Genomic DNA, 54214 nt, shown 5'->3' with positions numbered 1-54214 from the left:
AATAATATGTGACTAGATATGCAGCCCTGTAGTGTGCCTCAAACAAATGAGGCAATATTACAGCAGGTGCAAATTACTAGAGCTGAAGCAAATTTTGCACCTGTTAGATTCCCCCCAAAGTTGGCCTTGGCCATTCAGACTAAGGTTGTAAAAAATACCATCCTTCCTATATTAATAACATTAAATTAATAACTTTAAATATAAACAGTAAATTCTGGCCAGGTGGTAGGGTTGCCACCTGTTTAGTTTGCTGTTTTTCAGAGTTTTCTGTATAACAGATCTCTGTCATGCTTTATAATCCCATCCAACATCATTGTGCCCACCTAGGACATTATTATGCCCACCCCAGCATCACTGCTCCACCCCTGATGCCATCAGCCCCACCTCTGTTGTTCGTGTTTAGCCACCAGCAAAGGTGGCAACTCTACCAAGTTGCAACCCTAGTTCAGACCAACCAGAGATGTGAGAGCTGTAGGGGTCAGTTTGAGCTCTGTGCAGCAGTGATTTGAACTGCACCAAGAAGTTTTAAATGCAGCATAATACAAATCAGAACAAAGCAAAGATTGTTCTCAGAAACATAATAACTAATAATAACTATAAACTAATATTATAATTTTAGAATTTCTGATCTGGTCAGTAAAGGTTCAGACTTATATCAGTGTAGAACAGGGGTAGAGAACCTATGGCTCGGGAGCCAGATGTGGCTCTTTTGATGGCTGCATCTGGCTCGCTGGCAAATCTTTAATAAAAAAAATAATGGGGTGCGTGACCTGCTCTCAGTGGATAGAAGACGTGTTCTAAGCCTTAGAACACGTCTTCTATCCGCCAAGCGCAGGCCACGCCCTCCTCTGCATCCGCCATCCTTGGGACCCACCCTACCTTGCCCCGCAGCATCCGCAGCCAAACATATTGTATGGCTCTCACGGAATTACTTTTTAAAATATGTGGTGTTTATGGCTCTCTCAGCCAAAAAGGTTCCCGACCCCTGGTGTAGAAACTTCATATCCCACATATTGTACAGCGCTGCGGAATATGTTGGTGCTTTATAAATAAATGTTAATGTAATGTAATATTAGCTTTCATACCAAGCTAATATGGCAGCTGCTATCTTAAACAAACAAAGTGAGCTTCTACATACCTCCCAGCTGTCCTGATTTACGCTGGACAGTCCTGATTTTAACAGCTCAGCCCACAGTCCTGGATTCTTATTGAAAAGTTCCTCATTTCCCTTTGATCTCCTGCACTGAATACCAAAAAAGATACAAAGTTTCTCAAACCTAAGTAGATAAGTAGCTTTTGGCAGACAGCCCACCTGCACTTAGATACAACTTGCATCTTAAAGGGCAATGTCACCTTTTAAGCAAAACTAATGCCAAAAAAGATACAAAGTTTCTCAAACCTAATTAGATAAGTAGCTTTTGGCAGAGAGCCCAGAATTTTCAACACTTGTACTTAGATACAATTGTAACTAATAAGCCAAACAGGTCTCTTGGAGGAACCAAGACTTGCAACTTTTTTTAGCAAAATTGTAATAACGCATAAAACAAAACCCAGAGAAGTGGGCTCAAACTTTAAATAACCTGCCAAATTTTTTAAAATGGGTTGTGGTAAAAAATGTTTGCCACGCTGCATTTCTTTTTGTCCCTCTCGGGACCTGGGAGGTATGCTTCTAGGACTGTTTACGTAGGTACATAACAGCATTCTACAGAATAAATATAGCATTCTAGCTTGCACTATTATGGATAAATTATTGGAAATAAACTGCCTCAGTAGCTTTCCTTCTCCTTTATAATAGGGAAAAAAACATAACACTATTGTAAGGCCAGTATTTTTTCCCGAAATGATGGCACCCCTAATCTTGGGCTTCATGAAGTACCTCTATCAAAACCAGAATCTTGTGTCTTTAACCTGCCTGCATTCACACAAGCAAGAGACATACCCAATTTTTACACCAAACACACATTTAATATTTACAAACACTCATTTTTGGTGGGGGCACATTATACACATCCAACAGACAATCTGACAAGTGTAGACATATACACACACATATACAAAGAATCACTCATTTTTTCATTGTGGATGCTTTTGTTTGCCCTAAGAAGTATTTTATTGCCCAGTGCGATTAGCATGAACACTAATCATACTGCCTAATTTCTGTTTTTGTCTTATTTTGGTGATTTTTATTGTATGTTTATAGGTTGTATTGCATTTTTTGTCAGTTAGATGAAAATCAATCATCAGTCCGATGATTGATTGTGCCCATAAATGTTCATTACACAGTGAGGAAAGGAGAACTGTGTTATTTATTTTTCACTAAATTGGTAGTAGTAGATATAAGAAATTTAATTGCATTCTCATTGTTTCAGGGCCTCTGCATGCCACATTTGTTATATGTAAGCTGGGTATCAATCTGTTCATATTTATGCTGTTTAATCTTTGCATCTATTGACGTTAAGAGATAAGATGCTGTAAAGTAGAAGCTTTGGATTTTGGAAGGCAATTTAAAGAAACTTCATAACAAATTAAAATTTAGCAAATAACTGTTAAATTTAGCAAAGCTTTGCAGGTTGGTAGATTGAAGTAGAAATATTTATTTACCAATTTTAAAAAAAAGTGCACTTTTCAAAACCAAATGGCTTTCTGGGGTCAACTTACTTTTAGGGGGGTATTTATCAATGTTCTTATTTTTTTCTGCAATTCAGGTTTTGTTGTGCTAAAAAATCCTGAATTTGAATAATAGTTTAAAAAACATGAATTTGAAAGTGAAAAAAGTGAAAAAACAACAACAGAAAACTTCATAATCTAAAAGTTTGTTAGGTCACGTAGAAGTAAAGTAAAAGTTCAAGGTCATTTGAAGTAGGAAAAAATGGCAAAAGTCAGCCAGGAAAACTCATTTGCACTATTTTTCATTTTGGGGTTACTGCATGTCACATACATGCGCAATTTTTCTCATATTAAGCATATTCTTCAGAAATCCCCATGCATTTATATTTATGATGTTTAATCTTACTACTTATGGGTGTGTGGGAGATAAGATGGTGTAAAGTGCAATTTAAAGTTAATTTTCAAAAGTTTCATAAAACTTGCTAACTCTAGTAAAGATTTGCAGATTTACAGTTTGGTGGCATTGATTACAAAGACATATTTGCCCATTTTGAATTCATCAGGATTGAGGGAGGCATTTTACCAGGGGTGGTCAATAGCTGCTTATGGTACTTCCAAGAGTTAATTTCTGTTTAAGTAACCTGAAATTTAGCTTTTTTTAGTACAGGGAATGCAATATGCTCTGTGAGATAGCAGAGCAAATGGGAGGTAAGCAGCAATCCCAGAATTGTCCCTGGTCCAAATGTGGGGTTGGCATGCTCAGGAGGCACAATAACATTATTATTTAAAATAAAATAGCATATACATCAAATATACAGATTACATTAACAAATGCAGCCATATATATTGGATCTGTTACCTGGAATGCTTATGTTTTTAATTTAAACATGAAATAAACCCAATAGGATTGTTTAATTATTGCAGCAAAAATGGAGATCCATACAGGTCAACTCCCTCAATTTTGTCAGGATTTACACAATTTCAAACTCCCCAACTTTCCATCACCTTAACCCATTTACCAGTTTGTCAGCACGCAAATACGCAGCAAGGATTCATTGATGCTTGTGTGCATGTGCAGTGAGTGGTGACATCTTTGCCACTTTTCCCCTATGAGCAGCATCTATGACTTGAAGTGTATGGGAATCATTTAAAGGAGAAGGAAAGGCTAAGTCACTTGGGGGTGCCAAAATGTTAGGCACCCCCAAGTGACTTAAATCGATTACCTTGTACCCCGGGCTGGTGCCCCTGTTTGGAGAAAACTGCACGAGCCCGGGGTACCTGTAGCGAGCGCTTCCTTCTTCCGCGTTTCTTCTGCGGTGAATTCCAACGGCCGGCGCATGCGCATTAGAGTGAAAAACCGACTTTCTTGTTAAAATTCAGCTGTAATGCGCATGCGCAGCGCACCAACAAGGAAGTAGGAAGCGATCGCAGATACCCTGGGCTGGTGCTGCTCTCTCTCTCTCAGATTGAACAGTATTAGCAGCAAGCTGAGAAAGTGCTGATATTTCAGGATAAGCTCAAAGAATGCTGGGTTTGTATCTGGAATGAGCTAACCTTCCACTGGGCTTATTGGGAGCAAGCTCAGATATAACGCTGGGTTGGCAAATACACAACAGCCACTGACAATGGAAAATCACAGCCTTTTTCCCCCTCACCTCGTATTTTTGTTTGCCTTTGGTAAATTTACAGAAGTGCCTGAACAACAGCAGTATTGCATCAGTCACGGTGACACAGGCTGCATGGAGCTATTGGTCACATGTAAGTGTGAATGTTTGATCCTCACTTTCTATACCAGCTTTGCTAATAATCCATACTTAATCACAGAACTCATTTCTGAGCCTATTTTATGTGCAACTGATCACTTTATGGAGAATATTCACCAATTTACTTTTTGTAAATGTGGTAAAACTAATATCCAGTCACCTACATATGGATCATTTCAGGCATCCAATTCCTTACATGTGTGTATTTCAGATTTCTAACCTTTCAGCTGATTGCAGCAACCACATCACCAATCTTTAGGACAAAGGTCATTATTTTGCTTAACAATAAAACCTTGAACATGCTGTAAGGACATGAATCTACCTGGACTAAAAATAGCAAATAGACATAAAAATTGCTTAAGCAGGGAAATCCAATGTGCATTTCTACATTCTTTGTACAACTCCCAGCAGTCCTTAAACTGTAAGGGATGGTGTCAGTAGCTTAACAACAACATGTAGAGTGGAGGAGATTGTATAACTGGATATTTTGAGCCAACAAATTACATAATTAAACAATCACCATTAGTTTAAATAGAAAGCAGGTTGGAACTTTCAATCTAAAGTTCAGGGGAACCATTGCAAAAGACATGTACACCATGGCAGGCTGGCTTCGGTGATTCCAGGGTGTGTCACATAGGTATCCATGAAGAAGGTAATATCTATGCCTCATTTTAAAGTTTTTCAGACTTTTCATAAATTAAATAATCATCCCAAATGTCACCCTTTGATGGGGGCCCCACAGTTCCAAAATCATTCATTTAAATAATGCATTTTTATCAAAAGGAAATTTAGATTGTTTGCTCTTTTAAACAGGGCTCTCTTACTTCTTGAATCACTTACTGCTTGTGGATTTTGTATGTAATCTTTATGTTCTATAAAGTCTGTAATGTACATATATATATATATACACCCAGGGCCAGAACTAGGGGTAGGCAGAAGAGACACGTACCTAGGGTGCAATTGTGAAGGGGCACTAGGGACAGGGCCGGAACTAGGGGTAGGCAGAAGAGACACGTACCTAGGGTGCAATGGTGGAGGGGCACTAGGGACAGGGCCGGAACTAGGGGTAGGCAGAAGAGACACGTACCCAGGGTGCAATGGTGAAGGGGCACTAGGGACAGGGCCAGAACTAGGGGTAGGCAGAAGAGACACGTACCTAGGGTGCAATGGTGAAGGGGCACTAGGGACAGGGCTGGAACTAGGGGTAGGCAGAAGAGGCAGCTGCCTAGGGCACAACGATTGAGGGGCACCAGGTAGGAGCCTCTCCTGCCTTCCCCTAGTGCTAATTTGTCATTGCCTCCGCCGCTTGTCATTAGCTGAGTTGGCCGACCGGGTTGGCTAGGGGGGCCCGGTCGGCTTGGCCCGCCCCTGACTAGGGATGTACCCCTTCTATTGCCTACCCCTAGTCTGCCCCCTTGTCCCCCCACCTTGTCTTTTTCCAAACCCATTCCCTGTCAGCTAGCGAGCACAAGGGGCATGATATGGCTTGCTGGGTTTCCTAGTTCAGGCACTGGATACACCCATTTATTGTACAGTGCTGTGGAATATGTTGGTGCTTTAGTAATATAATATTAGGGTAGATGGAGGCTAATGGAAGGGTCTAGGACAAAGAGAGTTCTCAGGGAACTTGAGAAACATAAAAGTACAGGTATCGGACGCCTTATTCTGAAACCCATTATCAATAAAGGCCATCTCCCATAAACTTCATTTTAATCAAAAAATTCACATTTTTAAAAACAGTTTCCTTTTTCTCTGATCTATGACTTAATCCCAACTAAGATATAATTAATCCTTATTGGAGATAAAACAATCCTATTGGGTTTAATTACTGTTTAAACTATATGTTTAGTTAAGGTGCCCATACACCTTAAGATCCGCTCACTTATCGATGTCACCAAGCGAGCGGATCTTCTCCCGATATCCCCCACCTACGGTATGACCTATAGATAATGTTTTATGCACATTTATATTTTAAAGAGTAGTTATTTAGGGGCCCATTTATCAAAGTATGATTGCCTCTGAATACAAAAAAATCATATTTTTTCATAAGTTTTTGTACCTTGTGTATTTTCGCTGTTTTTTTTTGCTAATTTGCGCAACTTTTTCGTACTGTGCATTAAAAATTACACAACAAAATCGTATTGTCTCAACGAGTACAAAAGTATCGGATTCATTAAAGCTTCGTTATCGTGACTTTCTTTTGGCCAGGTTGGAGCTGCAGAGTGCCATTGAGTCCTATAGGAGGCTTCCAAAAACATGCACAGAAAGGATCAAAGCCAGAAAGATTTTCCCACTGTTTACGATCGTTCGGATAGGAAATTTTTGTGATTTTCGGATCTCCAATACGATATTATCATGACTAAAGGTGCCCATACATGTTAAGATTCGCTCGCTTGGCGAGCGGATCTTCACCTGATATCCCCACCTACAGGTGGGCGATATTGGGGAGTGTGTAGGCTAATTCAATCGTTTGGCCCTGGGGCCAAACAATCAAATTATATTGGCGGCAATGGGGCAGTCGATTCAGGGACCGCATCAACAAGCCGATGCGGTCCCCGATCCGACTAGATTTTTAAACCTGCCTGATCGAGATCTGGCTGATTTCAGGCCAGATATCGGTCAGGCAGTCCCATCGGTAGTGCCAATACACGGGCCGATTAGAATCGACCCGTGTATGGGGACCTTTAAGGTAGGTGATCCAAATTACAGAAAGACCCTTTACCCAGAAAACCCCAGGTCTCGAAAGTTCTGGATAACGGGTCCCATACCTGTAGTAACTTGCAGATATACAAGTAGGAAATTACATGGGTGTGAATAAGTATTTTGTGTTGTCTGTTCATGTAGATACGTGTTTTGGTAGCTTCAGTACTGAGGAATGGTTGAGCTCCTGGCATGTTACCCAGCAACAAGGCTTAAAACGGTAAGTATAAAGGACAGAGAAGATCTAAATAATATCCATAGGCAGCCGGGCTTAGGGATAAATAAAACTGTGGTAAAATTATAGTGTTAAATGTGATACATTTTAGGGACTGGAGAAGATAAGGGTATTTGTAGATCGTTTACTTTGATGTTTCTTTATTATAAGGACCCTAATTATTATAACATTAGTCATTAGTGTCTTTTTTTTTAAAGAAATATTATTGTTTTCCCCTAACGGGGTGTAAGCTCAGTTTGCATTGACTTTTAAACTGAGAGTTCTCCAGCAGATGGAGTATCAGAAATATAGACCTACAATAATGTGGTATTTGGTTTGAATAGATAGCAGTTTTGAGCTCCTGAACGTTTAAGGAGAAAAAAAATCAGTAAGAAGACTTGACAAAAGTTGATATAAAGGGTAAAAAAATAAATATGCACCCATAATTTCTCTCTTTCTGTTTTTTTATATGAGGTCCTTGATCCTTCCTTATGCATTTCTGTGAGATAGTGTGATTGCACTGACATGGACACAGCAATTCTTAATTAGTCAGCTAATGTATTTAATATAAAATCTGGTGATTAATAATTTATCCCAAGATAGTCACATAGGACATATTGAAAAAGTCATACTTAACCATGTTAAAGTCTTCAAAATAGTTAACAGTTGTTCCTAGAAAGGCAGATAAACACAACATGCATGATAACAGTAAATTGCATAGAGAAGTGTTATATAATCATTTAAAATCACTCAAGGTCAGTCTTTCAATGCAAAGGGGTAAAAGGTTACTGAATGAAACCTGAGTATACCTTCCATATAAACTGTTTAGAGAGGGGTAATGTGTAATTACATTCTAACCAATTTACCCTTTGCAGTCTGTTATCTTTTAAAGGGGTGGTTCACCTTCAGGTTAACTTTTAGTATGTTATAGTATGGCCTATTCTTAGCAACTTTTCAATTGACCTTCATTTTTTATTTTTTATAGTTTTTCAATTAGTTGCCTTCCACTTATGACTCTTTCCAGGTTTCAAATGGGGTTCACTGACCCCGGCAGTCTAAAAACTATTTCTTTGTGAGGCTACAATTTACCTTGTATTATTATCTTTTTTTTAGGCCCACCTCTATTCATATTTGTGTCCTTCTTTTAAACCACTGCCTAGTTGCTAGGCTAAATTGGACCTCAGCAACAAGATAGCTGCTAAAATTCCGAACTGGAAAGCTACTGAATAAAAAGCTATATAATTAAAAACCCACAAATAATAAAAAATGAAGACCAAGTGCAAATTGCACTCTCTGTATTTTACTGAAAGTTAATTCAAAGGTGAGCAACCCCTTTAAATGCACTTCTTGAAAACAACACTATAGTCAGAATCTGTGGATGCCAGCTATCAGAGGGACTGCTAGAAGATGCCAGGGCGTATTTTGAATCCCAGTCAAGACCTAACTGTAGTGGGTACTTATTATTTCCCAGGGTGCAAGGGTGCCAGATCAGAAATCCAGCAATTGCAGCTGGTGCAAAGAGCAGCATGCAAGTTAAGGGGTGGGTAGGGGGCAGTTGGGGCCAGTCTTATAAACTGCAGGATCCAATTGGGACCATTTTGACAAGGCCCCCTACAGTAGGTGTTGCCAACTTGCACAGGGTTCCATTGCTGGGCGGGCAAATAGTCTCTGCCTCTTCCTCTCTCCATCTGAATGATGGTGTAACCCTGCCTTTTCTCCTTTCTTTCTCTCATTCCATTGGCTCCCACCATTTCATGGCACAATGTGGCCCTCAAGCACTGGGCTCTAATGCTCCAAGCATACTATACAGTGTGAGATCTGTGATTATTGGTCCCTCAAGCACACTATACACAGTGAAAGACAATGTTAAACATGGGGTAGCAGTATGAATGCAGTACATTAACATTATCGGGCAATTGCTGTTGGGGACGTACTGAACAACTTGATGTGTTTATTTCCACTAGTGCAGGGCCCCTATGGGTGCAGGGCTCTATTGGGCCCAATATGTCCAGTTGGCCTAAGGCCAGCCCTGGGGGGACACTTGCATGTTGTAAGTATCTGTGCTCCAAAAAGGACTGAGAGAGACATTCAAGAAGTTACACAATGCAGGACACATTATGCAAAGTGCAAAAAATTGCCCAGTGTTGTGTTACAGATTTTTTAGAATGTAATTGTAACACCAGAAGCACTTAATCTAACCTAATCTTAGTTTTCAAAACCTTAATATTTCCTTAAGCAACTGTAAATCTCATCTTAAATCAAAAAGAAAAGGATGATCCAAGTTTAATAAGTAGTTTTTAATGCATCTCTGCCTAAGGGCTCGTCCTCCCAATCATATTAAATAAGAGGAAAATAAGGATTGAGGGAAGCAAAAGAAAAATAATGTTGTACTTACCATAAATTCATTTTCTCACAGTCCCGAAGGCAGCACTTACTTAGAGAGAAGTGTGGGTAGGAAAGAAACATCACCCCATTTAATTTGACACTCCCTCTCTTTACCCTATAAAGCTTTTCCCCTGGAGCCTCAGTGATTTAACAAGCAATAATACCACAAAGTAATGCTGGAAAAATACTTTATTAGAAGAGAAGGATAATTGTGCTGCCTTTCGAAGTAGCACTTACTCAATTAGCAATACAGTAATGTTTGGAATCATTTTAATGCAGGTTACCACTTCCCCAGGTGTACCTAGTAGATGTAACACTTTTTCCGCTTCACTGTATGGAAAAGAACTGGAAGTATGACCTCAAAGTTCCCAAAATGATCCTGTCTTTTAAAATATGAAAATTGGTTTTCCTGCAGGATAAGGCCTGTAATTCACTACATGTCTTGCTAAACAAATTGAGGTGAAGAATACAGTTTTAATAGTAAGGTTAAACAAGGTGGCTTCTTCCAGTGGTTTTCAATAGCCCTCAATACAACCTCCATATGCCATTTAGGAGTGAGTGTATTGATTCTTGGTCTAATGTTTTGAATGATCCTAACAAATCTCTTGATTAATGACTGTGCTGCTACAGATACACACTTAAAAGCTTACATTTGCAGTGTGGGCTGTTAAGGTGGCCATACACGCACCGATATTATCGTACAAAACCTCGTTTCGTACGATAATCGGTGCGTGTATGGCATGTCAGCGAGCTGACCGATATCGCAGGAAGCTGCTGAAATCGGTCGGCTCGCCGATCGGCCAAGTTAGAAAATTTTGATCGGGCGCCATAGAAGGCGCCTGACCAAAATTCTCCCTTCAGAGCTGAATCGGCAGAAGGAGGTAGAAATCCTATTGTTTCTACCTCCTTACCTGCCGATTCAGCCCTGAATGGTGTGTGGCGGATCTGACGATGTTTCGTGCGACCGACGGTCGTACGAAACATCGTGAGATCGCCACGTGTATGGCCAGCTTTATGTAGGAAGTCTAAGATGACTAAAGGAGGAGCACACTTTTAGGAAAGAAACTCTTTTAAAGACCCAACTTGTGAAATATCAGCCAAGTTCTTTAGATTCTATTGCTAATGAAGATTTGTGTCCAGAACACTGATTTAAACTGTAATCTGTGGGTTAGAGGGACTTCTTGTGCCTCCTTCTTGTGCCTAGCAAGTAGCAACTAGGGAACACTACAAACATGTAGTGAACACATAAAGGGTTAAGGGAATACCATTTGATTTATGATTTATTCAAAGTTGGCGCAGTAACATGTCAGTATAATATTATAAAGCTTCTTAACACTAATATGTGCTATATACTAAAAGTTTGGCCCTCCCAGCCCCCTTTTATTTACCTGTGTTGGACAGTCATAACTATTGCAGTAGGGATATCTGGTTTAAGAGGAGGGTAAAAGCCCAACAGATTACCATACTAATGTAATAGGTGCCATGCAAGTAAATGGATGTCTGGTAGGAAGCAGTGTTAATGTATGACCTCTGGGCTAGATTCTAAATATCTACATTGTATTCGCTGTGCCACAGCTGGAATTTAGCTATATATTTATCATAAATGTTAAAACTCAGTCCATAGAAACATGTCAGGAATATAGTAGGTATATTTATTCAGTGAAGTAGTTATACATGAATAATTTACTTTTATCAGTTAAATATTAGGATATTCACAAAACTCAATATGTAAAATATGTGCAAAACAGGCAAACTGATATAGGTTCTAGGCACAAGCTGTATGGCATCCCGCACAAACCAATCAAGAACTAGAACAATATCATACTGGGTCTACACTAAAAGCTGCAGACTTTCTGTTCTCTTTTTCTTTTCAGGTATTTTTGTAACATTGCTAAAGTTCTTGAGTCATTAAGATTTAATTAGATTTAATTGGTCTGGGATCTGTTATCCAGGAACCCTGTATCCAGAAATTTCTGAATTACGGGAAGGCCATCTCCCACAGAGTCCATTTTAATACAATAATTCAAATTTGTAAAGATGATTCTTTTTTTCATTTTTAAAAATAAGAATTATTTGCTTATAATGGAGTCTATGGGAGATGGCCTTTTCCGTAATTCGGAACTTTCTGGATAACGGGTTTCTGGATAAGACATCCCATACCTGTACTAAAGGGTGTATTTATTAACATTGGAGACAAACATCAACGGGGATGTTGCCCATAGCAACTAGTCAGCAATAGGATTTGAGCGGTTAGAAAACAAAAGATCTTATTAGTTGTTACAGGCAAGATCACCAGTGATGTTTGTATTCAGAGTTAATAATTACCCCCCTTAAGGTACAAAGATCCAAATTACAAAAAGATCCCTTATCCAGAAAACCCCAGCTCCTGAGCATTCTGGAAAACAGGTCCCATACCTGTATTATTAAAGTAAATAAGAATACTTTATTAGCATAGGCTTTTGTTGGCCTTTAAAGAAATGCTGGAACATTTAGCCTCTGTTTAGCTACTAGCTAATCCAGAGAAACATCCAAATTTAATTAGAGGGGGCAAGATACAGTGTGACTCCAGTACAGACCAGTGGTGTACTTTACACAGTAATACGTCTCCCCTATGTTAAACAAAAGTACAGTACATTGGTGTACTATACACAGTAATACGTCTCCCCTATGTTAAACAAAAGTACAGTACATTGGTGTACTATACACAGTATTACTTCTCCCCTATGTTAAACAAAAGTACAGTACATTGGTGTACTTTACACAGTAATACTTCTCCCCTATGTTAAACAAAAGTACAGTACATTGGTGTACTATACACAGTATTACTTCTTCCCTATGTTAAACAAAAGTACAGTACATTGGTGTACTTTACACAGTAATACTTCTCCCCTATGTTAAACAAAAGTACAGTACATTGGTATACTTTACACAGTAATACTTCTCCCCTATGTTAAACAAAAGTACAGTATATTGGTGTACTATACACAGTAATACTTCTCCCCTAGGTTTAACAAAAGTACAGCACTTTTTTTATTGCATCTGCCAATACAACCTGGGGTGGGAATTCCATATCTTCTTAATGCGAAAGCCTTTTGACAATGGTTTATGTCCACAGAAAGATCTGCTGGAGAATAAACTTCTAGAAAATAAAGTCCCCCCTATATATTTATAAAAAGTGATTATATTTACACTTAGGACTTGTTACCAGTGTGAACAATTCCAGCTCGGACAGCCTATCTTCATAGCAAAGATCCTTCATTGCCCTTAGTCGCTTTCTCTATATTTTTTTGTTTCATATTTTTCATTTTATATAGGGGTCTAAAATGACACTGTGTGTTCTAAATCTGTGCCAGATTTTCATAGGGCTTCCCTTCAGGCTATAATACTAGTGCACAATATCTTTCTACCACAATTTGGTATTATTTGCTTAACTAAGTCATTATATCCAAGTACCTGTAGGCCTTTCTCTGTACATAACACAATCTCAGTAAGAACAAAAGTATCACTGTGATCCCCAAAAGCATAAGTTTGCATTAACTTAAACCGAATCTGATCTGGCACTTTGATTCCCACGTACCCCAGTTATCCAGACCCCTCTGAAAAGATGGTAAATTTTGCATGAATTTTTCTGCTCAGCATTACATTGAATACCTGCTCCTCATCAGCTGAAAATTAATAAAAGCGCCCCATGGCCCTAAAACTACAACTGTGCCAAAGTTAGAAAATGCACTATAAACAATTACAATTTGTTTACAATATTTAGAAGGCTCTTTTGCCATTAAGTTAACTTTTAGTATGTTATAGAATGGCCTATTTTTAGAACTTTTGAACTGGTCTTCATTTTTAATTTTTTACAGTTTTTTAATTAGTTGCCTTCTCTTTTTTACTCTTTCTAGCTTTTTTAAGGGGGTCATTAACACCAGCAGCCAAAAACAGGTTCTCTGGGAGGCTATTTTTCTACGTAGGCCCTCCTATTCGTAGTCATCTTTCAAACCATTGCCTGGTTGCTTGGTTAAATTTCTGGTTGTTAAGGTTCACCAGAGTGGTATAAAACATCTTGGTACCATATAAATAAAGGATAATAAAATAAAAAGGGTCGGAAGACCATTAGGTCAATAATCCAGCACTGTGTCATGATTTTGCATATCAGATTAGAAGGTTAAAATGAATGGTGTGAAACAACATCTTTATAAGTCTTTGAAAAGGGCTATTCCTCCTTGTTTGGTGTTACTTTATTGTAAATACTAATTTGTTATAATATTGTTGTAAATAACTATGTTGGCTCTATATAAACACATTTTGAAGATGGTAGTGTCAGCGGGGGCCTCCGGCACCCACGGGAAGGGTGAAGTCAGGATCAAGGAGGAAGGCCACTTCCAGCGAGTCCGAGCGAAGTACAGATGCAGGATAATCCAATAGCGAGGTCAGGTTCAGGTAAAGGTCACTTAAGGCAGGCAGCAAGGTTCAAGGTCAGGAACAGGCAATTAAACAGCAACAGGAAAGCAGATGAGACAAATAGAGACCCAGGAACACAATAGGTATATTGAGCTATACTCGGGCATTGAACCTGGGTCTCTGGCTTCCTTTTAAGTTTGAATTTGGCGCCATAGCGCGTGACGTCATCGCGCCGGCGTCCTTGCGCCCACGTGGAGTCCTGGGCGCCGCCATCTTGGATCCGCCGCGCTGAGAAGGAGGACGCCGCCGCACACCAGGTAGGGAGCGCTTCGTGACAGGTAGCCAGTGCACAGGTGGAGATTGTTAAAGGTCATTCCCTGATTCTTGTGGTGTATCCTTTTTGGTGCTGTCCTCCTTTTCTAGACACTGGTAACAAAAATAAAAATTTGATCCTCTTTCTTTTAGTTGAGCCTTTATCTGCTGAGGCTGGGAGTCTGGCAGCAGTAATTGCTGGTTCCCCCCACAGTAAAGGAAGATGGCATAGTCCTCAGGGTTGCTTGGCTTGAATTTAAGGGCGCAGAGGTGTGTGAGATCCACCACTGTCTGAGAAGGGCGTAGAAGGATAGTTTTAGTAGTGCAGCCATTCACTGGGTCTTGATGAGCAACACGTAGAAAATTCTACAATGAAAATAAAAACTGTTAACCACACCACATTTCCTATACTCATATAAAGTATGCATTTCAGCTCCGAAATCTGCTCTGTGTGCGAGCTACCAGGCCAACACAAAGGGAAAAGGTTGATGCCAGCATAGGGGATGATTCTTGGCCTGCTGAGAACAGTGGCATAACAAGAACAAATAGAGACCCCCACAAATAATCTTCAGAGGGGCCCAGCACATATTGTGCCCCCTGAGGGCACCCCCCGCCTGTGGCTGCTTGCTACTGCCCACCCCTGCTAGATTGTGGTGGATGGCTAAATTTTAAGTTGGAGGGAGGCTGGGGAAAGTGGACAACAATAGAGCAGATCACACAGTATGGAACACCCCTGCCCCCCCAACCGCAGGGTCTGCTGTATATGTAGTTACACCACTGATCCAGAATCAGCCCCATGTAGCATTAGCCTAAGCCCCTCCACACTGACACTCTAATACCATTTTCTCTATAATCCACTCTTATAAATCATACCTGTAAATCATTGAGGGAAGGCAACCCTTGTCTCTTGCGATGCCATTCACTTAATGAGAGCCCCATGTCTGGTGGATGAGTGTGTAACGAAGACAAAACAGATAACGAGGCAGACACACTAGTGAGATAATATCCCCCTGTGAAAGAGCAAATTAGGATAAACAAACAGTTATTATAGGAAGGGGTCAAAATGAAAGCAACAGAAAAGGAAAATAAAAAGATATGAGAGTAAAAAAAATAGAAGGAAAAGCATCAAGATGAGGCAAAGTGATAAGAGATTTTTGGAAATTGGGGGGAAGCAATATTACATAGTACTGGTATAGGATCCATTATCCAGAAACCTGTTATCCAGAAAGCGACAAATTATGGGAAGTTCATCTCTCATAGACTTTATTCAAGGGCAGTGGCACCCAGGGAGATTAGTCGTCTGTGATATATCTTTGCTATTGCGGGTGACTAATCTCCCCGACATGCCATCCCACACATCCAACTGCCCTTAAAAAAATAATTCACATTTTCTAATTATATCCTTTTTCTCTGTAATAATAAAACAGAAATTTGTTCTTGATCCCAACTATGATTTAATGTATCCTTACTGGAGGAAAAACAATCCTGTTGGGTTTATTTAATGCTTAAATAATTTTTACAACATTTAAAGGAGACAAATCATGTTAAAATTAAGAATGTACCAGTGAATACTCCTCTAAAAATAGAAGGATTGAAAATTGAGAAATTCCCCCAAACCCTACTAGTCCCGCCCATCTGTTCCACTTCCTGCTGGCTGAATTCTGTGGATGTGCAGGGAAGGAGGTGGCACTCAGCACTGTAGGGTAGGAACCAATCAGTGGCTAGGCTGACCTGATATGAAACAGCAGCCTGTCTTTCCTTGTGTGACTGCAGGGCTGTGATTGGCTATTCCCCTCTTACTTTGCTTCTGGCAGGGACCGTTAGGACACACCCACCCCTCATTTTTAAAGCAAAGTAAAACCAGCACCATATATTATCCATAATTGCCTACAAAATTAGGGTTTTTTTTTATTTTTCCAATATGTCTCCTTTAAGGTATGGAGATCCAAATTAGGGAAAGACCCCTTATCTGGAAAACCCCATGTCCCAAGGATTTTGGATAACAGTTCTATTCAAAATGAGAGGGAGAAGGGGCATGGTATAAAAAATGAAGATAAAAGGTAGGTAACAAGAGAAAAAGGATATGCATTATATTAAGTATGACAACAATTCAAATAGTGTAAGTATTATACCAGTCAAACAAAGACACAAAAATGTCACTCACCTTCCCCAACCAGGGTGTCCTGTGGCAGCAGCTCTCCTGTATAGTAGGTGTGAATCAGAAGCTGAGGCAGGTCACACAGTGCCAGCACATAGCACAGCGCAGGGAGAAACTCGTCCGCTCCACATGCATCATCTATTGAAAACAGAAACAAAATATGTTTTTTTTGTGTATTAGTCATAGCTCTGAGTTGCTATGGTATCGACAGGTTCCCCTGGAACCCTTGCACTTGATTAATCAAACAGACTTGGGGGTGACGATAGAGCACAAGTACCTTTAATGAATAGTGTCCATACGCACGTCCATTTGGGCATGACTTGAGAGGTGTGTTCTTTAGGTTCTGCCTATATAGTTGATGCCCTCCTACAACATTGGCTCATAGAGAACACCTAAAACTATGAATATCCAAATATAATCCCTCCCTTAAAATCAGGTGATCCCAGTTGCAAAAAGATCCCTTCTCTGGAAAGCCCCAGGTCCCAAGTATTCTGGATAAGAGGTCCCATACCTGAATTATGCTTAATGATTTAATAAAGTAATACTTTTTAAACACAGCAGTTGCTATTTATCACAGAGAAATTGCAGTCACATCAGATCCAGAGACAACGGGACTGATAATTCAGTTTAGGGTGTGATTCTCAAAAATTCCTTCATTCTGCGACTAGAGGGAATTTTGACAGGATGGGTTTTGAAAGAGTTCTGCTTTCCTGTTCAATTTATCATTGATTTCATGAGCAATCATTTAATGGAAAACTATACCCCCGAGCATGAAGGTCTTTATTAAAATACATTGCATACCAAACCCCTGACAAGCCTCCCTAATTTGTTTCACAGAATTTTGGGCCTGAAAGTTAACCTTAAACTGAGGCGCTCACAGTAAATATCCCACAAGCACAGGTAAAGCTTCTGGAGTTGAATTTTCCATTTCATTGAATATGTGAATCAGTTGACTATTTAGGCATCAAGCTTACAAAGTTCTACTACTCCTTGGGGCACATTTACTAATCCACGAACGTCTGAAAAGCGCCCGAATGCGTTTTTTCGTAATGATCGAATTAGAGCAAAGTAACTTCACACTGCTGATCGTTCTCTTCGAATTTGTGAAAACCCATGTATTTTCACCAGGCAAAATTTTTCGAGTAAATGTTTGCTAGTTTACTAAGAGCACAAAAATGTTTTTTTGCCAAGAGAGCTTTCTACATGTTTAGGCTGGAGAACTGCCATTTTAAAGATTGGCGCTTTAGCATTTCATTATCTACATCACCTCCTCTATGCTAATTTGCCACATGTGTCATTTATTCATGGCAAAAAATGTCCTGAGAATTCCCCTTCTACAACTGTATGGGGAAAATACGCTGACAAATTTTTACGGAGAAATGAAGCCAGGAAAAAAATTTCATTCACAATAGAGCAGGGGTCCCCAACCACCGGGCCGTGGACCAGTGCCGGGCCGTGGGCTGTGTTACAATGGGCCGCCTCTGATCCCTGCTTACAAAGTGGCGTTTGGAAGATGTGCTGTGTATGACATGATGATACACCAATGCGTATAGCACTGCTGCATGTGACTTGGCGACATGCAGAACACCATGTCAGTGAGTCACAAGTGTCATACAGATATTGCTTTGCATGCTTATTACCAGGGCCGGATTTCTCTCTGAGGCGCCCCGAGGCCGCCCCTTTAGGTGTCCCCCTCTGCGCATGTGCGAACGCGCCCCCCAGTGTTCATGCGCGAACGCGACCCCCGTGCGCATGCGCAAACGCGACCCCCGTGCGCATGCGCAAACGCTCCTTCAAACTCCCATACGGAGCAGTGGGGAGAGGTCCCGACTGCTCCGTATGGGAGCCAAATTTAACATTTTTCTTGTGGTGGGGCGGCATGCCGCCCCTAAACTTCTGCCGCCCTAGGGCTGGGCCTTTCTGGCCTCTCCACAAATCGGGACCTGCTTATTACCATTCCCCCCCAGTAATTGAAATGCGCCCCCCCCCCTCTACACACTGCACACTGGTCCGTGGGAAAATTTTCTTAATTAAGAATGGTCCGTGGCGCAAAAAAGTTTGTGGACCACTGCAATAGGGTACTTGTGATTTTCAGTAAATATGTAATGTTTTGTAAAAATTTACCTGAAGAACTAAGTCAAACTTTGGTGAACTTAAACAAGTAAAACAATGTACTTTAGTACATAAGCCACAGAGGGTGTGGATAGTTTTGGCCATATAGTGTATAGCATGATATCTTTTCCTATTGAAATGAGGGCTTTGGCATGCTGTTCTATGGTTAGCCTTATGTGTACAGTATTTTAGTCATCCTAGGTTTTTTTATCATATAGTAACTCATTTAGACAGTAGTAAGCTAGGTTGAAAAATAACACACATCCATCAAATTCAACCTTTTATGTCTATATGAAACCTACCTAACTGCCATATGAGGTACCAGACCCTTGTTTTTCCATCCACAGTTACTCTTTCACTCCATAATTTATATTAGCCCATTCCTCACCTTGCTGTGCATCAATATTTCTGTAGACAAGTCTGCACGCTTGCAGCAAAAGACGGACTTTATCAGTTGGTGAATATTTTTCCTGCATTCTCAGCAGTTTGTGTCGTATCTTTTCCAGCTCTGGAGCTGTGGGCGCCATCAGGCTCACACCAAGAAGGGAGGAACCACTGTTCTTCACTGCTTGCATGTTCTTTCCAAGTCTCTCAAGATCTCCACTTTCTTCCACTCCCTTATGGATCACAGATACAAGATGAGCGTTTAATGGCTTCAAGATCAACCGATGAAGGGACTTCTCTAAAACTCGATCTGTGACATGAAATGAAGGGGGGGGTCAGTTTGTAAAAATAATTACTTTTCCCACTGTAATATCAAAATATTTTGTCAGTATAAGGCAGGGGTCTGCAACCTTTAATACATAAAGAGCCACTTGGACCCGTTTTCCAAAAGAAAAAAAAACTTGGAGCCGCAAAACCACGTCTGGCGGCGCGATGACGTCATCACGGTCCGGCGGCCTCTCTGATAGGCTGCCGGCAAGCGGCAGCACACACATCATCCTCCGCGGCAAGCAGCGCCTGAAAAGCCACTGAAAGACTAGTCACTAGTCTTTCAGTGGCTTTTCAGGCGCTGCTCGCTGCACCGGAGCCTCACCTAAGGCCAAAACGGGCCGCATGCGGCTCTGGAGCTGCGGGTTGCCGACCCGTGGTATAAGGGCATCTCTGCAACATATTCATTGGGAAATACTTTTCACACAGAAGCAAAAGTGCTGCTTAACAAATTTACCTGACAATATTTTCACCTTTTTAGCAAAGTACGATGTAACAAAGTCTCAGCCTGAAAATTAAAGGCCTGTTAGTCTGACATAAGTGATTTTTGGAAGGGGTTAATAAGGGAAAAGATAATGAAACATTTTGCAAATCACAATATTATGAGTTTGCGCCAGCATGCTTTTATGCACAACAGATCTTGCAGTACAAATTGAATTGCCTTCTATAAAGATTTGATCCACTTAGCGTTTTCTTAAAGCATTTGATACAATACCACAGAGATGGTTAAATAAGGACTTTTTGGCCATAAAGAACTGGCTGGAGTGGTAGTAAATGGAATATTTTCTAACTGGACCAGTGTACCTCTGGGTGCTTTTCCTTTTAATTTGTTTAATGTTTATTAATGACCCTGAAGTCGGCCTTGTAAATACTGTTGCTGTTTTAGCTTATGATCAAAATTGTGCAAAACTATAAGTTCCATGCAGAATGCTGCCACTTTGCAGATTACACTAAATTAGCGAACTGGGCATAAAAACTGGCAAATGAATTTCAGTGTTGATAAATGTAAGGCTATGCACTTTGGTAGAAATAATATATTTGTTAGTTATACACTAAATAGTAGTGATGTTGGGGTCCTCCTTAATTGAGAAGGTTTTGGGTTTTTTGTGGATAACAAAATGCACACCTCTAGGCATTATCAGTCAGTGGCTACTAAATCAAAGTACTGTCTTGCATAAAAAGGCATTAAATCGAGGGATGAAAACAAAATATTGCTCATGGGTTTGGGCCACAGTCATTAAGAGGGATATCAATGAGGTGGAGAAGGTGCAGAGACGGCAACTAAACTGGTAAAGGGGAACGAAAAATACAATTATGAGGAAAGACTATCAAGGTTGGGGTTGTTTTTTCTGCAAAAAAGGAAAGCTTGTGAGGGGACATGAATGCTCTTTACAAGTACAGAAGAAGAAATCATAGACTGATAGTGTGGAATCTTTTTTCACATAAAAAAGAACAAGAGGCCAACCCTTTAGACTTTTAGGACTGAATGGTTCTTGGTGAATGGTGAAGTCAGTGAAGTTATGATGGGAGATTATATTAAAACCTTTAAGAGTGGCTTGGATGACATCTTGGACAAGCATAATATATAATGTTATAGTGAATGTTATACTGAATAAACAAATATGTATAGCAGTAGGCAGCAACATTCATATACGTATATTCAAGCAGAAATAGAATGTAGTTTATATTATGCTGTTTAGGTGTAGTCAGTAAGAAGAACATTCAACATAAAAGAAGTTCATGCACTAAAAATAATTTTTATCCATATATTTTATTAATAAATGTACCTTTATTTCTGACCGCCCTTAATTAAGAGAAAGATCCTTGTTAAATCCAAAAATAATTTCTTAATAAGTAGGTATGCACCAAACCCAGGATTTAGTTCAGGATTCAGGCAAGATTTGGCCTTTTCCAACAGGATTCGGCCAAATCCATGGTCCTGTCCAAAACAAATCCGAATCCTTAAAATCATGTAACTTTTTGTCACATAAACACGCCATGCCTTTGGTTATTTTTTACCCCTTTGGGAGCTTGATTTGCATATACGAATTAGGATTCAGATTTGGTCTGGTATTCGGCCAAATCCTTTTGGCCAAGTACTTGATTCGCTGTATCCCTATTAATAAACTATATTCATTCTGCATATAACAGCCCTTTACCTTGTTCTTCCAGAGAAAGAGTCTCTAGTTGTAACTCTGCGCTTTCCCTCAGGACATGCTTCACCTTATCCATGAAATCTCTCACCTCCTTCAACAGTGTTTTGTATGATCCTTCTTCATCCTCTGTATCCTTCTCCTTTCCACCCATACTTTCTCCATCTGTCACTCTTCTCAAAAAATCTTGTAATTCCTTTCCAAATTCTGTTTGGATATCTCTTGACATTTCTTCTATGAACATTAGGACTTTTCTTTCTGGGGAAAGCAGTGACAGGAAGGCCCCACTGACTGCTCGAAAAGAGGACCGCCCACTTTTTTTCTTTATCTTCCTCCTTCTTGTAAGCTGGGGAGAAAACTTTCCAAAGTCTTCAGATGTTCCCTCTTCACTGCTACTGGATCCACTGTCCTGCACTTCCACAGGAGACAGACCGTTTGAGCTAGATTGTTCTATTTCCTTTGACTCTTGCGTCCTGGTCAGTGGCACAGGCACCTTGTAGTCCCCTCCATCTGTAGAGCGCAACTGTGATATCTTTAATCCAAGCTCCATACTGCCTTTGCTCAAGCTTTTCTTCAGACGTTGTCTAAGAGATGACCTTGGTTTTCTGTAGTTTTGGTCTGATGATAGTTGACACTGTTCAACTTCAGCCTCTTGAGAAGCCAATAAAGGTGCTATTCGCTCCTCCTCTTCCTCCTTCACTACCTCCTGTGAGGGTACAGGCGGAGGTGGATTTATAGGTGGTGACAAGGACCCTGAGTTTTCTGTTGACACCCTAACTTTAATGCTCCTTTGAAACTGAGAACGCTTGAGTGCTCCAGAGACCTTGGGTTTAAATAATGGATTAAAAAAACAGAGGGCTCCTTCACCTCCACCACTAGAAACTTCCAGTGGGCTGCGTGTCTTAAGAGAAGGAATGAGACTTGGAGTAATAATATCTGGGATCTCAGAGGGATTTGGAGACAGAAGAGGTAGGGGAGGAGAAGGGGATGGAGAAGGGCTTGCTGATGGTAACAGAGGGTCACGTGCATTGAGGGCAGATCTCCAGAACTCTACGCAATAATAAATAAAAGTGAGAAAACAGCACACATTAATACAAATAAAAACAAAGAAACAGGAAAACACAGAAAAATATAAAAGTTGTCTGTTGATATAAAATAATATTTTGCACTAGAGATAAAAAATAAGTTCCTTGTCACAATCATTGTCATGATCCTTGTCACTTACCAAGGCCCAGGTGAGAAATGGCTTCTAATTGCTTTCTGGAAGGTACTTTTTCTATGGCTGCAGGAAGTCTGAGTGTATATGGCAGAACATCCCTGTCAGAATAAAGAAGCGAATGAGGTGCACATAGGAAATACAAAGATAGTAAAAAGAATTTAAAAAATATAAAGAAAAGAAATAGGATACAGGGTAAATAATGTACTTGAATTGTACAAAAGTTATATAGTTATATAGTAGCAAAGTTATATGGTAACAAAGAAAAGTAAAATGGAAGTGCTATGCAACAAAATCATTAGTATCCACACAAAATAGGTAAAGGCTACATCAAGACTCATTGAAAATGACTTGTGTTCTGGGCATCTGTAGAGAGGAGTGGCACATATCCTTCCCTTATTTATAAGCAAACACTCCAGACCCAGGCAGATAAGTTATTATTCAGCAGACTTGCTTAATCCAACATTTTTCTCATGGTAGCATGTTGGGCCAAAGCATGTATGCTGAATAAAAATTCATTTATCAACTTGGCATGCTGTCTAACATAGAATGCACCAAAAAGACTAGTGCCTTGGCAGACTTCACTAAAGTCTTAGCCATCATATAGTGGGCTTTGTATTTTATACTAGTCTACACTTTATAGTAAACACAGGATTTACATTGTGCATTTGCTATGGCAGCACACACACTTGCTATTGCTTTAACTTCTATAACCATTATTGGATCTTTAATTCTGACCCCCATGTGGGAGTTCTGTTGTGTATGTTAGCAATACCTGATTCAAATATTTAAGTTAGGTGTTTTTTCAATCTGACCTGTGTGTTCAGGACCAAAAAAAAAATCAAGTCGCTGACTAACAGGTTAGAGAGATGCAAAGGAAGAGTTATGTTCTGGCTATTACGTTAAAAATCTGCTCACTCCAACCTTTATAGATTACATTTTTGGCTAAATAACTATATTGAAAACATTTTTTATTTGCCTGGTTTTATTTTTACACTGAACTGTTTCTGTAAATCCCCAGTCTGAAAGTTTGAAAAACAATAATAGGAGTCTCTTATTATTCCAAGTGCAGTAAGTTTCCCACAAAAAAAAACATTTATTAAAGGTAGTCAGCCAACAAGTGCTCCTTGTGCTTCTGTATAGTTGTGCTTAGTGCTGTTGCCTTCCTCCTGCTTCCTGTTCTGAATTGCAGGCAGTTGCATGTATTGGTGTAGGAAAACCAAACCAGTTGGTAGCTTCAGGCTTCCCACAGCAGCCCGTGTCAATCTCCGCAGTCTAACAGACTCAAGGTGGCCATACACAGCCAATTTCAGCTGCTGATATCGGTCCTCTAGATATATATTATGATAGTCTAATAAAATGATTTATCAATGACTTATCAATGCGGACACTTGTCATTATAATGGGCTGGTGCACTCTTTGTTATACTAAACATTACTAAATACTGTTTATCCAAACAACATCGGTGATTGCTCCCCCTAATTATAAATGCAAGAAAACGAGAAACTCATTCCCCAGACTCACTTTTCACTGCTGTAGTGAGCTACAAGCCTTATCAGATCAGGGAAAGTGAGCTCTGACTCTTCCAGATAAATGCCTACAGAGATAGAAAACAATGCATTTAATTAGATACATCATCACAGGTCACGAAAATGCATAAGTAATGTTTATTTATGAGTCATGCTTTAAAGGTAGGTGTATTTTTCTCTGCAACATAACAAAGAGCCAGGATTAACATATAAGAAATATCCTTATAAATGGTGCTTAGTGATATTACCATTTATAGTCAATGCTTACGGATGTTTTGTGTCACATGGCTGATTATGAATTATAAAAATATTGTACCTATAGGATATTAGAAGTCAGCTCACAGTTCCATGACATGTATAAAAACAGGCCTTTATATGGAACTGGAACACCTTTTAGCTGGTGTATTATTTCCTGTATACCTGAAATATGCATGCCCAAGTCTATATGTGTGCTTGTTCATTTATACATGTGTAAGGTGTGTGGGTTTTATTATTAGTATTACTCCTCAATTGCAGGGGTCTCCAACCGTTTTTACAAGTAAGCCTTATTCAAATGTAAAAAAAAAATAATGGGAAGTGATAAAAACATGAAAAATATTCCTGTGGGTGCCAAATAAGGACTGTGATTTGCTATTTGGTAGCCCCTATGTGGACTTGCAACCTACAGGAGGCTCTGTTTGGCAGTACAACTGGTTCAAGCACCTGTTTGACACCACTGGGAGCAACATCCAATGGGGAGCAAGCGTGCCCCCCCCAGTCAGGGTCGGACTGGGGGGTGCAGGGCCCACCGGGGCTCCCGCAGGTGCCCCAGCCGCGTCCCCTAACCCCCCAAGGGGCCCCCCTAACCCCCCCACAGGGCCCCCACCTGACGTCCTCCCCGAGCGCATATAAATTGAACGCGTCAGTAGGGGGAGCGCCGGCAAAGGTCGGACTGGGCCTCCGGGGCCCACTAGGGCTGGGGCCCACCGGGATTTTTCCCGGTGTCCCGGCGGCCCAGTCCGACCCTGCCCCCAGTCACTGACTAACTAAGTTCTGGTCATATAAGACATCTGGTCACTTCATCCTTAATAGATTACATTTTTGCCTAACTAACTATATTAGAAATATTTTTTATTTTGCAATGTCTATCCATTTTACCCAGTTTCATTTTTACACTGAACTGTTGATTTAAGTGTTCCACATGCCTACCTGCAGGGCTTTTGTGTATATATGCCTGATGAATGAAGCTTGGACCAGAATCATCTGACAGTCTCACACATAAAACCATCTTCTGGCGAGTATTGGACTTTCTCACTAGGAATGTCTGTAAGATAAAGACATGTTTGATCATGAAGAAGATATCAAATTTTCAGTCAGGTTCTGTATATTATTCTCGGTACAAATATGTCTGAAGTACCTCTTTCTGTACGATTAACGAAATTATTATTGGTAGGGCCTGGATGCAGGACATGCGCAAGGTTCCAATAGGGCCTGAGGGGGTTTGGGCAGGGGTGCAATCCCTGGTAACTCAACCACTATTTTGTACTTAAATAGATTTCAACTTTGATTTTTACATGCCTGTTTATAGGACTGCTCATTGAGTGCTTGCTCTCACCCATACGGTTGTTTCTGCGCCCCTAGGTAGGGCTTAGGCGGTGCACCTGAGCCTCCCCTCGACTGTGGTGAGTTCGGGACTACTTTATTTATTCCTGGTATCTCAAATACCTTAAAGCAGCCCCTTTAACATCTATTTCTGTAAATTACCTACCCCTGGAGGCTCCCTTTGCAATATATGCAGTGCAGTTGCCGAGTTGACTGTGCGGTGGAGCCAAACACTTTGGGTGAGTAGCAGTCTGTCTGTGATGCTGACTGATGTTGGCGACCCCTTGCGGATTGGAGTTGGAGAGGATTCCTGATATGGGAAATCATATACCGGTTCAGTCATCCTGCAGGAACAGAAAGATCACAGTTTATAGATGTACTGTATATTGGGCCCTAGCAACCAGATAGCTGCTGAAATTCTAAACTTGAGAGCTACTAATTAAAAAAAGCGAAATAATCCAAAAACAAACTTGCAGCAATAAATAAATACATTAATAAACAATAAAAAATAAGACCAAGTGCAAATATCATTGTGTGTGAAAAGTGAATATAAAGGTGAACAACATCCAGTACCATTAAGTGCAATGCGTTTTAGCTTTTTTTGGTTATATGCTGCAGGCCTCCCTTGGGCAGCTTTTTCCTGGTACACATTCAACTTCCTTTTAAAATCCATTAGTCCAGGCCCTTCTTTATGCTTGTGATACAAATTGAGGATCTATGCCCAGAATGCTTGGAACTTAGGGTTTCCAGATGAGGGGTCTTTCTGTAACTTAGAGCACCTTTCCTAAAAGCTACAAAACATTAAAACATTAAAAGAAAGCAACAGCTTTGTTTTGCCAGCAACATAAACTTAAAGGCTGCTTAAATATAAAGTAAATGGCGTTGCTTTATTATTATTAGAGAATAAAGAAAACTGTTAAAAAAAATCAGAATTGTTTAAAGGACAACAAAACTCCTATAAATTAGGGTTTTGTTTTCCTTGAATTTCCAAGGGAGTTTTTCTGCTGCACTGGGCTGGAGCATGTGCAATATATTAAAGTTGTAAAAATGACTATACTTCAATACGCTAGAACTAGAGGTCAGTAGAAGAAGCACGTGTCTAGGGTGGAGGGGCATTAGGCACATAACTCTTTTTTCTGTGTACCCCTGGTCTAGGCCCAAGGTCATTCTCTCCCCTGCGCACTCCCTTTGGCTCACACATTATCACTACACTCATTTGCGCATATGTGCGGGGGAAGGGGGCATGATGGCCGCAGGGTTGCCTAGGGTGCCTACCCTGGCAGTGACTTCACATGTGCTTTCCTAGGTCTAGGGCAGTGCACTACTCTGAGCTAGTGTGTACAGGAGAGTAGAATTGGCATAGGGTTACCATGTGGCTTCCCAAGACAATAGTCCCCCCTTGCATCCCCCACTTCCCCCCATGTCACTATGTGAAAAATGTAGGGTTAATTTCTATAATGGGTTTGGGATCCCATCCTGTCCTACCCATCTCAAACTGAATGAAGATTCAGTGTTTGTACAGTTGTTTGTAGTTCTAAGGGTTGGATTTCCAACACAGATGCTCCAAGTCCACAATTTCAGGATTTGTCCAAATACCAAATCCACTGCAAAAGATTTGGCTGAATCCTGAATCAAATCTGGATTCTGGATCACTCTGGATTCTACCAAATCTGAACCCTGCAAAAAAGGCTCAGATTTGCCCCAGAGAGACGGTTGCAGGGTTTGGTGCATCTCTAGTTTCCATCCGTTACTTCAGGCTGCAGAAATGCTAGAATCACTCCAGCAGAAATGCATTCAGCTAATGTTCACTGTCACTTCAAAAGCCTGAAAGTTTGGTTGTTGTATTCCACAACAAATGAGATTTTTCAAAAGTTCCACAAATATATACAGCCCCTGGGTGGGTATTAGCTGACAGGTTAAAGAAAGTCAAGTGAAGCTAATTTTAACTGACTGGTAGAAAGTATTTTTGAAGCAGAACAACAAATTTGCTGCTGAGAAGGGCCGGAACTAGGGGTAGGCAGAAGAGGCACCTGCCTAGGGCGCAACAGCAGGGGGCGCCAGGCAGGTGCCTCTCCTTTCACTTACCCCTATTTCCGTGCCTTTCCCCCCACTGCATCACCCCCCACCAGCAGCCTCAACAACCCCTGTGTGCGTTCACTCACTTGCACATATGTGCGCGCCCACGGAGGGGCCTTTAACTAATAATCAGTTTTAAAGCAAAAATTTGATTAGCTGCCACAGGTAACTGCCCAGGAGCAAATTTGCCCAGTGTTAATAAATGAACCCCCAAAACACCACTCTCTCAGTAGCAAGACCTTTCTTCTGCATTCTGATAAAGGCAGTATACATAGATATTAAAAAACAGCTTGCAGCTTGTGCAGACCCAGAGGAGATGCCAAATCTAGGTTACTGCGGTTACAATACAAAAGCTAAATACAATTGGCAATAAAAAGATATGTCTGTCAAATTCACCCTTTTGCGCAAATAAAACCTATCCTTACTTGAAACTATGCAATGTTAGTACAATTGCTTCAGGGAGAGAATTTACATGTTCCCTGTGACATCTAAGAACAAGTTAAGACTCAGATGTGCCAACCTGGCAGCAAAGTGCTCTACATTATATCACCGCAGCCAGCATTTGATGGAAACATTTGATGGACAGCATTTGCTTTCACCAAGGAGTTCCGTGCCCATATAAATGTGACAGGAATGAACCTAGAAGTGAAGTCTAGTACAGGTATGGGGCCTATTATCCAGAATGCTCAGGACCTGTCGTTTTCTGGATAAGGGATCCTTCTGTAATTTCGATCACCATAGCTTAGGTCAACTAAAAAAGAATTTAAACATTAAATAAGCCAAACAGGATTGTTTTGCCTCCAATAAGGATTCATTATATCTTAGTTGGGATCAAGTACAAGGTACTGTTTTATTATTACAGAGAAAAAGGAAATTATTTTTAAAAATTTTAATTATTTTATTTCAATTGAGTCTATGGGAGATTCCATTTTCATCTGCATAGTGGGTTACCAGGTTACAGATCCCATACCCGTATCTTAACTTTTTCTTTTACTATGGCAATATTAAATATGAGAATAATGGTGTCGAAGCATATTTATAAAATAAAAAAAATGATAAAATAAAAAATGAAAACTTGCAAATTATCTTAGAATATCAATGTCTATGTCATAATAAAAGTTCATTTAAAGGTGAAGTACCCATTGCTTTCCCAGCATCCCTCTCAGTTATTTTGCTCTCTTTCAAGGTGCACCTCAAATTACCCGAATGTCAGGCAGGGCAGCTTTAAGGTATCAGTGGGCCCAGGGTAAAGATCCCATTGGTAGGCCCCAACTGCCCCAAACATTTGTGATGACCTACCCTCAAATAGGTGAACTTCAATATTTCCATACAAGAATGGGTCATTAGAGGACTATCTACCATAGGCCATCTCTACTCTGCAACCTCCCTACGGTGGTTTTAGGATTTGGTGCAAAAATATATCTTACCACAAACTCAAAAATGTATCCATATGCAGCATCTGCATTTACTAAAACATTCCTCCCTGATATCCATACTTTGATACAAGCCACTATAATGGAGTATCTGTACGTAAAAGCCTGGAATGGAAAAGCAATTCCACATCATATCTAATCAATGGCAAGACATTCTTTCAGCTCCAAAAGGAGCTACCTGTTGTACAAACCACATAGAGAAGCATATCAAATTGACCCACAGGTGGTTACTTACACCAAAATCTGTAGCTTAAATTACCCCTCCCTATTCAAGCCAATGCTGGAGACTGAGCAGTTAGCAAGGGTCACTGTTACCCATGTGGTGGCATTGCCCCTTGGTATATCTCTTCTGGAAGGAAGTCTTCAAACTGAATAACAACACATTGCACTGTGACCTACATCAACAACCTCAAATAGCACTACTGTAGTTATATCCAATGGGCCTTCCAAATACAACCAAAAAGCTTCTATTTTATGTATTTAACACAGCTGGCTTTTTAATAGAAAAAGTTTGGAATAAGAAGACAAAAAACCTGCCATCACCCAGTCCAGCAACTGGACTTTAGAACAACCATGGAAAAAAATGGTTACCACGACCCCCAAGCTAAATACACCAAAATATGGGATACTGGCACCACAGATACTTTTTTATCTTATCATCCTGCCTAGACACTCTATCAGCCTAGGTACTTTAACCACTTCTTTTCTCTTCTCTGTTGTAAACAGTTTGAATGCTTTAAACACTCAGCTTAAAAAAAATGTCTTAAATAAAGATAACAGCTTTTTATTAAAACGATCCCTAATGAACATAGGCTCCAATATAAAGGTAAAGTGAATAAAAAAACATAAAAATGGCCATGCTGTAGAGCTCCATTTCCACTTGATTAAAATGAGGGGCCTGACATCTCTGGGGGATGCTTCCATTAAAAATGATACCATATAAAAAGACCGTTTGTGGGCTCCCTGTCCTTGTGGGCCCTGGGCAAGTGCTCTGTTTGTCTATTTATTACATTGGCTCTGATCTCAGGAGGTGATGGGAAGAATAAGATCTCCGAGAACATCTGGGAGTCTGGCCATAAATGCAAGAAAGCTAACATCTTGGCAAGGTGAACTCAACCGAACAACAGAAAGTATAGATGTTGGGAGCTCTCATTTATTGTTAACACTTGTATAGTTCTACATTGAGTGCCATCCATCTGCCCACACACATACACATACTTACCAGGCAGTTCTGTAAAATCATGCTGAGTAAGTTTGCTTTAAATTCTCTACTGCACTACAAATGTACTAATAATAAGCATACTGTTCTATGCTGTAAAATAATGCTTGTTCCATATATTTTTAATAAGTTGCACTGAATATTCATTCTGGGAACTGATGCACAGCGTGAAGTACTATATATATATATATTATGGGATTTTAAAATTACAGGTATGGGACCTATTATCCAAAAATCCATTATCCAACAAGTTTTCTGAATTACAGAAAGGCCATCTCCCAATGACTGAATTTTAATCAAATAATTAAATAATTAAAATTTTTAAAAATTATTTATTTTTTCTCTCTATGATGAGACAGTAACTTGTACCCAACTAAGATATAATTACTGTTTAAATAATTTTTTAGTTGACTTAGGGGCACATTTACCAAATCACAAACGCTTGGAGCGTTCATTCGAATGCTTTGAGCGTATTTCGCCGATTTTTTCGTACGTCCATGCGATTTTTTCGTACGGCGCACGACTATCTGTACGCTGCACAAACGCTTGCACGAAAAAATCGGAAAGGTTTTACTGCTGTTTACAATTGTACGGTATGAAAATTTCGTGACTTTCGAATCGCCAATACGATATTATCGTGACTAATACGATTTTCTCGTAAGCATTTTCGTGATATTTGTGATCTTCAGAAATTTTCGTTTCCAATCTGAATTTTTCCCATTCGGGATTCGAACTCGTGATTTGATAAATCTGCCCCTTAATGTATGAAGATCCAAATTATGGAAAGACAACCTTATCTGGAAAACCTCAAGTTCTGAGCATTTTGGATAACAGGTCCCATACACTCATAGAATTTAAAAAAAAAAAAAAAAAAAAAATATATATATATATATATACTAAATATAGTATATACTGTATATATAAAATTTTCTTAAGAATTACATTGTCTTTCAACAGTACGCCATGTAATGCCATGTAATATACCATGCTATGTCTAATAATGAAGCACTGTATAACATGCTTACTGTATGTAATAGGAATCCATTATCCAGAATGCTCGGAAAAATTATTCACTAATAATAATATTCAAATAACCTCTTATCCGGAATACCCTTTGTCCCAAGCATTCTGGATAAGGGGTCCTATACGGGGTCCAAAGGGTATTCCAGATAAGAGGTCTTTCCGTAATTTGGATCTCCATACCTTAAGTCTACTAAAAGGATTGTTTTGCATTCAATAAGGATTATTTATATCTTAGTTAGGATCAATAACATGTTTTATTACTACAGAAAAAAGGAAATCAGTTTTAAATTTCTGAATTATTTGATTAAAATGGAGTCTATGGGAGATGGCCTTTCCGTTATTCGAAACTTTCTGGAAAATGGGTTTCCGGATAAGGGGTCCGATACCTGTATATCAGTATTATGCCATCCAGGTGACCATAATCTTTTTTAAAAGCTGTCCCCTTTACTTAATGGTTAAACTAATTAAAATCCAAAAGAGAAAACATAGCAGGATGATGGCTGCAACAACAAAGTTAGCTAAAAGTTATTGATATCCCACATTGCCCCTTTAAAATATTTATGTTTAGCTTGTATGCTGTTCCAAACATTTCCTTCTTGATAAATGCATTCAGTGCTTTTCAGATTTTAAAACTACTGTGGAGTTTTCTTTTTGCCTCTCTAAGCTTATTTTCTTAGCTACTAATACATTTAGTAAGACTATACAATGCCAACATTTGAGCAGAAGTGCTGAGTAGCATACCTTGTGCAAGAAGGTCCTACCCTGCAAAGGGAATATTTCTCTTGATTTGCCCCCTCAGTGCCGCTGCTCAGACTGTGTCCAAGTAAATTCCACTGTGTCTGCCTGATTTTACTCCAGCCAGTGTGATCTGAAATTAGGGACAGGATTACACGATCACATTGCAATTATATCCAGACAGATTATAAACAAAACTCAAATTAAAAGAGATTTGAAAGTGTACATTAAAATACGGGCTTAATGAGGAACACAGTGCAATGTGCAAAGTGCAACTCAGAATCAAATTGCCATGCTTTTTACCCACAATGCAGTGTTTTTCCCCAGAGTTTAAAGGAAAACTATATCTTCAGAATGAAATGATATCCAGGATAAAATGAAAAAACAGCAGCACTCCGGAAATGTTGTAGAAAAAAGTGACTTTACTCAAGTGCACAGTGCTGTGTGCACTTGAGTAAAGTCACTTTTTTCTACAACATTTCCGGAGTGCTGCTGTTTTTTCATTTTATCCTGGATATTGTTTTACCCTGGCTGAGGGTTCAGCTTGCACCTGGGGCTACAATTAGCTGGTTTGTCCATTGTGTAGCACACCTTAATCAATTTGTCAATTTATATCTTCAGAATGAGTACTTAACCAACAGATTATAGTTTATAACATATTAAGTGCTCTATTAAATAATCTTACTTATCTGGAATATATACAGTATATCAGTAAATATTGCCCTTTTACATCTTGAGCCACCATTTTGTGATGGTCTGAGGGCTCCCTAAGAGATCACCTGACAGGAAATAATGTAGCACAGTTTGCCTTTTTGTAATGGGATGGTATAACTTCCCCTGTGCCAACGTGTCAGAGTTAGTAATGACAGTTGTGTCAATGGTGCAAACCACATGGAAAAATTGGAATTAGCAAGGATAAGGCTGCCATAACCCTTAAGGGGTTATCATGGCAATGGAACTATTGCTTTCTATTGATGACTAACTACGTGCTCACCTGTTTGCTTTGCAGCTGTAAAAAAGAACAATATACAGTTTGCTATCATGTTTTTTTATATCAATGATGTGGGTTTCAGTCTGTTCCTGTAGGGGATCAGATAAGGGTCACTATACCTTCTTTTTGAACTTTTGCCTGTTTATTATTAAAGAGATACTGACCCAAAAACACTTTTTTCAAAATAATAATGTTAATTAAAGTTACCTATAGGTCATGTTGATCATTTTTTGCTAACAGGGCTGCTTTTGTATGTAATTGTTATTTGAAGTTCCTAAACTTGACTGTTTTGCCAACCTGACTGTCTCTTCTCATCCAGTCAGTTACAACTTCTAATGCTAACGGACCCCTGCTGCACAAATATGGCCTCCCTCTCATAGAAGAACGAGGGGCATCAGATAGGTAATGTAAAAACATCAGGCAAATACTTTTAAGGCAAAATTATAAATAGCATGCAAAGACAATATTATGATAGATGTATAAAAAAGGTTAATTTCTGGTGTCAGTATAACTTTAAGACCTAGCATAAGTATTTCCTTATTGCTTTGTTTTCTCCAGTATCTTAGTAGTACTTAATAATTTGCCCAATAGAGAGTGCTGTTTCTGAATGACCGATAGCAGAGTAATTTCTAAATGCAGTGCTCTAGCACAATTGTACCCAATTAATCAAAACTGCACATGTGCATGTTAGCAAATCAGATGCTAGCATTTTCAAAGCAGAGATTCTGGCACTTCTGGGACATGGGGTTAAAACAGAATTATTGTGTGATTTTTTGGAGCAATTCTTCTACCCCAACCAATGCACCCCACTAGATTTACCACTACAAATGTGCATAATTCAGTAAGAGAGGCAGGGTGGACACAAAAGAGCACATTCACTTACTTAGATGCAGTGTACAAAGTGCAATATCAAGTACAATTACCATGTTTTTCCCACAATGCTTTTTTTTGGCATAATTCTGGCATCATTGCAGGCACAAACTGGCTGTTCTTTTGACACAATTGGGCTGTGCCCACCACAGTTGCTATAGCGATTCAATAAGATGCATGCACTTCATTGCAAATCGGTTGTTGTTGTGGCAAATATTTTCTAAGTCTGCCCGGCATCATTTCCAGTGACCAGTACTTTAGGTGCAAGTGTGCTGCGCCTATTTATACAGGGCGCTGAGGGCAGGGACATTTTCGGCCCCTGAGGCGGCCCCTCCGATGCCGCCCCCCATCACTTAGCTTTACAGCACTGAAGGGGGTCCAGGGGGGGAGTGCAATTGCGCTCTCTACACTAGAAGAGCCGAATTTCCGTTTTAAAAAAATAGAAATTTGGCTCTTAAAGTTACTAGGAGCAACTTTTTGCTGCCCCTGGTAACTATGGGGGCACTTGCCATAGCTGCTGGTAGCAGCGCCCCTGACTGAGGGAACCCTGGAGCTACCCCCTGGTCAGGGTTCCCCTGTATCAACAAGTGCAGCACAGCCTGTTTCTGAATGGAAGGCAGGAAGGACTGAAGGAACTATAGAGAAGTTACTTGATGCAAATACCTTTAATAAAAGTGGTTTTAGGTTTAACTGATGGCAGAGAAAAGCACAAGTTGCCCACTGCACAAACAAAAATGAGCCCTAATGTCGCTTAATGCAACTATATGCGAGTGCAAGGAGCAAGCTTGAAAGCACCTTACCTGCATTTGTAATGACTCATATAGAGTCCTTAGTCCTCATTTCCTATACACAAGGCAAGATGCAAAATGTAAATGTGGAAGTTCCATGTTTTGGTTCTTTCCAATTTGGATTGTGCCCAAAGGTACAGCTCTTGAGATCCTGTGTTCACTTCTCCGAGTACAAAGCTGCCTAAATTTAGCAGCACTGAATTCATAAGGGGACAAGTGGTGGGCATCTCCTTTGATATTGCTTAGCTTGTGCATCTGAATGACAGGCTAACTAGGGAGAGCCATCAGGGACCAGGAGCGTTCTGCATCATGCCCAGGACTTTTAGTCTGGTACAAGGCGCAGATTGCAGATTGCACTGAAATTCCACACATTGTGCCCATGTGATTAGTAAATGAGCCCTGTTATGTAGAGAAACATCTCATTGTAAATAAATATTTATTTAAAAATGAAGTGAATATAAACTTATAAAACAGCTTAAAAATTGGGAACTCTGGTTCAGTTTCCCTCTTTATGATGTCAATACTGCAAGTTCTGTAGTGTAAATGAGATTTATACAGAGTGCAAGCTTTGCAGACAACATTGCTTTTAGTGTATATCTGTTTCTACTATTTATGTCAGAAGCCTGCAACTTACATCTGCCACTTCGTAAGTGAAACATGCCAGTGTATATTAACTATTTTTATGCTCCCTATCAGCAATTATTTTCACTCATCCTTGGTATATATATATATATATATAATATATAAACAGCCTCAGTACTATAAAAGTATTTCTTTAAGTGTCTTTTCCTGGGCATTTGCTGCTTATCACCTGGCATTCAAAGGAATGTACAATCTTAAGAATAACTAAAGAAGCTTTCTTTTATCCAAAAGAAGTCTAAGCTTTTATGTTGTACATACCTTGCCTTGCTCCGGCCTGGGACAGTGAGTCCAGATTCTCCTTCTTGCTCTTTTTCCCACCCCCATGGGTGTTCCCAGGGTGACTAACCCTTAGGGTGTTGCAAGGTATACACGCGGCTCCTTGCTCACTCATGATTTCCATGCACTCTCCTCCCTCCTTTTCTCCCTCTTACAGTTTTTCTTTCACTGTTCTTCTTCCCCACATGACTGCTTTGCAGAGACTTGTTAAATCAAAGCAGCTTTAGAGATTCATTTCATTAGCGGGGAAGAAAGAGAGTGAGGGAGAGAGAGAATGAGGGAGTGCATAAGAGAGAGACAAAGGAGAAATTTTAAAGAGAAAGAGTGCAAAAAGACTCTGAGCTACAAAAGGAAAGGAAATGAATTGGAGAAGAATGAGTTTAGTGGAAGGAGCTGCATTTTCATAGTATGAGTAAGAGTGAAATCCGGGAATGATTGTAAAGGACTGGAGTGAGAAGATAAAGGAGGGATTTCTACAGTAAATGGGTCAGAGGACAAAATGGATATTTAACATGTTATGATTAAAATGTTGTGCAATGCAAATATAGCTCCTAGTAAGTCGCAGAGAAAGGATATGAATCCCAGCATGGAAAGCATGTATTATTCCATGGTATCTCATACTGTGTTAAAACTTCCTGCCCCAGTGCACCCAAATAAATTATGGAATTAACGGCTGTACTTTTTTCACCACCCACAACCTGCTCTCGCCTCCTGGAGATATCACATTCCTTTCCTATAACTACTGATTAAACAAATCCTGTAGTGACGTAATGAAGGTGCGCCTGGCCTGCACGCCTGGGCACATCACATATAGCCAGCAGGATCATAAAGAGGATTCTTCTTAACTACTCCATAAAACAGGCAGCCAGCTGCACACAGAGATGACAGCACTGCTGCTGTGGGCAATACCTTATGTTCTTTATAGATAATACTGTCAGCTGTGCTCAAAGAATGTTTATACCCATAGTAGCAGAGTGTTCTACCATGTTAGCCATAAATCAAAACCAGAAAATATAGAGTAGGTCATACCTCGTATTGGCTAATTTAGTGGATTATGAAATGTGAGCTTTCTGGACAACTTAGGTCCCTGCTTCAGGTATGATAACCAATGTTATTATTACCTACCAAATTAACCAATAAAAGGTATCACCTACTATACTTTCTGATAATGTTCATGAACCATAGAGGAACATATCCTCATATATACATATCTGCACTCACAGGTCTTAAGAAGAACAAAATGGCACTTTATTTAAGGAGCTAGCTCACTAGCCAAAACATTAGTTTCCTTGAAATAAAGTGCCATTTTGTTCTTCATAAGACCTGAGTGCTGACCTGCTTTCTCCTTACAGCATTTCTTTTGCAGCTAGTGCCATGCTCCCTGCTGGCACTGTGGGCTTTTCAGGTAGATGGATGATAGATCTATGGCTTTTGAGTTTTTTGTAAACACAAATAAACTAATTTCCACTAAAACTACAAATGTCTAGTCATTTATTAAAAGATCCAAATTGAAAAAGCACAAACAAAAAACACAGAAAAATGCGAAAAACACATTTTTTGGTGTTTTTTAATAAATAGAGCGTTCAAAAAATCTAAAAACCTTGACTACCATGAAAAATTGGGGAAAAATTGGCCAGGATTCAATTGGGCAGGCTTGATTTTCCCATCAGATCGGGAACCGCATTGGCTCATTAATGCAGTCCTTGCACCAACGGCTCCTATACCCGTTATTGTAATTTGATAGGGCCAACCAATCAAATTAGCCTGATATCCCCCTGGGAGAAAGATCTTAACGTGTATGGCCACTTAAGTCATGCTGTATGCTTACCTTTGGAATCTATTATCCAGAAACTTGGTCTCTAGAAAGCTCCAAAATATGGAGCAAAAAAGCAAAAAAAAAAAATTTCATTGATTTCCTTTTTTAATCTGTATAAATCCATGTTTAAATAAGATGGTTTCCACCTTCTATTTAAGAATATCTAAAGCTGCTTTGATGTAATAAAACCAGTTAGAAATATTGATCTTCCAGGTACTGAATATTTCCTTTGTGTATGTGGGAGGATACCATGCTTCCAGCCTGGGAGTTTTATCAGTCTATTTGTACTTTTGAATTAAAACTACAGAAAACATTTCTCCATGTTTCTGCCACACTGAGCTGCTTACTGAGGTATAGAGTCTGTAAAGTCCCCACAGAAACCAGTAAAACCTATATTTACAAGATACTTTTACCAACCTACTTATACTTTAGGAACTTAGGGCAGTGATCCCCAACCAGTGGCTCGGGGGCAATATGTTGCTCACCAACCCCTTGGATGATGCTCTCAGTGCCCCCAAACCAGGTAGTTATTTTTCAATTTCAGACTTGGTGGCAAGTTTTTGGTTGAATAAAAATAAGATTTACTACCTGTTTCCTGTAAGCAGATAGTGTGCATAGAGGTTACCTAATAGCCAATCACAGCCCTTATTTGGCACCTCCATGAACTTCTATGATGCTTGTGTTGCTCCCCAATTCTTTTTATTTTTAACTGTGGCTCACAAGTAAGGCAGGTTGGGGACCCCTGACGTAGGGGATTCCTACTGCTCTCTATACTAATCACTTGGCTCACTGATCTGATTAAGTTGCAGAGGCTAGAAAACCCTAGAAAAATAATGAGTTGCTATACAGATGTGGAAAACAGCATTCAAGCTCTAGGCTCCTTTGGCAGTGTAACATCCACTTGTTGAGAACAATATAACGCATGAGCCACAAGTGTTTTCCACTGCTCAGCAGACCAAAGCCGGTGTTCTTTGCAGCACTTTCCTTGCAAAAGTGACGTTTATGTGTATTAAAGCATTCCACTTTGCAAGGTTCTCAAAAATTAATTCTTGATAGCATTCACTGCTTCAGCCAAATACAGTGTGATGTTTGTATACATAGAAAAAGGTTATAGGATTCTTGATTATTTAACATGATCCATAAGTTTAACTTCTTTACAGTAGCCCAGAGCACAATGAGCATGTGCAGTTCCACTGACACTTAAGAGACAGGCTAACAAGATCAGAAGCTGTAGACAACTTTGAAGGCCTTGATCATTACAACTATGGTATTGCTAAACTTCAGAGCTGGTACAGTAAGTTCAGTACATGTATGGGACCTGGGGATTTCCAGATAAGGAATCTTTCTGCAATTGGATCTCCATACCTTAAGTCTACTAACAAATAATTTAAACATTAAATAAACCCAATAGAAGGATTAATTATATCTTAGTTGGGATCAAGCACAAGGTACTGTTTTATTAAAACGTAGTCTATGGGACATGGTCTTCCCGTAATTCTGTGCTTTCTGGATAATGGGTTTCCAGATGTGGAAATCAACTATCCAGAAAGCTCCAAATAAATGGAATGCCATCTCACATAGACTCCATTTCAATCGAATAATTTAAAATGTAAAAAATGATTTCCTGTAATATTTAAACAGTACCTTGTACTTGATCCCAGCTACGATATAATTCATCCTTATTGAGGCAAAACAATCCGATTGGGTCTATTTAATGAGAAAATTAATTTTTTAGTAGATCCAAATAAGTGAGATCCCTAATCCAGAAAACCCCAAAGCATTCTGGGTACCAGGTCCCATACCTGTGTATGAAATGCATTTTAAGCCACATTCTTTTCTTTACATAGAACATAAAGTTCCATTCATGCAAGCACTGCCTTTTCTTAAGTCTAAATCTGACATAAACAGAATACTTCAGAGGTGGATGTAACACTTGTTGATGTAACTTGGAAAGAGACCAATTAAAACCTAGGGTCTTCATTTTCATTTCTTTGGTCCTAAATAAACCAAATAAAAGTACAGTATAAAGCTATAACTTGTAAAGAAGTTAAAGAAGTGTAAAGAACATTTGTTTTTTTCTTTGCATTTATGCACAGCTTAGTAAGACTAAAGCATGCTCCATAAAAATGTAACATGTGGGAAGTAGTTGCTATTCTTGTCTTCTAAAGAATTTTCCAGCTTAATTAATGGCATGGAATATGGCAACACTCCTATTTCTATGTACTCAAGCAGAAAGGAAAGGTAGAATCACTGGGGAGTGCCAAAAGTTAAGCACCCCCCAATGATTGTAAACTTACCTGACACCCCAGACCGGTGCTTCTGTAAGCTAAAAACTGCACCGACCCAGGGTATCTGCGAGCAAGCAATCTTTTTCCTTCCATCTTCTTTCTTCGTAAATCCTGGGGGCAATGCATGCACAGTAGAGTGAAAAAGCAGTTTTGTTATAGTTCATCTTTTCACTCTGCAGATGTGTAAGTGGTGCAAATAAGCATTGCTCGCTCTCAGGTAAACCAGGCTGGTGGAGTTTTCTGCTAACAGCGGCACCGGTCCTGTGTATCAGGTAAGTGATTATAATCATTGGGAGGCACCCCCCAGTGATTGTACTTTTTCTCCTTCTTTAAAAAGATAATTTGTTGTGCATATAAAAAGTTATAATGTCTGATGGTGGCCATACACCTGAACATCCACAAGGTTGCCAAATGAGCAGATCTTTGCCCAATATGGCCACCTATGTGCTAAGCCATGTCAGGCTAATCTGGTCATTTGATCTTAAAAGAGAAGGAAAGTCATTTTGGTATTTTACTGCCAATAGATTTGCCACATTAGTGCCAACTAGAATGCTATATTTATTCAGCAGAAAGCTTTACTATACCTGAGTTAAGAGCCCTAGAAGCTCCCTCTGATAGTAGCTGCCATTTTAGCTTGGTTTTGGTAGCTTCCTGCTGCAGTTATAGCTGTTAGAAGCTCAGATCACACATTTTTAAGGGTGGGGGTGAGGTCTTATGCATTCTTATGGGAGGGGGGAGCAGGAGAAGGGTGGGGGAGAGGAGAGAACTGAGCAGACTCAATCCCCAAACCTAAAGGAGCCCTAAAAGAGAAAAAGTCTGATACCGAAGTAGACCTTTCTGATAAAGCTTACTTAGTTTTTACCTTTACTTCTCCTTTCAGGTCAATGATCAGATCACAACGGAGGCCAATGCAGGTCATCAGGAGAGGACTTGCAATGATCATGTTATATTATATACAGAAAGACTTGTGTAATATTTTATAGCCATTCCCCATTTGAGATTTTATATATGATATCTCACCCCCATCACCATGAAAAGAACAGTCCATATTTAAAACACTACTATTTATTAAGCACTACTTCAGCTGGTTAAAAAAAATACATATCTTTCATTTTGCCAGAAGCAATGTAAATATAGTAAAATAATTATACAATATTAGGAAAACTGCATAATAACATTATTCTAATTCCCATCCGTTTCTGCATATAGTACTTACACACATCCCCTGAACAAGATATTTACATGCCACCTATTTTCCACCCAAATTGTTTCCACACTGGAGCTGGGAGCCGGCACAGACTGGAGTTCCTGCTGGACTCGGTGCTTCACCATACACAGCCATATTTTAGTTGAATGTAAATTCAGCATCTCCACATGCCTGTAAGTTCCATCTATTGTATTACAAGAAACAAATGTGTTCCTTCTGGACTGTATTGTAGATCCTTTAAATTTTAAAAAATCAAATAAAAAGGGCACCTATTTTGCACCGAAATGGGGAAACTAATGCACAGTGCCACATTTAGAACCTGTGTAACAAAATTTTACAGCAACTGCACCACAACAATCATCCATAAACAGAGCCAGCCATTTATTACTAATTATTTACCAGATATTACTAGCTCTACGTTATTCTTTGTCGCATACCTTATATCGTATGGGACAGCCCATTCTAATAGGCACTAGCATACAATCAAATCAAACCCAATATAAGTTGATCATATGTGAGCCTATTATTAGTATAGGCAGAAGTGACACGGTGCAAGTCAACTGCAACTGAAGCTCTGCTAGGATGCAATATGAAACTACTCTTTGCTTCATTAATGTATTGAGACATGCCTGCTAATTCTGCACACTAGAACCCCACTGATATAGGGTTTTGTTCTAAAGAGTTTGGGTTTCTCATTTGTGTTCGCTTTGCTCATTTCTTAGCTTTCTGTAGGCCGGGTGGTATGTGCAGCTCCAGATATATGGGTTTTGTATTACTAGCTTTTGATACTAAAGATATAAAACATAGATTTAAAACATAGATTGAAAACATACCTCTTTTCCTAACAGGTATTATTATATTGTGTGCATTGGCTTCTCTAGAAAGTATGGTTCTGTTCTATTCCAGCTTGAGGAAAAAATGAATTTTGCCTTTGCTCCTATGTATTATGTAATCCAAGTCTGTGCTCTATTACTTGGCATGCCTTCTCATATATATTTATACCCAAATCACCTCTTCCTAACTAACCCATCTACATTAAACAGGGGAACACACAAAATAGTGTAGAACATTTTAACATTCTAATGGTATTGCATATAAAAATGAAGAGGAATTAAAGCAATTGCTCACTGTAAAGAAAGTGAAACCATTTCACTGATTTATATGGAGCTTGTAGGCCTCATTTACTAAGGGGCACATTTATCAATGTATGGGAAAAATTTGTATTTTTCCTAAGTTTTAGAACTGTGCGTATTTTTGCCTTTTTTTCGTTAATTTCCGTGACTTTTTCGTACTTTGCGTGAATTTCTGCAACAAAATCATATTTGTCACAACAACTATGAAAGTTTAGGATTCATTCAAGCTTTGGTATTGTGACTTTCCTTGAGCCAGGTTGGAGCTGCTGAGTGCCATTGAGTCCTATGGGAGGCTTCCAAAATCATGCACTGAAGGTTCAAAGTCAGAAAGTTTTTCGTTCCATTTACGATCGTTCGGATACGAAAATTTCAGAACTTACGGATTGTACCACAATATTTTCGTGCACGAAATTCAGACTTTGATAAATGGGCCCCTATGAGTAGGTGCACTTCAGGGCCCAAAAACTGGCCCATATGTGTATCGGTATATCTTGCCCAATGACTCAATTTAGCAGCACAATTGTAAGTGCTTTTCGTGCCTACTGATTTTGATTAAGGCGGAATGTGCCCTGTAATTTACACTTGCCATTGATCAGACATTAAGCACAGTGTTCCCTTTGCACTCAGCTTTTCTTATTATTCACATGCACTTAATGCAAAAGGTAGCCACAAGAAAATGTCCAAATCATGCTGGCATGACTCCCATTGTGACAGAAATGAAAACTGCAGACTATAGACAGTGGTGCAAACACTGTAGCTATCTGCACATTATTTACAAAAAAATATTGAACTGTTTTTTGCTATAAGCATCTTACCCATTCATAGGAAATGAGGCCATGTTTCTTTTATACATATGGAGCAATCGCTTTGAAACCAGATTTACAACTCCACTTTTTTATACCATCCAACAATATCTTCCATACATTCACCTCTTCTAGTGGCAAAGCCAGATGCTTTTCTAGAAATCTTCTACCTTAAAACATAGCTACAGGGAAGATCTAAGCTGTCCCCTGAAACGGCATATTATAACATTTACAAATTCATTTTTACAGTTCAATAGAAATTGAGTTATAAAAACTTTCTCTTTAGAAACAGCCAAGTGCAAGGAAAGAATGTGGATTTTCTACAGAAGAAAAGTCTTTTTGTAACCATATTAAACTTTGCTTTTGTTAAGCGTCTTTCCATAAAACCAATTTATAAGTCCTTGACATACTTTTAATTACTGATCAATAAAAACAATAAATCAGAGACCCGCTACAATCTACTGTAAAAATTGCATATTATAACTATGTAATAAATAATGTTAATACAATTATATTTATAAAATAGTATAAATATTGTATAATATATACAATATATTAATTATTGCTGTAACTTCTAGTAATTTATAACCTTTAAAAAAATGACTCCTTGTATTTTATAACCTTGTAACTGATTAAGAAGATTGCAAGTTAGGGACATGTCGCAGCATTTTCATCACTGGAACCCGCTAGCACTCCAAATGTGCATATGTATGGGAACTGTAATCCAGGATGCATGGGATCTGGGGTTTTCTGGATAAGGGGTCTTTTCATAATTTGGATCTCAGTCCTATAATCATGCTAAAAATCATTTAAATATTAATTAAAAATATTAATTAATAGGATTGTTCTGCTACCAATAAGAATTAATTATATATTAGACTGGATTAGGTATAAGGTCAGTTTAATTTCTACAGAAAAAAGGAAATCAATTATTAAAATGTTATTTGAGTAAATGGAGTCTATTGTTACGCTACTGAGAAATAAAATATATTTTACGGTTGTTAAGCAACAGTGCTAAAGTCTGATTCACTGTCATTGTTGATCATTAATTAGCCAAATCATTAATATTTCAGAATGGAAAGAAGCACAATTTTATCATTTTTAAATATTACTTTTGATCCCAGATTGATTGACTCTTATTATTAATGAGAAGTGGCTGTGTTTATAATGTAAGGGAGCCCCTCCCCGAGCTTGGGAAATGCAGAGGAGTTATTTCTGGAATGCCTATTTAAGAATTTACTTATGCATCCACAATATTGATATACCGCAATTAAATACAAACCTGTTCTATGTGAAAAAACACTAAGAAGCTTACAAAAGATCTACTGCCTGACTGCCCCAGCAATACAGACAAGCTCTCGACTCGCCCAGGTGAGTTACAGATGTAACATTACAAGGACAATGGCAATAAATGGGGTCATATACTTCACTAGCCTCCATTTAAATAAGAATGTTGTTACATAGGGGCATTATGTATTCTAGCTATATTTATACATTAACTAATCAATATTACATCCATCAATTGCCCAAAAAGCAGGAAGCCAGAAATTGGAAAAATATAAAACAAAAGAGAACCAAGTTTTATTTTCCTGCTCGTCTAACTGAGTATTTGCCTTTCTGTAGCTGTGACACATAGATCTTTGTCTTGCTGCTGTCTCCTCTCCTGAGCCATACTTCTCCTGTGCTGACTGCCGTGATAACTGCCCTGTAGAGAGAAGAAAATGTGTCATTAGTTTAGTTAGCTACAAACTCTTTTAACAGATACAGATATTTTTAAAATAACTTTTTACTGATTGGTTGATGTGTGGGCCCCATTTGCAACTAACCAGAACTTTGCCTTAAGCAATGATGCTAATGGTAAGGATGCAAGTCACTAGTGATATGCGGGTTGACAAAAAGTTAACCCAAGCCCAACCGTAAATCATTCTGCAAGTCTACAAATTTATTGGTATTGTTACATTTTATCACTTTTCTTTTCAGGCCTCTCCTATTTACTTTCCGGTCTGTCATTTATAAAAACAAATGCTAATTATGTTCTCAGAATATCTGCAGAATACATTATTACTAAAGCTCATTTAAAGGTGAATTAGTCATTGAAATAGGAATCGATAAAAGCATAGCTTTACTGTGTACCAAAAACATCCCTTAATTTAACTTAAGCCCCCTAACTTGTATGTCATTGTAAGAGAAGGGGCCACCTATGTGCCACCCTCTGTTGCCCCTCATGAATACAGTGCAACTACATGCAGGCAGTTTTGTATTCATGGGCCACACATGGTTCTCTGTGCTCTTTTTTCAAACAACCTGCCCTGTACTTGGTAAAAGAGCCCTATGAAGTCCTGGACATGACATGGAATATGTGGATTCATCATTTAATATAAAACAAAACAGAGAACCTTCAAAGGTCACTGTAAAAACAGATAAGGTTCACAGAATTTTAAGGTACACAGGCAGGGCCAGAAGAAGAGGCAAGTACTTAGGGTAAGGAACAATTCCAAGCAAATAAAAATAAAAAAAACGTTTGTGGGATGGAGTGGAGGAAGGGTTAATGATGCTGGAACATGAGGCTCTGCTCCCTCTACAGACAAACTTGCATACTGACCTTTGAAGTCAGAGATAATGAAGGAGGGCGAGAGCAGCATGTGTAGAGGGAGCAGAGCAGGCCGGGCAGATAGCACGGAGTGGAAGGGGCAAGTCTGCCAGACGAGTGAGGGGTACGGCGAACAGTCACTGGAGGGATTCCTTGGGTGCCTGAATATCTAGGCCCAGCTCCATATACGAGACAGATTCTCTACACATAGATATTTGGGCTAAAAGAGGTGTTGTCAATACACCAGGTTTTCAGACAGATTATTTATAGTCCAAGGATCAAAGCATGCCATAACACATTGGACTCCCTACATTCCAGGGTCATGCAATATTGTCAAAATACTCAGACATATTGCTCTGTGTATGTTTAGCTGCCGTCTGAATAGTGTCATCACAAGGACTGAAAGAATCTTACTGTGATGGCGGTTCATCCTTCATATCTAAGATAATAGCCTCTCCTTTGGTGAAGCTCTCTCCCTCATAATAAAGACAGCCATCTTCACAGCGAGCACTGAAATGCTGCTTCTCAGCTTTTACATCTACATTTTAGGAAAAAAAAAAAAAAAAGTACAGGTATGAATTTTGGAACACATAGAAAACACATTTCCTAAAAAAGAATAACGCATATGATGTATTGAATTAAAAGAAGCAGATTTGGTTTAAAGGTTTGGTACCCAATTCTTCCCATGTACTCACTATCAGATTTCCTCTTTTGTGGTGAAACCGCTGCTTTGGCCTGAAACCAAAAGAATATTTAAGAACTGACAAGAAACAAAAATAGATTGAATTGAATGTCAATGAAGACCAACTGCAAATGTTCTGATAATAGCACCCACTACATTATACTAAAAGTTAATTTAAAGGTAAATTACCCTTTAAGGCCATTTTTATTGTGGTTTTTGTTACCTTTTTGATAGCAGTCCAGTCTTCTAGGATATCCAAATCCCGCAGCATGTAAACAATATATGGACCTGAAAGCAGTCTTAAGAAAAAATCTAATGCTATCTGGAATGTATAAGTTGTCAAGAACAGCCATACAAAACACCCACTGATTCTACTGTGTGTGATGTTAAGGGCTGGCTTATTGCTAGCCATGATAAACATTGCAATTTAATGCTGAGCTTCCATTTTCAAGCATTTTATCCTGGAATGAAAGTCTTTTTTGCACTTAACCATAACCACCATGCAGTTAAAAATGCCACTGAGTTATTATAGATAGGTGTTTGTATGCATATATAAGTTATGTGATAACATTTATACACAAGAGTCATGAATATCCTGTCATAAGTTATGATCTGTGCTTTCTGTCACATGACTCACTAGAACTTGTGTATTATAATAAATTATGTACCCGCTGTTGTAAAATATAAGGATATTAGAAGTCACCTCTCAGTTCCATTATCTGTATAATAACCCAGCCTTTGGCCTCATGCTTCATGGTCATTGAACTCCATGGTGACTTATAATATCCTTATATTTTACAATAGGGAGTCCTTTAGCCACTATTTAAAGAAAATACATTGAGGAAAAAACAGAAATGCAGCAGTGAAATTAGAAATAATACTGATGAGCTAGTTTCTGCTTATGCATTATCTGATTATATGAAAGGATACCAGAGACTAAGGGAACTCTCCTCTTTTTCTCTGACCGGAAGGGATCCCACTTTTTGCGGTTCCTTTTGGATCTCAGTTCTTCATCCCACCATTCTACAAACAGAATGAAATGGAAAGAAAATCAAATTCAAAACGGAAATCAAATGGTAACGGAAGTTTTGCAACACAGACATAAAGCGTACACTTCCTCTAATTTGTAGTAAATACTGGTGGTCACTCAAGGAAAGACAAAAATAAAGATGTCAGTGTTTCCTTTGGATACCTGATGAGATGTCAATACTCTGTCGGTCCTCCTCTAGTCTTTGGATGCGCTCCAGAAGCTCACATTGCATGTTATCAAACAGGAGAACCTTCTCACTCTGCAAATATATAAGGAATGAGCAAAAATATCTTCAAATATATCTACTATTCAAAAACATTTATATTTATAAAATCAAATTCAATCTAACCTCCAAGTGCTGCTTAGCTCCCTGCACCTCACACTCATAGCGATGTTTTATGACATCCAGACAGAAGCCCTTGTAAATACCTACAAAAGACAAGTCACTTGCATTTTACCAGCTAGACTAATGGTTCTATTATGTTAAGAATGAATGGCCAAAATTAGCTTTATACAAAAAAAATGTCAGAGAATGGCCACTGGATGACATTATAAAACTTGGGTAGGGTTAAAAAAAATAAGGTAGTTTGGCTTTAGATTCTGTTATAAACATAATTATACTCCTTTACATGTATTGCCAATCTGGCATAGGGTTAAACAAAAGCATTGTGTTACCTGCAACTTCTATCCTAATTTTCATGTTCTTCTGCAGTTCTGCTAAAGGGTTAATATACTCCATAGCTCTGCCTGAATTTACTTCCTCCAATTTGGCCTTTAGTTCATTTAGGCGTTCCTTAAACAATCTATGAAACAAGACAGAAACCAGACAATGGGCATCAGTGGTTTGTTTCCTGCAGAAGAATTACCTGGAACCCAATGACCCTGGTTATCTCACTACTAGGCTATACAAACTGAAGAATACATCATATAAACAAAATTTGCCAAACATGCACAAATATTGTTATTACATATGGGGTACAGCATTGTACCATTTATAACGGTCAATTAGTCAGTTTGCAGGGTAAAACACTCTGGTCAGTCTGGCTAAAAAATTACTATCTGTTCATATATATAGTCAATGTGATGATAATGATGCAACAATGGCAAAGGGGTGACAGTTTTCTAGCCGGCATTCATAGCTAGTCTGTCAACTGATCTCTCCTAAAAACGATCATATTTGCAAGGGAAAAGTCTTTATGTTATTGATCTAGAGTTCCAAACAGAAAGATCAGCCTTGCAGCTAGTTGCAGTTATACATGATATAATTTGTGTGCTGCCTTAAGGTGGCAATACACAGACCTATATAAGCTGCCCATCCAGACTGAATCAGCAACTTATTGGCCCATAAATAGGGGCCCACAACTGCCTGCCTGATCATCATGGGTGGAAACTGCATTGCCTCATTGATGCTGTCCTTGCTTGACAGGTCTATGTATGCCTGCAATACCATTTGGCCCAGCATAAGAAAAAACTTGAGGTGTATGGCCAACTTATGTCTAAAAAGCAGTCAATTTTCACTATACTATACATAATATTCTTGAACAGCTCCTAAAGGGCAGATCAATCTACACCTAACATTAGAGCTCCCCACAGAAAAACACACGTTTTCTATTCATTCCTATGGGATTTTTAGAAGCATATTCATCAAATAATAAACTCCCTGGATAAAATTTTACCCATTGATCCCACAGGAATGAATAGAAAGTTCATTTTTCTGTGGTAAACGCTATTCACATTTTGATTTCTGGAAGCAAAGAATGTTCCCAAAGAATCACAGGAATGACCATATTGCCCTCAACTAATAATCAGTTACAGAAAGAAAAACTTAAAGAAAGAATATTGTCCTTCAAGGCTAAAAAAAACTTTTTTAGCAGCCATACATATGGCAAACACATGTGTTATCTGACTGATTGGTGAGGAGCCTGAACACATGTATATCATACTAGGAGACATACACAGTATGGTCATCTATATATTACTATATATACTATCTAATATGGTGCATTGGCAGATATGATTTGCAAGCAGAACCATTTCCCAAACCAGACGATATCCACAGTACATGGCATACATGCAAAGAACATCCTCTGAAATAATTTCTCTGTACATGTATGACCAGCTTAAAGGAAATTAAAACAAAACAAATGAAAAATAGTTTTTGATGGTAGGGGATACTTACTTCTCTTTAAGTTCTGAAAATTGCTTTTCCAAGTGACACATCTCATCTAAACATTCGTTTCTTCGGCGTTCACAATCGAGGTCATCCATATCTGGCATTACAAAATGTTTTTTTTGAAAATTACTGAATATTAATTGTAGAGGTAGTGTACATGTGTGTTCCCTAAAAAAGCATTCCAGCCATGTGTAACTGGAATTAAACATGTTACAATGCTTTACATGTTCACAATAATTTATCATTTCACTCCAATTACTTTTCCCATAAAGAATTAAATATTTAAGGGGTAGTGTAATAAATAGTCTTAAATTTGCTACTTGTCCAGTAACCCATAGCAAACAATCAGCAGATAGCATTTACTGGTCATCTGTTCGAGGACCAGTGGGTAGATATTATCATTGCATTACCCTGTAAATTCCAAATACAAACTGACCCATTAGGAATAATTCTATAATAAGGATTAAGAAGAAACAGCATGATATTTTGGTGCAGTTTTTCCTTCCAAATATGTATATCAGGAATGTCCATACAGTATCCCAATAACAGCCAAAGCTGGGAGCTATACTTGAACAGATGAAGAGCTACGGGATGGACAACCCTGATTTACATCATTTTATCCCTTGAAGATTAAGGCTAAAGGCACATGAGGCCGTTTGGCAGCTGCTGCCATCCAAAGAAAAACAGGGGTGGATATAATGGCCCTCTTTGCCTGATTCTCTAAAGTCAAGACATCATAATCACCACTTCTCTCCAACAACCATATATTTAATTTGTCCCCTAAACCTTCCTGTAGGCAGGGCCTTCAATCCTCTGTATGATAAATATAATTCAGAGGTCTATGCAGTATGAACGAAAAGTTTCACAATGTGAATACATACCAGAACTCTCCTCTTCCGAATCGGACTGGCTAGCGCTGTCCTCCCCATCAGTGTCGGCTTCCTCTTGTCCATTCATCTCTGCAGCAGAGTCTGCCTCTGCCTCCATCATGGAGGATGATTTTCTACATGGAAAGATACTCAAAATATTCAAGTGACCAATAGACCAATATGGCAGCTTCATTCCGGCCACTATAATGCAACTTTAACTTAAGATGATCAGCCCCTATCCAAAAATACTCAGATTGGCATGCTTTTATACTTTACATCAGTCTGTTTCCCAAATGCAAAACCTAGCAGACAGTTTAAAGGAGAAGGACAGACTAGTAAAGAGTTAATCTCAAGCTGCAGGCATACCTTCAGTTGTCTCAATAGTGCCCTTAAGTCTCCCCATATTTCACCTGTTCAGATGATCAGAAGCCAAACAGGAAGAAAAAATGCTGAGCTGTGTAATGAAAGTTCCCATAATGCCTCACTCCTGCACAGACACCCAGACCAAGTGTACATGCTCAGTTAGTTAGACTATGAGTCAGCTTCCTGCTGATTGGCTCAGATCCACATTCCTAAGGGGGGGAGTGAGTTCTTAGCATTCTTGGGGGAGAGAGGAGAGAGCTGTGTGTCTGTGGCACATGAATTACAGACAAGAAATCTTTTTACAGAGAAGTCAGTGCAGCGTTTCTGTGAGTGCTTATTGCTGTATTTACATAGACCTTTCTGATAAAGCTTACTTAGTTTTTACCTTTCTTTCTCCTTTAAGCACTTACGCACATTTATAAGGAATACATATTAAGTTTCTTAACATCTTACAGGTCTTAATCACACATATTCCTGTCCCCATTTATAAAGAAACAACACATCTTGAAATTCTTTCCTGTATTAACCATATAATAACCATTCTACTAGTACAGATATTCAAACAGGACCAGTCACCTTTATAAAATGAATTATACAGGTATAGGGACCATTATCCAGATAAGGGTTTTCCAGATAAGAAATCTTTACATAATTTGGATCACCAGACCTTAAGTCTGCTAAAAATATATTAAATATTAAATAAAACAAACAGGATTTTTTGGACACTTCTATAGATTGACACAGCCCAGTATGTATCACAAGTAAAGGTAGTGCTATAATTAGAGAAAAAGGAAATCACTTTTATAAAATAGAAATATTTGCTTATTGGAATTGCCTTCCCGTAATTCAGAACTTTCTCAATAACAGGTTTCCAAATAATGGATCCTATACCTGTGTTTTCCATGTTTAATCAAATCCTATAGGCAGTTTTTGTTTATATTAGACAATGATTTTGAAAACACAAAAGGGGCTATAAAGAGCTCCGTTTTCCGTCTGCTAAACTGACAGATCTTGTCAGCATCAGACTGAGCCAGTGAGGCAGTGGGAGCAGGACAGGGGGCTTCGGCCTACCGATCGCATTGGTACTGTCCATTGGGACACTTGATACTGTCCATGTTTACAAGGTCATGGGTATAATCTGATATAGACAGACTCTGCAGACTCTACTGTGTGTGCTCTCCAAAAATTCTAAAACAGATTAAAAGCTTGGAAATGAATGAAACTCTATATAAAATGATCAGTCCTCCAGTTAATTTTGGGTGGCCATCAGCACTCCCCTCTGCAGTATATAGTTGGCATGTATTTTTTTGCCACCCTTTCGGCACTGCTAATAATATATTGCTGGGCTTGACTGGAGCAATAATACTTTTTATTTTTATCTGTGCAATAGCCCTATGGCAATAGCAGACTGCAGAGAAGGTTCCCGTGGCCCATTGGCAATGTACTACAGGGGGCAAAGCAGCAAATGTCATGTGACCTGGAGCTGCTCTTTGAATTACTTCTTTATGGTTGGTCTCTTTGTAAAAGATTTAAAGGTGGTGGAGAAGGATATTTGACATCCAGGAATGATTACTGTCCTCAGAAAAGTTCTATGCAGTTGGTCACTTTGAAAAGGGTTTTTAGAGAGGAGAATGCTGTTTGACATCCATCCAGGTGTGATTTCTGTGAAACTACTATGCAAATATCATTGAATATGAGGTTCTAGATCAAAAAACGCAGCGAAAGAAGAAGAGAAAGGGAGAACACAGAAACTGGCAAAATAACAAAATCGGGTTCATTTTTTAGGAATAAAAGGTAAGAGAGGGAAGGGAAGTGGGATGGACCGCACAGTAACTTGATCGAGCAGCTATTCTAGCTCATTACCTAACAGGCAGACAAACAGACAGATTGTTGCTGCTGCTGCTGCCTGTAATGCTTTTCAGCTGGCACCCGATCACATCAGCTCCGTAGTTTCTCTCCGCTTCCTTCTCAAACTTCTGTAACCGATGCAGGGAAGGGGAAATCTAAATCTCGCGAGAGGATCCAGCCTAGGCTTCCCCGCTTACTCTACCCATAATGCCAGGCGCTCTCCCCTCGGAGGGAAGAGACACTTAAAGTGACAGTGTGCTCTCTTTGTCAACATTAAATAGCACTTGTATTGTAATTTCAACACAGGTCCTATGTATTGTTTTGGCAAATGTGTTTTTGGTTGTCTGCTGTTACATTAAGCTTTAGGATAAAGGAGCAGCTCATTACATAAAAGACTTCTTAGCGGATTGTTTGTTTGATGTAATTGTGCTCAGATCAGGAAATAGAATGTGACATTAACTGACAAAAAGTCTGTTCGTTCTGCCTATTGTTTTAATTAAAAAAAAAGCATATTTTCATATGTTTATTACTATTATAAAGCACTCGTTTGAAAATTGGTCTTTTTTTACTGACTTCACCCCCCTTCCTTTATAGGTAGGCTTGCCACCTGTCCGGCATTTACATTTACTGTCAATGTATTTGTGTTGTTCTGCCCCCAATTCCTGCACACAACTCTGCCCTCTACTGTGTACAGGAGCCAGTCTGTCCCACACCACCCCTTCATCACCCTGCCCCTTTTGCAGCTTTGAGCAGCTCATAATCAAGGGCTTCTTAGTGGACTGGTAATTAGTTTTATAAGCTCCTTTAAAGTTTGTTGGAATCAGAGACAGAAAGTACTAAAGTGAAACATGAGAAAACATGACTTGAGGGATCCAGCCACATAAGTGAAGTAGTCTACATGATGTCACACAGGGGAGCAAGAGGCCTATAAATGGCATACTCAGGCACGCTGAAGCCTTTATTTGAGTGAAAATGCCTGGGTGGAACATAGCTCATTGTGCTACGCTTCTGCTCCCTGTCTGCGGCCCACTGTACCTGTCAGTGCTACTGCCATCAATAATCCCCCCCAAGGCTACTGTACATGCTACAGCTTAGCTGGGCAACTTAACATCAGATGATTGCTCTTGCTAATCTTCTCCCGATATCCCCACCTACGGCTGGGCAATATCGGGCTAATTCAGTCATTTGGCCCTGGGGTCAAACAATTGAACGGTGGGTATAGGCACCGTCAGTTCAGGGACCTTATCAACAAGGTGATGCACTCCCCGATGTGACAGAAAAATCAAACCGGCAGGATCGATATCTGGCTGATTTCAGGCCAGATGTCGGTCGGGCAGGACCGTCGTTCGTGCCCATACACGCCCAGATAAGCTGCCGAAACGTTCTAAAGGACCAATATCGGCAACTAGAATTGGTTCATGTATGGCCACCTTTATAGTCTGACTGGGTCTGGGAGTAAAAGGAAGTGAGGCCAGGCTGCAGGACCAAGCTAAACCTGAGCAAAACAGTCTCACTCTAGTTAT

The 54214-nt window shown here is 39.2% G+C and overlaps 2 protein-coding genes and 1 long non-coding RNA gene across 3 annotated transcripts; 1 reads left to right on the top strand and 2 right to left on the bottom strand.

Annotated features, from left to right (window-relative positions):
• Positions 1–4818: 4818 nt before the first annotated feature.
• Positions 4819–19237, top strand: LOC116410362. Its single transcript, XR_004222325.1, has 3 exons — positions 4819–5022; positions 7215–7290; positions 19153–19237. It is a non-coding gene; the product is annotated as an uncharacterized LOC116410362 (long non-coding RNA).
• rin1 (Ras and Rab interactor 1) lies at positions 14338–36390 on the bottom strand. The gene is made up of 11 exons (XM_031900691.1): positions 35872–36390; positions 32329–32455; positions 26003–26180; positions 25444–25558; positions 24251–24323; positions 22736–22827; positions 21517–22560; positions 19035–19340; positions 16541–16672; positions 15250–15386; positions 14338–14742 (listed from the first exon to the last, which is right to left on the bottom strand). Exons 1-11 carry the CDS (start codon positions 36011–36013, stop codon positions 14428–14430), a joined length of 2661 nt encoding a protein of 886 aa, XP_031756551.1. The 5' UTR covers positions 36014–36390; the 3' UTR covers positions 14338–14427.
• Positions 36391–41042: 4652 nt separating this feature from the next.
• brms1 (BRMS1, transcriptional repressor and anoikis regulator) lies at positions 41043–52865 on the bottom strand. Its single transcript, XM_002939328.5, has 11 exons — positions 52707–52865; positions 50493–50614; positions 49618–49708; positions 48114–48241; positions 47788–47867; positions 47601–47697; positions 47339–47431; positions 46632–46696; positions 46422–46461; positions 46141–46264; positions 41043–44841 (listed from the first exon to the last, which is right to left on the bottom strand). The coding sequence occupies exons 2-11, from the start codon at positions 50599–50601 to the stop codon at positions 44718–44720; spliced, it is 951 nt and encodes a 316-aa protein (XP_002939374.2). The 5' UTR covers positions 50602–50614; positions 52707–52865; the 3' UTR covers positions 41043–44717.
• Positions 52866–54214: the final 1349 nt, after the last annotated feature.

The sequence above is a fragment of the Xenopus tropicalis genome, chromosome 4 (assembly GCF_000004195.4).
Source record: "Xenopus tropicalis strain Nigerian chromosome 4, UCB_Xtro_10.0, whole genome shotgun sequence".
NCBI classification, from domain to species: domain Eukaryota; kingdom Metazoa; phylum Chordata; class Amphibia; order Anura; family Pipidae; genus Xenopus; species Xenopus tropicalis.
The sequence above is the reverse complement of the archived record's forward strand: the minus strand, read 5'-3'. Positions and strand labels throughout refer to the sequence as shown.

Coding starts and splice junctions, on each gene's coding strand:
- rin1 (XM_031900691.1), bottom strand. CDS start 36,013: ATGGAAATCATGAGTGAGCAAGGAGCCGCGTGTATACCTTGCAACACC. Junction 25,559..26,002: donor TGCAAAGGGAGCCTCCAGGG/GTAGGTAATTTA, acceptor TTTATCTTACAG/ACATTCCTAGTGAGAAAGTC. Junction 16,673..19,034: donor AAATATTGATGCACAGCAAG/GTGAGGAATGGG, acceptor TGTTTTCAATAG/ATGATGCATGTGGAGCGGAC.
- brms1 (XM_002939328.5), bottom strand. CDS start 50,601: ATGATGGAGGCAGAGGCAGACTCTGCTGCAGAGATGAATGGACAAGAG. Junction 48,242..49,617: donor TTTTCAGAACTTAAAGAGAA/GTAAGTATCCCC, acceptor CTTGTTTCATAG/ATTGTTTAAGGAACGCCTAA. Junction 46,697..47,338: donor GAGAGTTCCCTTAGTCTCTG/GTATCCTTTCAT, acceptor GACTGCTTTCAG/GTCCATATATTGTTTACATG.